We start from the raw sequence: 72,089 nt of genomic DNA, 5'->3' as shown, positions 1-72,089 counted from the left end.
GGGCATTGCCAATTTCTTAATTTTTCTGTAGTTTGTATGCAATTTCTAGTCTACACACCAAATTTCAGCCTTCTAGGACTTCGGGAAGTACCCTAGAATTACAGACTAGAAGTTTTGACTGTCAATAAATCTGAAACTATAAAAGCTAGACAATTGATACTCAATGCGTTTAATCAATTTGCCAAGGACATCTTATCCTGAAAATATCAGCATTCTACCGACAGAATTTACAGATTTGCTTTTCTCATAAGAGTCGTAGAGGGGGGGCATTGCCAATTTCTTAATTTTCCTGTAGTTTGTATGCAATTTCTAGTCTACATACCAAATTTCAGCCTTCTAGGACTTCGGGAAGTACCCTAGAATTACAGACTAGAAGTTTTGACTGTCCATAAATCTGAAACTATAAAAGCTAGACAATTGATACTCAATGAGTTTAATTAATTTGCCAAGGACATCTTATCCTGAAAATATCAGCATTCTAGCGACAGAATTTACAGATTTGCTTTACTCATAAGAGTCGTAGAGGGGGGGCATTGCCAATTTCTTAATTTTCCTGTAGTTTGTATGCAATTTCTAGTCTACATACCAAATTTCAGCCTTCTAGGACTTCGGGAAGTACCCTAGAATTACAGACTAGAAGTTTTGACTGTCAATAAATCTGAAACTATAAAAGCTAGACAATTGATACTCAATGAGTTTAATCAGTTTGCCAAGGACATCTTATCCTGAAAATATCAGAATTCTAGCGACAGAATTTACAGATTTGCTTTACTCATAAGAGGCGTAGAGGGGGGGCATTGCCAATTTCTTAATTTTCCTGTAGTTTGTATGCAATTTCTAGTCTACATACCAAATTTCAGCCTTCTAGGACTTCGGGAAGTACCCTAGAATTACAGACTAGAAGTTTTGACTGTCAATAAATCTGAAACTATAAAAGCTAGACAATTGATACTCAATGAGTTTAATCAATTTGCCAAGGACATCTTATCCTGAAAATATCAGAATTCTAGCGACAGAATTTACAGATTTGCTTTACTCATAAGAGGCGTAGAGGGGGGGCATTGCCAATTTCTTAATTTTCCTGTAGTTTGTATGCAATTTCTAGTCTACATACCAAATTTCAGCCTTCTAGGACTTCTGGAAGTACCCTAGAATTACAGACTATGAATTGTGATGATCATCAGTGAGGGACGAAAACGGCGTATTTTAGGTATCAATAAATTTGTAACCATAAAAGCTAGATATTTGATACTTAGTATATTTGGTAAATTTGCTGAGGACACCTTATACTGAAAATTTCAGCTTTCTAGCGTCATCCAGACCGAAGTTATGACGGGTCGAAAATACGGCGAAACACTTCGAGAAAAAGGTACTACGTAGCGCCCCGGCCGCCGTTTGGCTCGTCTTGGCGGGGGCACTGCCGTGCCCCCTGATAATTTCTAAGTGACTTGCAAATTTGTAAATTTTTGAGCCTATGTATCTTTGAAACTAAGCTTTCCTTATTTATAACTAGCTGATGCCCGCAGCTTCGCCCGCGTGGATTGGTCAGATATCCTGCAGCATCAGGATTGAGGAGTTGGACTCCAAATTTTTTATGAAACAATATCGCAAAGTTCCTCTATCGATTAAAAAAGAAATGACGCGAATCGGTCCAGAAATCTCGGAGATTTCGGTGTACATAGGTAGAAAAACACAACTCCCTTTTTGAAAGTCGGTTAAAAAAGTAGCCTATGTTACTCCCTGGTCAATTCTCTACTTGTCTGTGAAAATCCCGTCAAAATCGGTTCAGCCGTTCCCAAGATTAGCCTTTTCAAACAGACAGACAGACAAAAATTTTAAAAACGTGTGATTCGGTTATACGAGTAGTATCGTTCAAATAACCATATTATGACCTTAATATGCGGTAGTTATTTCGAAATTACAGACAGACACTCCAATTTTATTTATTAGTATAGATAATATTAATATGATTTACCTATGTTATTAGAACATAATAAAAATGATAAATCGTCTGTAAAATAGGAAATCCACAAAAATAAAAACATAAAACACAAAAAATATGAGCCGAAAAGGTTGACCACTTAAGAGGAAAACCTATGCGAATGACATTGACGATTTCCCCTTCAAACTAGCAATTTTGACATGTCATGACCCTCTATTGACAATTAATCAAGCAAACATTTCAATCTGCGAAATTTACGCGGACTTTTAGTATTTTGACGTAGGAGGGTAAAAGATCCAGTAAATGAACGAATAAGGACTACCCTGACTTTGACCTAAAATTAAGATTTATGAGAATCGTTCTATATATAATTTTTATATTTTTTTTTATCTGTGTCTATACACAGTAGGTATACACTCTTAAATTATTTAAATATCAAAAACGCAAAAAAATGCGTGGTATTAATTATTATAAATTATTTTATTTAACAAAAGGATAAATTGCCAGTAAATGAACTGGGAATTTCAGTGAATGAACGAACTCTATCTAGTGCATAAACTCTCGATTCCTATTAATAAATTCTTAAGTATATTTTCGGCTTGGAATTTTAAAAAAAATGTCAGATTTTCAGTTTTTGACTTATTGTATATTTTTTTCTACATTTTGCGCGATAAATCAAAAACTATTTTACATAATAATAATAAATAAAACCTGTTTTAGAATGTATAATACAGCCCTTTCATATGATATTATCCCCTTTGGTATAGTTATCTTAGTTTGAAAGTCACCTAAATTTTCTGGAAAACAGTCCAAATGACTACAGAGAAAATGAAACTTAACGCCCTTGTTGCATCCAAGTCGCTAGAAGTGCAACATCAGCTACTGAATGTGTTAAGAGTAGAATGGTAGATTAGAGGTACTGGGTTGGGGCTGAGGTACAGATTTATCACCAGAAGTCAGAATCGTTCAAATTGCAGCCTGCAAGTTACAATAGAGCCGCTTGGAACAATTTTTTTTGCTGTTTCTTCTGGTAATATTCACAACGCAGAAATAATAATCATCATGGTGTTTAGATGGTTTGCGCCAAATTATAAATTTTTTTTAGTAGTTAACTATTCTTATTTGCTCATAAACGCAACGAGGAAATACAGCTTCCACATATAAAAATTGGAGTCCAGGCCTTGCTGTTAGCTGCTAATGGGTTCTCAAAGTAGCCCGAGTATGCTTGTTTTACTGGGCACAAAAGGAAAGAATGAAAGGAGCTTACCCAGTACATCTTAAAAGATCCGTTATAGATACATGCATCCTGCCATGCCTTACCTATGCCAGCCAAACATGGGTCCAGACAAAGAATATAAAAAGAAATAGTGACTTGCTAAAGGGCGATGGCAAGGTGCATAAATTAAGCAAAAAATATTCAAAGTGAGAATTGAAGACATAAGAAAAAAGACAAAGCCTACAGACACCTTGAGACATGCCCTAAAACTGAAATGCAAATGGTCATATTGTATCGATTTTTACAGATGAAAGAAGGACAGGTAGGTAGACCGAAGACGCGTTGGTCTAATGCTATTGTGCAAATCGCGAGAGAAAATTAGCTTGATAGTACCAAAGACAGATAGAAATGGGGATACCCAAGAGGGATCCATATACAAGAAAGAAGAATACCAGAATAAATATAAAAAAAATTCAAAAGAAAAATAAAACCGACTTCAAAATCACAAACACTAAAAAGTAAAAAATAATTTAAGTTATTGTGGTTTTTGAAGTCGGTTTTATTTTTATTTTGAAAATTTTTTATTTCAAAATTTTTAGTGGCCCCACTGTACTATAATAATATGCCATGCCCAGCTAAAACCCTACTGTTTACTAAGCAATTACACTGATCGCGAGCAATTTGCTCTTATCCATTGAGGAGTTCTGTTCTCCATCTCAGAAGATATTCATCAGAACTTCATCAAATTTATATGGGACCACCTGCAAAGTATACCTAGCTTTTCAAAAAAAAAAAATATTCCAAATCGGTCCAGGCGTCTTTGAGCAATCGGTGAACATACATTAAAAAAAAATTGAATTTGCTCTTATCCATTGAGGAGTTCTGTTCTCCATCTTCAAAGATATTCATCAGATCTTTACCAAATTTATATGGGACCACTTGCAAAGTATACCCTATCAAACAAAAAAAAAATCCAAATCGGTCCAGGCGTCTTTGAGTAATCGGGGAACATACATAAAAAAAAAGATACCAACGAATTCAGAACCTCTTCCTTTTTTTAAAGTCGGTTAAAAATATACTAAGATTTACTAACATGGTGTTATACCATAGAGTAGCAAACAGAGGCAAAGCTTCTAAGAAGCGAGCAAAATTTATAACTATTTTGGTAGGGCTGGCACTGGAGGATACAATTTAATTAACAATAGTTATTTGTTCAACAAGATGGTAAAGTTTGTTTTTGTTGTGATTGCCTAGTTTAAATATCGATCTTTAAATATCGATCGATAGATCTAAATATCGATTTTGAACGAAATCAGTCAATTTAGAAAGAATTATAAATGGTGCCAACTTTTTTAAATTTTGGTTACAGGTTCCTATTTTGTGATCCCAGGGAGCTCTAAATATCGATTTTGAACAAAATCGGTCAATTAACAAAGAATTTCAAAATGGCGTCAACTTTTTTAAATTTTGGTAACAGTTTCTTATTTTGTGATCCCAGGGAGCTCTAAATATCGATTTTGAACGAAATCGGTCAATTAACAAAGAATTTCAAAATGGCGTTGACTTTTTTAAATTTTGGTTACAGGTTCCTATTTTGTGATCCCAGGGAGCTCTAAATATCGATTTTGAACAAAATCGGTCAATTAACAAAGAATTTCAAAATCTCGTCAACTTTTTTAAATTTTGGTAACAGTTTCTTATTTTGTGATCCCAGGGAGCTCTAAATATCGATTTTGAACGAAATCGGTCAATTAACAAAGAATTTCAAAATGGCGTCGACTTTTTTAAATTTTGGTAACAGTTTCTTATTTTGTGATCGCAGGGAGCTCTAAATATCAATTTTGAACGAAATCGGTCAATTAACAAAGAATTTCAAAATGGCGTCGACTTTTTAAAATTTTGGTAACAGTTTCTTATTTTGTGATCGCAGGGAGCTCTAAATATCGATTTTGAACGAAATCGGTCAATTAACAAAGAATTTCAAAATGGCGTCGACTTTTTAAAATTTTGGTTACAGGTTCCTATTTTGTGATCGCAGGGAGCTCTAAATATCGATTTTGAACGAAATCGGTCAATTAACAAAGAATTTCAAAATGGCGTCGACTTTTTTAAATTTTGGTAACAGTTTCTTATTTTGTGATCGCAGGGAGCTCTAAATATCGATTTTGAACGAAATCGGTCAATTAACAAAGAATTTCAAAATGGCGTCGACTTTTTTAAATTTTGGTAACAGTTTCTTATTTTGTGATCCCAGGGAGCTCTAAATATCGATTTTGAACGAAATCGGTCAATTAACAAAGAATTTCAAAATGGCGTCGACTTTTTTAAATTTTGGTAACAGTTTCTTATTTTGTGATCGCAGGGAGCTCTAAATATCGATTTTGAACGAAATCGGTCAATTAACAAAGAATTTCAAAATGGCGTCGACTTTTTTAAATTTTGGTAACAGTTTCTTATTTTGTGATCGCAGGGAGCTCTAAATATCAATTTTGAACGAAATCGGTCAATTAACAAAGAATTTCAAAATGGCGTCGACTTTTTAAAATTTTGGTAACAGTTTCTTATTTTGTGATCGCAGGGAGCTCTAAATATCGATTTTGAACGAAATCGGTCAATTAACAAAGAATTTCAAAATGGCGTCGACTTTTTAAAATTTTGGTAACAGTTTCTTATTTTGTGATCGCAGGGAGCTCTAAATATCGATTTTGAACGAAATCGGTCAATTAACAAAGAATTTCAAAATGGCGTCGACTTTTTTAAATTTTGGTAACAGTTTCTTATTTTGTGATCGCAGGGAGCTCTAAATATCGATTTTGAACGAAATCGGTCAATTAACAAAGAATTTCAAAATGGCGTCGACTTTTTTAAATTTTGGTAACAGTTTCTTATTTTGTGATCCCAGGGAGCTCTAAATATCGATTTTGAATGAAATCGGTCCATTAACAAAGAATTTCAAAATGGCGTTGACTTTTTTAAATTTTGGTAACAGTTTCTTATTTCGTGATCCCAGGGAGCTCTAAATATCGATTTTGAACGAAATCGGTCAATTTACAAAGAATTTCAAAATGGCGTCGACTTTTTTAAATTTTGGTAACAGTTTCTTATTTCGTGATCCCAGGGAGCTCTAAATATCGATTTTGAACGAAATCGGTCAATTAACAAAGAATTTCAAAATGGCGTCGATTTTTTTAAATTTGGTAACAATATCCTGTTTTGTGATCCTAGGGATCCTCAAATATTGATTTTGAACAAAATCTATGACAGTTCAAGAAAATAGATTTTAAACACTATTTAAATTATTATCATTAACATTAAATTAAATGAAAACACGACGCGCGACGTGTACTGCAGCCCCTGAGCTTGAGCACAGGCCGAGCCGGTATAAACCGATTTCTCTCCGTACGCGACGTAGCGCCTGTGCTCACGCACACACGCGCCTCAAGCTTGTAGTAGTGTACCTATCGTAGCGCGCTTGTATGAAGCTTTGACTCTGTTCGCTACTCATGTGGTTATACAACGCAATACCACACTAACAAACACTCGTACAAACATACAGACAAGTATATACTCACACACACTCACACACACACATGGACGCACGCACACACACTTTTGAACGGTTTGAACGGAACACGGTTTTGAAATTGAAATTGAAAAAAGTGTAAGAATTTGTAAGAAAATATTTAAAAAAGGTATATCAGCCGGTTTTTTATTCCAGCTCTTAATACATGTAAAAACGTCCAATCTGTTCATTTACTTGAGCCTTTACCCTAGTACCTAATTATATCGACCGCCCCATATCAAAACAAAGTAAATGTCATTTTTCCGAAAATCGTTTTATGTCATAAGCCTAACTTTCATAGTATGTCCCGTTGTATTGTAAGGACACCCACATTAAAGTAAAATTAAAAGCTAGTAAGTCGCTTTGACCATTTTAAAACATAGTAAGTCTATGAACTGGCTAGGTTTTTTATAGATTAATGCGCCTTACTAAGTTTTTCAAAGGAATTAGATTAAATAAAATAAATATCACCCATTATCTAAATACCATGTCAAAACAGTAAATACTTAATGATGCATTAAAACTTAAAAGTAAGATAGGAAAAGTCAATGACCTCTACATGTCAACTGTTAAATATGGCTTGCAAGGGAAATACTTTGCATACTTACATAATGTTTTTAGGGTTCCATATCTCAAAAGGAAACACGGGACCCTTATAGGATCACTTTGTTGTCTGTCTTTCTGTCCGTCTGTCCGTCTGTCGTGTCTGTCAAGAAAACCGATAGGGTATTTCCCGTTAACCTAGAATTATGGGCAGGTAGATAGGTCTCAACTCTCATAGCCCAAGTAAAGGAATAAATCCGAGAACAAATTTCGTGATTCTAGATCAACGGGAAGTACTGTATAGGTTTTCTTGACGGACGGACGGACAAATGGACAGACAACAAAGTGATCCTTTAAGAGCTCCGTTTTTCATTTTGAGGTACGGAACCCTAAAAAAGAAAGTGATGCACATCTAATGAATAAATGTGTAGGCCAGTCTTCACACTAAAATATTTAAACCCCTTTAATTTAAAAACTGTCATAGCCTAGTGGTTAGAACGTCCGCCTCCTAATCGAAAGTCGGGGGTTCGATCCTGGAATCACGCACTACTAACTTTTCAGTTATGTGCGTTTTAAGCAATTTAATATTGTACATCAAATCTTTGAAAAGAGCAACCGCCGAGTTTCTTGTTGAAGACTACGGCCTAAACTTCTCTTGAATTTAAACCACTTACTAGGTTTTGATCTGAGAAAGAAATTTGACATTAATTGACAAAATTGAGAGACCTAAGCTTGTATAAGAACACAGAAGTGTCATAATTCGTGTTCACTTTGCCTAACGTCTCTCAGAGAGAGATTTAAACTGTTTCTTATAATCACTGGCCATATTTCAAATGCGAAAGTGTGTTTGTTGGTTTAATATTCAATCACGCTGCAACGGAGCAACCAGTCGACGTGGTTTTTTGCATGGATACATTTAAAGACCTTGAGAGTGACATCTCTCTTCGCATCGTATTCTTTATTGCTGAGGGTTGTGACCTCTTTCCATTATTCCTACATCTAATGGTAGGTTTTCTTGGGATAATAATGCGGTGGGTTCAAAGAGCCTACGGAACTCGACTAGAAAAACGAGATTTTGACTCTTATTTTTAACGGTTATGAATTAGTTATTATTATCAGTGATAAAATTGATTAGGGCTGCCAGGTAAAATTACATTTATCTCGGAAAATCAAAGAGTTTCCACGAGATTTTTTCCAAGTTTGCGCTACTAAGTACATATATTATGAAGAGGAAAGGTTTGTTTGTTTGTTATCGATAAACTCTGAAACTACTGAACTACTTGCACTAAAGACATAATCATCAACATCAACCGACAGACGTCCACAGTGAACATAGGTCTTTAATAGGGTCTTCCACATGCTACGGGTTTGCGCCGCCTGAATCTTTGCGCTTGCGCTTGACGACAATCATGCTTTAAAGAAAGCAATGATGAGGTCCAAGTTGGAGCACGCTTACCTGGAAGATGCCTATTCACTCTTGGCTTGCAGGTATCTATGGTATATATGGCAGGAAACACGGCCGCCGAAATGGCGTTCCAACCTTTAGGCTCTCCCCATTGCCCGCAGCATGAATCTGAGCTTCCTTATGATGGTTATATTATGTACATATAATATCTCATAAGAAATCTCTAACACACAATCCAGCTAAGTAGGTCCAATTTCAAAAAAAGCTAGCTAGCCGACAAATCTAACTCAGTTAGGCAGCCTTCGGGAACCTTCGAGATGTCTCTCGTCCAAAATTCCTCAATGCTTGAAGACCAGTCTTTGAATAGTGCATGATGTCAGTGATGAAAAATGGATCCGAAATATAGGTCTTTTTTTGTACACAGGAAATGCCTGACGCATACCCCTCCGTCATGTGGGGCTTGCACCAAACTTGCACTACTACGAAATCCATTTCGGAACACGGCGCCCGAAACGAGGCGCGCTATCTCCTAAAAAACATAGGTATAATACCTATTTAGAACACTTACTATCTGTCATCATAATCTATGACAACCTCCGAGTATTTACCTGGTAAAACCGTAACTTTCGAATAAATTTTAGTATATAAGCAGGCTTCATTTAGAAATGAAAAAATCCCTATTTTATTTTTCAACGATTATAAACACAACTTTCATTCAAAAATAATAAGCTTAAATTCATTTTAAATAATATTTTGCGACGAAATGACGCGCACAGTCCTTCCGCCATGACAGTCCAGTGGACACTGAATTCCATAGAGCGCCTGCAAGAAAATAAATAGCACAGGAAGTTTTTTGGTTAGTTTTAGATTATTTAAGAAATGAAAAACATTTAGTATAAAACTAACAGTTCAAATTGATTGCTAAACCTAAACATATCATTTTCTGGAGGTTGGCTTCAAAGTATCAAGATGTTAAAGAAAACTTTTACAGAACAAGTTGCGAACAGCAATGTTTTCAACTTGTTTTTTTTTATTATTGGGATAATGTATACTAAATTAAAAAAGGCCCTTATAATCTTCACAAACTGAAGTTTTTAATTGCATGTATTTAATAGATGTTAATGCTTTAGAAAAATAAACAATTTACTTCAAAGTACAGCATTTTTGCGATTTGTCAAATAGCAATTACCTTAAGATTACGTCAGGGATAAACCGCAAAGCTGATTTTCAGCTGGGCTCTTAAATTACCAGCAGTAGGTACGAAATGATAACACGAAAAACACGAGTATTCTATAATGATTTCTCAGTTTATGCTCGTTTCACATTATTTCAATTGCTGTTATCTAGCTGGTGCTCGCGACTTCTTCAGCGATATTTTGCTTCTTAACAGGGCTCCCTCCGTCACTCGTTTCATACAATCGTAGTTCCAATTTCATTTGAATATTAAGCAACCAATGTCCATGAAATTTTGCAGACATATTTTAGAAACTAATATCTGTGTCTGTGGTGTTTTAGATTTTTCTAAAAATATGTAGTTTTAAAATTACAGGGGCTCAAAGATTTGTATGAAAATTCTAAAGACCGCGTAACTTTGAAACCGAATATTTTAACAGAAATCTGGAAAACCACAGACATAGATATTAGTTTCTAAAATATGTCTGCAAAATTTCATGGACTTTGGTTGCTTAATATTCAAATGAAATTGGAACTACGATTGTATGAAACGAGTGGAAACGAGTGACGGAGAGAGCCCTCTATTTTTTGATTTTCCGGAATAAAAGTAGCCTATGTAACTCTCCAGGTCTTTAAAATCCGTGCAAAAAATCACATTGATCCGTTGTAGCGTTGCTCTGTTGCGATGTGATTGAAGGGCAAACCAGCAAACAAACATAGTACTTTAGCATTTATTAACCCCCGACCCAAAAAGAGGGGTGTTATAAAGTTTGACGTGTGTATCTGTGTATCTGTCTGTGGCCTCGCACTCCTAAACTAATGAACCGATTTCAGTTTAGTTTTTTTTGTTTGAAAGGTGGTTTGATCGAGAGTGTTCTAAGCTATAATCCAAGAAAATCGGTTCAGCCGTTTGAAAGTTATCAGCTCTTTTCTAGTTACTGTAACCTTCAGTTGTCGGGGGTGTTATAAATTTTTAATTTATACTTGTAATTTTAAGGATTAAGTACCTATCTAAAACATTACTTCGTCCGCGTGCAAATATAGAATAATATAACTCACTAGCGACTCGCCCCGGCTTCGCACGGAAAGCTTATTACAATTTTCGCAGGAAAAAGGTTAACAACACTGATGGACTGGATGAAACTACACAGGTTCCTTGTTTTACCACGGAACCCTAAAATAGATGCGGGAAGAAACAAAGTAAAGGAAATAAGCCATTTTCATTGAATGAAATCCCTTAAATAGATCCGCAAATACAAAATAAATCCTTGCTTATCATCCCAATAGTAAATCCGTGGCGTATTGGATATAAGAGGATTTATCAGATGCCAACGCGACGAGCGATTTTATATCGGGTGGAGATTCCGCGTGGAACTGAACTTCAATATTATCATCTACTTTCATTTTTACCTTATTTCGAATTTATCATAGCTTTCATTTTACATAAATTTCACTATTTTATTGACCCATTTTGTGAATTTTTCTAGAAAATTAATGCATTGGGCTCCTTTATCCTTCCACGTATGAGTCGACAAAGATTTGGACTCATAGACAAAAATGAATTAAAAATGGTTTTCGTCCTTGGCCTAAAACGATAGAATAGAATAGAATAGAATAGATTTTTATTCAAGTAAACTTTTACAAGTGCTTTTGAATCGTCAAATAATTTAACACTGGTTCGATGGACTGGACTGGTTGGATAGAAAGATAAACCAAATAAATTGCGGAAAGAAATAAAGTTAAGAAAATAAGCCATTTTCATTGAATTAAATCCCAGAAACAGATCCGCATACACAGAATAGATCTTTGCTTATCATCTCAATAGTAAATCCGTGGTGGAGCGGATAAGCGGATTTATTAGATGCCGACGCGACGAGCGATTTTATATCAGGCGGAGATTCCGCGCGGAACTGAACATTCAATAATATTACCTACTTTCGTTTTGATCTTACTTCGAACTTATTAATGCTTTCATATCTACGTTATACACCATTACATTTTCATCATCATGATCAACCCATCGCCGGCTCACTGCTCATAGGTCTCCTCTCAGAATGCTTTAACGGTGAAGGAAAACATCGTGAGGAAGCCTGCAAGCCTGAGAGTTCTCCACAATGTTCTCAAAGGTGTTTGTAGTCTGCCAATCCACACTTGGCCAGCGCGGTAGACCTCAAAATAGGGGTGGCTCTTCCAAAATCAATTTGGTAGACCATGGCCAAACTCTTCTAAATCTGAGAGCAGACCCACTTCTTTTAATTACAATAAAAATTGAAAACTTTATTATTTTAACCGTGCGATCAGATTTTTTACTTTAATTTAACAATATTATTAAAGTTTTCTTGCTGGGGGTCATGCCCACAAAGTGTTGGATTTTTTGAAAAATTAACAGAGTCAACATCTAAACCCTTCCACGTACAACTTAAAGATTATGACTCATAGACAAAAATGTACAAAATCATTTATTTTTAAGTACAAAATGCAAGTATTTTGCATGTAGGCTTTCTCTATAACGTAGACGTGGAAAACTTATAGAGATGATATAAAAGAATTCCAGAACTTCATCCTTAGTAAAGTTTCAAAGTCGGCATTGCATAAAAGCTTTCATATCGAAAAAAATCTACAAGTATTTTAGAGTTAACTACAATTTTACGAAAAATACTAATTTTTAAACTACAATTACAGAAGGAGAGCCAAAACAAACAATGGTCATTAAACCGGTATTAAACATACATCATCTCTAACCGCAAAAACACATTACACTAAATTTTACACCGTTACGCTTCAGTTGTAAAGCAATGTGTGCTCTCCTATAATACACCAAGAGACAGCAAGTTTCTCTATCAAAATCACACTAATAATAACAATATTATAAAGGTGAAAGCTTGTGTGTATGTCTGTGTGTGTGAGTGTGTGTATGTTTGTTACTCCTTCACGCAAAAACTACTCGACAGATTTGGCTGTTTGGAATAAAGATAGATAATACCCTGTATTAGCACATAGGCTACTTTTTATCCCGGAAAATCAAAGAGATCCTACGGGATTTCGAAAAACCTAAATCCACGCGGATGAACTCGCGGGCATCAGCTCTTGATACATAGATTCCAAAGTCATTTATAAAAAGTATTCCAAAATACAAGTCAAAATGCAAACAGAAACATATTTCAGTTTATGAGCATCTTACTCAATGATAGTTGCACGGGTCAACACACAAGCCGAGAAATATCTGAATTTAAGCTTAAACAAGAAACATTCTGGTATTCAATCCAATCAGATTTAAATATGATTTGAGTTTGTTTTGAATAATGTAGAAAACATTTGATGGTACTAAGTATATCGTTATTAGGTACTAATTACCGATTGTATTCATTGGTCCTATATGACTTGTTTAATGTTACAAGTATCTCTCCACTAATGGAGGCTTATCATCGCAACACTTTTCAGTGCGTTTAACTTTACACATTAGGACCCCAGCGTCTATCGGTTCTTAGAACTATGTGCCGCGTCCATTGCCAGTTCAGCTTAACAGGTCTCTCTCCGTCACTTACTCCATACAATCGTAGTTCCAATTTCATTTGAATATTAAGCAACCAAAGTCCATGAAATTTTGCAGACATATTCCAGAAACTAATATCTGTGCCTGTGGTGTTTTAGATTTTTCTAAAAATATATAGTTTTAAAATTACAGGGGCTCAAAGATTTGTATGTGATTTTTTAAGACCGCGTAACTTTGAAACCGAATATTTTAACAGAAATCTGGAAAACCACAGGCATTACACAGATATTAGTTTCTAGAATATGTCTGCAAAATTTCATGGACTTTGGTTGCTTAATATTCAAATGAATTTGGAACTACGCTTGTATGGAGCGAGTGACGGAGAGACCCCTCTTTAGCTTAACCAACGTCAGCCGTGCAAGACCGCGCCGGCTGGAAGGCCGTACGAGAGAACTATGTCCAGGACCTCGTGGACCTCTATCGATTATAGTGAAATTTGATGGACTTTTACCCACCGTCTCTTAGACTATAATGTGTAGCGGAAGGATTTGCGGTCAACGCGGCTGAGCGCGGGCCAACTTGGCTGTAACGTGAATCAAAGGTTTTATTTTTTCCTTCTTTTCGGGTGCACTTTCTGTTTGCGTGGAGTTTAACTGTTTTTATTAGCTTTTAACTTGCACCGTACCTACATTTTTCCTAACTTTTTCATTTTGTGTTACTTTTTGAGCTAAATGGAGTTGCTAATCGTAAAAGAGAAGGGCTTCTTTGAAAGAAAATTTGTGTTCTCTCTACGGATATTTTTTAAACATTTTTGTGAACCAGACCACCAGTTTAACTTATAGATAGTCATGGAAGCAACTGGGGCCCCATTGCATTGTCATCCCAAACTCCTGCTGATATGTCATTAATGGAAGTGACATGCCTCTCAGAAATAAACTGAATAGAAGTAACTTTAACGCGCTCCCCAGCTGCTCATACAAACGGAGTTTGGTACTAATTTAATAAATGTCAAGCCATCAAACTCAATAAAATGTTGTAGACACATTCTAAAAACAAATATTTGAGTCTGTATTTTGTCAGATTTCCGTAAAAATATGTAGTTTTAAAGTTACAACGGCTCAAAGATTTGATGATGTAAACCTACGAGCCCATGTATATCTTTAAAACTACATTATATAAGGGAGTAACAACTCCAAAGGAGAACTGTAGACACATTGTAGATTTTATTAATACATTAATTAAGCTTTCAGTATGCTAGAGAATCTGTTCTCTACACAAGGATTTTATAAATTAAAAAGTTTTCTATTGATAATTCCATTTACTTTCCACGCTCGTTCTCACGGGCGACGTCAAAGGCCAAGTAAGAGGTAACCCAATAAAAAGTTTCAGCTGGAAAATTAGACGACCATTCCTCTAACTATATTGACGTTGCTCTCGCTGTTGGAATAATACCTACCGTCCAGAACGACTAGACTATTACCACTAAAAACGTGATAGCTGCTAAAACATCAACCTCCATCAACCTCAATTCCGCAGGTCTGAGGTTCGATCCCGGACACGCACTTCTCATTTTTCAGAGATAAGTACGTTTTAATTTAAGTAATTAAATATCACTTGCTTCAACCTGAAGGCAAACACCGTGAGGTAGCCTGCACGCTTGACATATTGATCTGAAGGTGAAGTCTATCAATACGCACTTAGCCAGCGTGGTGGATTGTGGTCTAAACCCTTCTCATTCTGACAGAAAAGCCGTGCTCAGTAGTGGACCGGCGATGATAATGAAGTTTAAAATTAGGTATATAAGGAGTGATACCTTCACACTCCAGAATTCAATACATATACTAGAAAGTCTGTTTTCTATAAGTGAGTACAAGGTTTTTATAAATAAAAGTTTTCTATTGATAATTCTATTTACTTTCCACGCTCGGTCTCACGGACGACGTCAAAGGCCAAGCAAGAGGTAACCCAATAAAAAGTTTCAGCTGGAAAATTAAACGACCACTCCACTAACTAACTATATTGACGTTGCTCTCGCTAGAGAAATAATTATTACCTTCAGATTTCTATGCGCTTAAGAATATAATTTGCCTTATTATTTAGTTTAGTATACTAGGAACTATTTTATTTATTATTAGTTCGTGCACTTTTTTAGCGCAAATCAGTCAAAAATATGCTGTCCAGTATGGCGAGAATAAACTGAAATGTATTTGCATAAATAATGAAAAAAAAAATACTGTCCAAGAACCACTAGATTCCCACACCTAAAAAATGCCGTGATAGTCTAGTGGTTAAGACGTTTATCTTTATCACTAGGTGACGCCCGCGACTTCGTCCGCTTGGATTAAGGTTTTTCGAAATCCCGTGGGAACTCTTTGATTTTCCAGGATAAAAAGTAGCCTATGTGATAATCCAGAATATTATCTACCTCCATTATGAATTTTAGCCAAGTCCGTCGAGTGGTTTTTGCGTGAAGGAGTAACAAACATACACACACACACACACACACACATACACACAAACTTTCGCCTTTATAATATTAGTGTGAAGAGTGTGATAAGAAAGCTAAGAGTTACTCAGATATACAAAGCTATGCAAGGATAATCGAAAATGATAAGAATATCCATACATAAACCACAAAAACCGCTACAGCTCAAGTCTAACGAGTGGCGAAACCTAAGTGCATGGGCGAGGCACGGATTTGTTAAATTTTAAGCGTAATTTTAGCTAAGCACATTGCAGATAATTTTCTGAAAAACCTTCATAACGTTGGAGCACTGCGGGCCCAATCGACCATAAATTGGTTTATCCAACACCAACGGAATAGAAGTTTTAAATTTAACGCGTAGCCGACGTGTCCAACTTTTTCAACGTTTTTAAGCGCAAAATCGCACTGGAGACATATCGCGCGGCAAAAAGTCGTACGTCTTCTAATGTCAGGGAAAAATAAAAGTGCACACTGCCACTGTAAAGCATGCTAGATATCGTTAAAACATAAAAGTCACGGTGACCGTAAGCGAAAGCGCAAATAATTTCACTTTTATCGTCTGTCCTTCATATTTTATGTAATCATAGAGAGTACTAGGTAATTCGTGCCGTCCACTTTGCTTGTTACTGGTGGGCAAAGTGTAACTTTAACCGTCAGTCATGTAACTGTACCTATAAAACTTATCTTTTGTAACTTTAAAACTCAAATATCGACAGCGAATGTCGTAAGACAAAATGTATCTAATCTGAAATCAATGCCCAATGCAGGGTCGAGGTAATTCTAGTCGCTTTGTCTAACTTTTTCAGGCTGTGGCGCTGTGATACGGCCTAGCCTCCATCGGTATTTAAACCGAGGCACGCCGCCTCTTATTTTAGGACAAGTGTAAATTAAAAATTTATAACACCCCCCACAAGTGGTTACAGTAACTGGAAAAGAGCTGATAACTTTCAAACGGCTGTACCGATTTTCTTGGATTATAGCTAAGAACACTTTCGATCAAGCTACCTTTCAAACAAAAAAACTAAATTAAAATCGGTTCATTAGCTTAGGAGCTACGATGCCACAGACAGATACACAGATACACACGTGAAACTTATAACACCCCTCTTTTTGGGTCGGGGGTTAAAAAATATTTGTAAACCGTCTATCATATATTGGCACAACATTAGCATGTTGGTAACATTGAAATTTTCCCGATTCCGCCCTAAAGAACGGCCCAACGCGCCTAAAGAAGTTTCACTTTAAAGTCGTCAGACAAATGTCCCTAATATAAAGTCAGGGCCTAATGCACGGTCGAGGTAGTTCACTCTGGTCGAGGCGTCTAACTTTTCCAGCGTTTTTAGCGCTCATAACTGACGGCTGCAGCGCTACGATACGGTCCAGCCTCGATCGGTATTCAAACCGAGGCACGCCCAACTTTTGTTCTAGGAAAAACATTTACAACCGTTGATCTATCAAATATTGGCACAACATTAGCATGTCGGTAACATTGCCCGATTCCGCCCTAAAGAATGGTCCAACGCGCCTAAAGAAGTTCCACTTTAAAAAGTCGTCAGACAAAAGTCCCTAATATAAAGTCAGGGCCTAATGCACGGTCGAGGTAGTTCACTCTGGTCGAGGTGTCTAACTTTTCCAGCGTTTTTAGCGCTGATAACTGACGGCTGCAGCGCTGCGATACGGTCCAGCCTCGATCGGCATTCAAACCGAGGCACGCCCAACTTTTGTTTTAGGAAAAACATTTTCTTTATGTAGGTATAGCTACAGATTTATGCGGCTTTTGTTTAAAATCATTTTAACGTGAACGCACATTGAACTTTAGAACTAGGTCAGGGATTGATGAATTCTCGCATATTTCTCAAGTTTGGTTGAGTTATATCAAAAGAGAGGTAATGGTTATATTATTTATTATTGTCTAGCTTATTCCTGCAACTTCGTCTGCGTGGACTAGACAAATTTAAAACCCCTATATTACCCTTTTAGGGGATGAATTTTCAAAATTCCTTTCTTAGCGGATGTCTTCGTCATAACAGCTATCTGGATGAAGATTTACTTCGGTGTTTGAAAATAAAAAAGTTGATCATTCATCAACATCATCAAAATGTCAAAACCCATCACCGGCACATCACGGTACCTATAACTGTCAAAATTTTAAGTTGCAGAAATTTAAGGCTTGATAGGTCAGTCAGTCAGGACAAGTATTTTCTATTTATTATGTATAATAGACCTACAGCTACATAATATTCAGTAAAATTCATGTCAATGATAAACTACACATAAAGAATTATAGTCCATACTATTGCGTAGTAATATCGTTGGTAATATTCTGAAACAGCAAGGTATTCTAACTTTTGATTCACTTTACTTGATACTACACATGATATTAAACTTACGAGTAGGTCTGAAATTTTCATTTCATAGCAATTTGCCTTCAAAATCAAATCAGTCTGCGTGCATCCAATTCTCTCGCTGAACGGCGATGTAAGCTAGACTTTTGGCTAAACGAATTACCTAGGTCATCAGACATGCCTAGGAGGGTAGCACCCACGTCTATTTCATTTTGTAGGAATTTAAGTTTCTTATTATTTTTGTAAATAAAAAGACTTTAGATTAATAATAAACTTGGAGTGTATTCACTATGAAAAAATACAATTTTTAAGATGACATTTGACACAATAGACAAGGTTGTCGTAGACAAGGTGCGTTCACTTTTTTTGGCTCTGGCTTCCAACATCCTGTCCTGAACGCACACCCATAGCTGAGGAGCAGAAGGTATGCTTGGTGAGAGGCAGCCCTTTGGTTAGTACATCAGCGACCATTGCATCAGTGCCCTTGTAGTTGATGGTAACCTCGCCACTGGACACCTTTTCCCTTATGAAGTGGTACCTCACATCAATATGCTTGCTCCTGGAGTGATAAACATCATTACCTGAAAGTCTAATGGTGCTTTGATTATCACAATAAATTATAAGAGGTTGAATTGCTATGAAGGACCGCAATTCAGCATCCAACTGTTTGAGCCATAGGCCTTCTTGAATGGCTGAGGTCAATGACATGTATTCAGCCTCTGTCGATGACAATGCAACGGTTAGTTGTCTTTTTGAGTTCCAAGTAATCGCTGAACCCTGAAATAAGAAGACATAGCCGGTACAAGATCTTCTGTCTTCTGGGTTCGATGCCCAGTCTGCATCACAGTACCCAGTGATATAATCTTCTTTTGATTTAATGTAATTTAACTTCATGTTTATAGAGCCTTTCAAATATCGCATCACTCTTTTAAGTGCTATCCAGTGTTCTTTAGTAGGCTTATTATTGAAACGACTCAGTGTGTTCACAGCATAACTTATATCTGGTCTTGTACCTTGAGATAAATACAATAAGCACCCCACTGCTTCATGATAAGGTATATTAGTGAGTATTTCACTGTCATCCTTTGCAGGTATCAATTTTGAGCTTGTATCACATGGGGTATTCACTGGTTTGCAGTCCGACATGCCAAATCTTTGTAACATTTTTTCAATGTATAAGGACTGATCTAATTGTAATTTTTGTTTATCTCTATGAATCCTTAAACCAATGCAATGTTTAGCCTCACCTATATCCTTCATGCTGAACGTTTCAGTTAATTTACTTCTTATAAAATGTAGAGTTTCTTCACAATTATAAAAACATAGCAGGTCATCTACATATACTGCTATGTAAAATATATCATTATCTCTTTTTACCAAATAGTAAATGCAAGGATCCACTTTGCTTCTTAAAAGTCCAATATCAATCAACACATTATTCAATTTTTTGTTCCATTGCCTGCTGGCTTGCTTGAGTCCATAAATTGATTTAATTAAATGACATACTTTGTTACCTTCTTGTTCATACAGAGGTGGCTGACACATATAAATTTCCTCTTCTACATCACCTTGCAAAAAGGCTGTAACAGCATCCATTTGATGAATTTTTAGCTCATATTTAACAGCCAGGCTCATTAAATATCGGAGGGAGGAATAGCGAATAACCGGAGCAAATACTTCTTGATAATCTATGTTTTTCCTCTGTTTATAGCCTTTTATAACAAGCCTTGCTTTATATCTTGTTATTTCCCCATTTTCATTAGTTTTAGTTTTAAAAATCCACTTACATGGTATGGCTTTCTTTCCCACTGGAAGGTCCACAAGTGCCCATGTATTATTCTTTATTAAAGATTCATATTCAACGTCCATGGCATTCTTCCATTGTGCAGCCTGGTTGCTCTGCAATGCTTCTTCAGAACTTTGTGGATCACTATCTAAAACACTCATAGCCATTTCATTATTAAAACACATAAGTGATAAGGGGCTGTCATCATTCTGCTTTTGCCTGCGAGTCCGGACTGTTACACGACTCATGGATGGGATGGGTGATATGCTACTATCAGACGTACAGTCAGTAAAGTCAGGGTTGTACTCATCATCTTTGGAGTCATCATAGCTAGTGGATAAGTTGGGCTCTGCAGCTTCTGAGGCAGTTGAAGTGGACGGTAAGTTTGGAGATTCAGATGTAAGTATGATATCAACCTTATTATAATTCTTTTCAATAGGTTTTACAGTCTCAGATACCTTAGCCAAGCTTTCAATAAACACAACATCTCTACTCATTATCACACGCTTAGCTTTAGGATTATATAACCTGTAACCTTTAGTTGTATTGCTGTAGCCGACAAAGATCATTTCACTGGATTTTGAATCCCATTTCAACCTGCGCTCCTTCGGTATATGTACCATTGCCTTGCAACCAAAGACCCGTAAATGGCTAATATCTGGCTTAAATCCTGTCCATTTTTCATAGGGAGTTATGCCTGCAAGTGCACGAGACGGAGAGCGATTTGTTATGTATGCTGCAGTTAAGATTGCTTCTGCCCAGTACTCCTTCTGTAAACATGCGTTAAACAACATACATTTAGCCCTTTCTATAAGTGTTCTATTCATTCGTTCTGCTCTCCCATTTTGCTCTGGTGTATACGGATTACTAGTTTGATGAGTAATACCAGAGTCCTTCAGAAATTTTTCAAATGAACGATTGACATATTCCCTGCCATTATCGGACCGGAGTATCTTAATAGATTTATTTAATTCATTTTCAACACTGTTTTTAAATTCTTGAAACTTTTCTAAGGCTTCGCTTTTGTTGGCTAAAGTATAAACAAACACTTTACCTGAATAATCATCGACAAAAGTTATGAAGTACCTGGCACCTCCCAGCGACAGTGTCTCCATCGGACCGCAAATGTCAGAATGGATCAGTTCTAGCAAATCATTTGCTCGGGAACCAACATGCTTGAAAGGTTGCCTGGTTTGCTTGCCTTGAAGGCACGGTGTACATAATACATCTTCTTTCTGCTTTGTCAAGTTAATACCAAGTGCACAGTCTTGTAATTTGTACAAGTCATTAAAATTCAAATGAGCCAATCTTTGATGCCAAAGAAAATTAGAATTATCTGTGACAGCAGAAAAACCTCTAGATTCACTTGTGTTGAGTTTATAAGTCCCATTAAAACAATTGGCTGTTGCAACAATTACTTCTTTGTTGTTCAAAATCCGGCAGCCATTATTAGAAAACTCAATTTTACAACCATTTTCAATTATTTTGCTCACTGATAATAAATTGGTTGCTAAATCAGGTACATAAAATACATTGTTTACCTTAATCTTGTTGGATGAACCATTAGTTCCCGGGATGGTTATAGTGGTACTTCCACACAATTCGACTTTGAGCACCTTGTCATCTGCTATACGTACATGAGATTGACTCGGCAAACATACATCTGATAGCCATTCCTTATGTTTGGTCATGTGTACCGATGCTCCGGAGTCTATGTACCAACTATGTTCATCATTGACTGAAACGGCTGAAAATGCAGCTACAAAACCACTGTTATTACTCTTATTTTCAGATTTTCTGTCCTTATTTCTACAAAATTTGCTAATATGACCAAATTTATTGCAATTATAGCACCGTGGACCCTTGGATTTGCCTTTATTACTATTGTTCTTAATATTCTGAGATTTAGAGGTATAAAATGCTGCAGATGATGATGGTTTTACATCTTGCAAAATTTTTGTTTTAACAGCATCAGCGGAGATAGCAATGCCTGAGCTTTCTAAGGCCATGAGCATAGGCTTATACGTGTCGGGTAGGCCCGCTAACAGAAGTGTGCCTAGCCATTCGTCATCGATTTTGAAATTAATGCTACGCAGCTTATGCGCAGTCGACATTATTTTATTGACATAATCTTCGATGCTGTTACTATTATCCAATGTAGTAGTTATAAGTGTTTTTAACAATCCAACTTTTCTCGTTAGGCCAGAATCACTAAAAGCTTTAGATAAATTGTCCCATACCTGCTTAGCGGACGTGCATTCTTCGATGTGCACGTAGTTTATGGGGTCGACGAGCAAAATTATTTTTGATCTTGCCTTTTTATCCTTTAATGGGTCCACTTGCTTGCCCGTGATACACTCCCAGAGTTCTTCATGTTCCAAGTAAGTTTGTACAGCGAACTTCCATGTCGAATAATTGTCTCTGCCGCTTAATTTCTCAATGCTAAATGAGTTATTACTTATCAACGACATTTCGAAAAATAATTACTTTGTGCCGTGTACAAAATCACGTTGGCAAAAATTTTTATCTTTTTTAATCTTTGGAATCTTTACACTTCGTGCTGAAAATAATATATATATACGCTCTGCTACCATGTAGGAATTTAAGTTTCTTATTATTTTTGTAAATAAAAAGACTTTAGATTAATAATAAACTTGGAGTGTATTCACTATGAAAAAATACAATTTTTAAGATGACATTTGACACAATAGACAAGGTTGTCGTAGACAAGGTGCGTTCACTTTTTTTGGCTCTGGCTTCCAACACATTTTTAGCGTTCTGTATCTCCAGAGAAAAAAAGAAAACCTTATAGGATCACTTCGTTGTCTGTCTGTGAGTCTGCCAAGACTCGACAAGGCCATCAAAACCTATAGGTTACTTACCGTTGACCTAGAATAATTATGTTTTATGACATAATTATTATGACCGCCTGACTACGGCCATGTTCACTACAAGAGATCTAGTTTTAATTTTTCTTATAGCCTAGCGCTTGACTGCAATCAGAAGTGATGATGCACGTTTGTCTAGAAGATGCCTATTCACTCTTGACTTGACTCGATTCTCACACCAGTGGAAAACTGTGTAAACAAGTGTAAATTAAAAATTTTCAACACCCCCGACAAATCATTTTCAAATAAATAATTATGTATATCTAGGCAACGTCCATCTTGACAGCTTGACATTTGTCAATTGACACTTGAATATTATGAACCTAAGGGTTATCTAACCTTCTTTTCTACAAGAAAACTAGAAAATAACTGATAACTTTTAAACGGCTGAACCAATTTTTTTGGATTATAGCTAAGAACACTCTCGATCAAGCCACCTTTCAAACAAAAAAAAGTAAATTAAAATCGGTTCATTCGTTTAGGCGCTACGATGCCACAGACAGATACACAGATACACACGTCAAACTTATAACACCCCTCTTTTTGGGTCGGGGGTTAAAAAGCAACTTGGTGGTGTCATAATATAACTCCTCCAAATTTTGTATCAAGGATTATTTGAATTTCGTATTTCTTATTATAATAGACTCGACAGAAATATGATATTCTTTTAGGGAACACGCCATCTTTAATCATCGCCCTGCCTTTGACAAATAAAAACGTGAAAAATTCACTGAGTAACAGTTTCGATCTCTTTTTCTTCATAAAAATAATATTTCTAGCGTATTTTTGAAATGAACAATTGTTTTACCAGTAGTACAAGGGAGCAATATCGTTGCTGCAATCCCTAAGAAAGAGAAAATATGGTGCAGTTTTTTTTTTATCCATGATATTAATAAGATGTCGACATCTAGCTACACCACAGTTAGTTACTAGCTAGGTTCCATGATAGTGACTTGCGATGACAGTGGTTAAGATCATCATCACCAACTACTGAGCACGGGTCCAAAGCTCTGTAAGTACCCGGGATCGAACCCCCGACCTTAAGAATAGAAGGCCGAGGTCTTACATCGGGGCTATCACTGCATAGGGTAAGATATCTGCCTCTTGTTCAGAGAGTTGACCATCATGATCAACCCATCGCCGGCTCACTACAGAGCATGGGTCTCCTCTCAAAATGGGTTTAAGCCATAGTTTGTCATGCTACGGATTGGCAGACTTCACGTGTCCTTGACTCTCAAGCATACAGGTTTCCTCACGATGTTTTCCTTTACCATTAAAGCAAGTGATATTTTGATTGCTTGTAGTTGCCTTTCTAAGCAATTAAATATAGCATGCTTTAATGAAGGAAAATCTGCATGACTGAGAGTTCTCCACAAAATTCTCAAAGGTGAAGTATAACAATCCGTTCTTTGTTGAAGTTCCTACAAGAAACCTATTCCCAGCTGTGGACATAATATGTGGACTATCGGTTGACTCTGATGATTATGATCATTCGTTAATCTTGGTAGTACAAGCAGTCCGAACCAATTGACGTGGTGGATTCACTGACGATTCAAATCACTTCGAGTAAGGGTTTAAATATGAATAAAAATCTTTCTAGGTACTTCTATTAAGCTTATGGATCCACAAAGGGCAAACAATAATATGAAAATGATTCAAATAAGGGTCGCTTGTGATAACTCGCAATATTTTGTTACCAAGAGAGGGTCGAAGGTCGTTATTATTAGGTCCAAAGCCTACAGAGCCTGTTTAATGTAGTATGATCATGCAAGGATACACAAGCGTTACAATAATAATAGTCCTGGTAGAACAAAATATTATTTTTATCACACTTAATATTATAAAGGAGAAAGTTTGTATGTGTGTGTGTGTGTGTATGTTTGTTACTCCTTCACGTAAAAACTACTTAACGGATTGGGCTGAAATTTAGAATGGAGATAGATTATACCCTGGATTAACACATAGGCTACTTTTTATCCCGGAAAATCAAAGAGTTTCCACGGGAATTTTAAAAAACCTACATCCATGCGAACGAAGTCGCGGGCATCAGCTAGTTAAGAAATAAGTAAGTGATACGCGCAATCGACATACAGGAAATTAGTATCGTTTCCTCTATGATTATCATCATCATTATTAAATAATAAAACGTCCACTACTGGACTTCGATCTCTTCTAGGGACTTCTACACGCCACGGTCTACGTAGTCTGAATCGAATTTCTTCGACTTCTCTGACCACCTAGTGGGGAGTCTGCCAACGTTGCACTTTCTGGTGCGAGGTCACCACTTTAGAACCTTTTGACCCCAATTTCCAAATTTGGAAAATCATGGATTTTCATTTAATTATCTCCCTAGGTATCCAAAAATCCTTTAGTTAGTGCCTACGATATGAAATGTGTCCCTCTACCGTCAAAATTTCAAGTCAAGTTTCTAACCCCAGTGGCAGGTTGAGTCGATAGTTCACAGACAGTCTATTCCATTGTCACTCAGTTTTTTAAATGGATAGAAGAATCGATAAAAGTTAACCGTTTATAGTCACTAGGTATATTATCATATTATCACACTAATATTATAAAGGCGAAAGTTTGTATGTGTGTGTGTGTGTGTGTGTGTGTGTGTGTGTGTGTGTATGTTTGTTACTCCTTCACGCAAAAACTACTGGACGGATTGGGCTGAAATTTAGAATGGAGATAGATTATACTCTGGATTAGCACATAGGCTACTTTTTATCCCGGAAAATCAAAGAGTTTCCACGGGATTTTTAAAAAACTACATCCACGCGAACGAAGTCGCGGGCATCAGCTAGTTAAAGATAAATGAATACACAGTAACTTAGATGTCGTGCATAGGAATAAATGTATTGTAGCGCATTAGTTGAAAATTATGCCCCAGTTCTTCTGTTATACTGCCTTTGTTCCCGCCTAGCTAAGCTGTTAATTAACTTTAGTCCGAAGTACTAAATCATGTTTCCGCAACTGCCAAGTAAGTGCGGAAAATCGTGACTATTTCCACTGCATCCCCCGGCTTGCTCGCGGAGCTGTAACAGACTAAGGCACTCGTCCCACCGCCGACGATTAGTTCCATAGTAATAAGAAGATTAACGCCCAATTTCATTAACATGGAATAAATATTATACCTAGGATAAATTCGTAAGATACTCTCAGATAACCAAATTTTATTTCACCAAATAAAAATTTTACACGAGAATAGACTTATTCCGATATGCTGACCAATTAATGCAGTTTGTCAAACTTCACACGCCTTTGAGAACATAATGGAGAACTCTCAGGTATTCGGGTTTCCTCACGATGTTTTCCTTCACCATTCAAAACAAGCGATACTTGCTTAAAATACACCCAGGTAACATACGAAAAGTAAGAGGTCCCGGGATTGAACCGCGAACCTCCTGGATAGGAGTCGAAGGTCTGAACTACTAAGCCTTGGTATTGGCCTATTGGTAGTGTATATTATTATATTTAGAAGTATCCCTTGTGAACGAAAATAAATGAACAGTTGAGCGTCCCTGAAATTCAATAACGATTCAATTTAGAAGTTCTTATTTTTATTGAACCTTTTAACAACATGAGAAAAAAGCGGCCAAGTGCAAATCGGATTCGCGCCCCGAGGTTTCCGTACATTGGGAAAATAATATTGTAATTATTTTAAAATGTCTCCAACTGTAAATATAAGTTTGCAATCGCAAAAAAATATTTTTAATGCGATATAGCACCAAAATAACATTTTTTTCCTTTACTGATGCTATGAGACCATGATTCTTGCCAAGTATCATGATTCTAGGCGAACGAAGAGTAGGTACCTACCCTATATTATATTAACTACAACTCAATAAATGCACACGATTCTGAGAAAAAGGGTCTTGATAAATTCAAATTCAAATTCAAAATTTTACAAGTGCTTTTGAATCGTCAAAATAATCTACCACTGGTTCGGAATGCCGTTCCTACCGAGAAGAACCAGCAAGAAACTCGGTGGTTGCTCTTTTCAAGTATTCATATAGACACGTGAACAACGAAGTGTTTGGCTATAAGCATAGAATATACCGGCTATACTCACGTATAAGGGTTTCTATAAGGGTTCTTTTTTTCCTTTTGAAATACGGAGCTCCAAAAACTCTCTGAAGAAGTTAGAAATTCAAACAGAAACTTATAAAGACTTGAAGAGGTTCCAAGTGTCCTTTTCAAGTTGCTCTCGCATAAATTATGAGCGAAAGCCTTTTTTAACATTTTTTTTTGTTTTAAGTTAGTAATTGTTTTTGGATTATGTGAAGGGTTTAGACATATTGAAGTTTATATTTATTAAACATGTATTATAAAACTATATTTACCAAATGAATTTGAATTTTCAAAAATTCTTTCTTAGCAGATGTCTACGTCATAATAACTATCTGCATGCCTTTCAGCCCGATCCGTCCAGTAGTTTGAGCTGTCAGTTAATAAATCAAACAGTCAGTCATTCAATCAGTCAGCTTTTAAAATATTATTTAGATAACCGAAAATTCCAAAAATAATACCTATTTTTTGGATCATTAGTGGTCAATTTTTGAGACTTGTAATAATTATAAGTTTAATACCTATTAACTGTAAAATTATATTACGTGAAATAAAAAAAAAATACAAATTTAACAAATTGCTCTTGTACATTTTCTTATGAAACCATAAAAAGTTTTGGAAGACCCTAAATCATTAATAGAGCTAACTGTTAAAGTAACGTTTTACGCGGTCATTTTACTGCAAAGTACTAAGATTTTTATGGGCAATTTGTCCCATAAATTAGAACTGATACCGATCGCAAGTCTAAAGTTTGATTGGAAGCTTTAATATCCTTTATCTACTAAACTTTTGAACAAAGGATAATAATTTGAACCATTTTGAAAAAGTTCCGCGGGTATATTTTGTAGTAGGTACTTACGTAAAAGTAATTCTTCTATATCCATACTTCCATGGTATACTAATCCATACTTATCTAATATTAAAAATGCGAAAATGTGTGTCTCTGTCTGTCTGCAAACGTTTCAGGGCCTCGAGAGGACCTGTGTATGATGGGCACGGGGCGGTCCGTCCGCGTCGATCACAGTATGGTTCCTCGGGTTGGTTGGTGTGCTGTGGTTCCGGCATGCATCTAACGGTGTATGGGGGCACGTAGTGTCCCAGTGGTGGGTCTGCTGAGGCGGACAACCGCTGGCGGAGTAACGAGGTGTTGTCGGTCCCTTGTGCTCCGTCGTCAGCGGTAGGGTGGAACTTCGTGAGGTTTTTAGTCGGTAGGAGTCCGACATAACCACTCTGCTTCCCCGTGGCTGGTGGTATCCATGACGGATTTTCCTCACGTGTGTGAGGAACTCCTCGTACAGTGGTTATGTCTCCTACCGACTAAAAACCTCAGGTATAGCCAATTATATTATTAAAGGATACATTTTGGAACTAAATCTAGGACATATTATGCAGTCTGATTATCTAGGTAATCCGTTTAGTTAAAAGTCTAACTTTCATCGTCTCTTCGCAGCCTGATCCGATTTGTGAGGCAGATTGCTGCGAAATGAAAACTTCTACAATATTAGAATTTAGAACTAGGTACAACTACGAGCTATCTCGTATACGGTTTTTATTTGATTTGATTCTGTGATTTCATTTTCTTTTCTATTGCCGCAGCAACTGGATTATTGATCCGATGTTGTTGACTAATACGTCCGAAAACGACAACCAAAACAGATATTTTTTTTATTCAGATACAAGTTAGCCCTTGACTGCAATCTCACCTAGCGGTAAGTGATGATGTCTAAGATGGAAGCGAGCTAACCTGGGGTTTTTAATTAAACATGTCAGTCCATACCACTTTGCTTTCTACACGGTATCGTACCGGATCGCTCGATAGCACGGCCTTGCCGGTAGGGTGGTAACAAGCCACGGCCGAAGCTTCCCATCCGTTTATCTGATTTTGACGAAGTGACGGACATAGGCTTTTTATTCAAATCAAAAAGTTCGCACGGAATTTTCAAAAACCTAAATCCACGCAGATCAAATAGCGAGTAGGTATCATATAGTGAACTAGAGGGTGCCCGCGACTTTATCCGCGTGGATTTAGATTTTTATAGATCCCGTGGAAATTGTTTGATTTTCCGGGATAAAAAATTACCTATTTCGATAACAGGGACGCAAGCTACTTCGGTAACTTTCATACAAATCAGTTAAGTGGGTTGGTCTTTAGGAATCCCGCGGGAACTCTTTGATTTTCCGGGATGTAAAGTAGCCTATGTCCGTCCCCGGGATATAAGCTAACACTGTACCTTTCGTCAAAATCGGTTACACTGTTGGGCCGTGAAAAGGTAGCAGACAGACAGACACACTTTCGCATTTATAATATTAGTATGGATAATAACATTGAAAGGAAATGCAAAAATAAGAAAATAGTATTATCTCTATTCTGAAATTTAATTTTTTGCATACAAAATAGACGCATTTCTAAAGTAGGGAGAGAAAGGAAACTATAACGAGGATGCAACAATAGTTACTTGTATTCGCAGCATTGAGGTTACTGTATGAACAGACAAACAGTACGTACAGTCTTGCTTGAATGAATATTAAAGTTCTAGTTCGTATATTGTTCACGTTGAAAACGATAAGGTATGGCTGGTAAATTCATGTATAACGTACCTAGTCTAAAACATCTCAGTCTAAATAAATCCATACTAATATTATAAATGCGAAAGTGTGTCTGTCTGTCTGTCTGTCTGCTACCTTTTCACGGCCCAACAGTTTAACCGATCCTGAAGAAATTTGGTACAGGGTTAGCTTATATTCCAAGAACGGAATAGGCTACTTTTTATCCCGGAAAATCAAAAAGTTCCCACGGGATTCCCAAAAACCCATTCGCTTAACTGATTTGTATGAAATTTCTTACCGAGGTAGCTTGCGTCCCTGTAATTGACTTAGATAACTTTTTATCCCGGAAAATCAAACAGTTCTCATGGGATCTTTAAAAACCTAAATGAAATAAACTCTAGTAAAAAATAACTCACGGACTGACTCTTTGCTGTATCTTACGGTAGGTATAGCTACTTACTACTTAGTAAACTACATCATCACCTACCACCAGGTGTGATCGCAGACAAGAGCTAATTTATGATCGGATTAAAAAAAATGTAAACCAAGAATACTTAAATGGGCCAAAACCAAGAATGTATTTTATAGAGGGGTCTCTCCGTCACTCGCTCCATACAAACGTAGTTCGTCTCTCATTTGAATACTAACCAATCATACTCAATGGAATTTTGTAGAAACGTTCCTGGAACTAATATCTATGCCTGTGGTTTTCCAGATTTCCGTTAAAATATTCGGTTTCAAAGTTACGCGGTTTAAAAATTCATATACAAATCTTTGAGCCCCTGTAATTTTAAAACTACATATTTAATAGTTTTTTAGGTTTTTGTTAGTTCTATTTCTAACGATGAAAATATTTTCTCATGCCATGTCGTATTTTATTATAGAAGAGTGGTTCTAAAATAAAATTTATTTTCTCTTATTTACATGTCACAGGAGACGAATTGCTCAATAAACAAGACTGGTTCAGAATTTTACATCCGCGTTTGTTACGAAAATGCATTCTTTACACCTTTTTCAAGGACATAAAACTGGGCCAGTTTCCATTTCAAGTTGACGTCCAGGTTTATATCTATGTATATTATCCCAATTTGATAAAGGTAGCTATGTAGGTATATCGATACGTTAGCAATCAAATTAATGTACTGTTTCAGTTCAAGTTGTGTGATTTCTGGGAGGTAGAATCTGAGTTCAACTTTAGTGTACGTCTCATTCTCGTCTAATATCAACACACGGGTTATAACCTGATGGTAAGTGATTACCGCCGCCCATGAACATTTGCAGCACCAGAGCCGCCAAAGGGCTGGTAGCCTTTCAGGAATTTGTTGTTCCCATGTTGGTCCGATCTTTGAATAGCCCTATGTTGTAATCTATTGGGAACACCAGTGAAGAGAGTTGATTCCACAGTTTGCATGTGCGTGGATAAAATCTCGGCCTGGGAAAGTGGAAACATGCTTTTGGTAGAAAAGTCGCAGCGATGAAAACTTTCCAAGTGATTCTAGCTAGGTACAGCCAGCTCTTGTTTTAGAGTTATATTTACGTCGTTTTATTGCCCCATTCGGACTTCCTGGCTTGCATTATTTATGTAAGTAGGCAAAGTACGTGTGTATAGGTTGTTACGGCCATACTCACATATTTAGTCGATGTAAGCCCGCCTAGTTTCGTACCCATCCGGGGTCCTATACTTATAATACCTATACTTATGATCACTGAATAGGTAAATCTTATAATGGAAATCACTAACTATAGTTTAAACGTTAAAAGAGTAGGTATGTTTTTTTTTTAAACTTGTTGATGCCTTCATTTTGTCCGCGTATATTTAGGCTTTTAAAAGTCCCATGGGGACTCTTTAATTTTCCAGGATAAAAGTAGCCTACGCCACTCTTCAGGCCTCTTCTTCTTTCTATGGGTAACAAACCCATGTCAAAAATCACCAGTGTCCACCCCGCTAGGCAAGTGTGGATTGGGCTGGCTGGGACCTCAGCATTCTGAAAGGAAACCTGTACTCAGTAGTCAGCTGGCGATGGGCTGAACATGATGAATGAATGAAAGTCTTAAATCTATGGCATCAAATCTATTAAGTTTATTTATTTCATTTTTTCAGTTGGTTCATACAAATAAGGGCCGGCGCACATAATATGGCAGAGCGCAGCGCAGAGCATGCCCATGAAGTTTTTTAATCGCGTGACACATTACGCGAATTTGTACCAGAGAATGCGTGAGCACGCGCGGGACTGCGCGCGGATGCGCGAGTATCCGCACGGATGCACAATTGATTTTAGCTATTTCAATGAGGACAGTGTCGTTATTATTTGACTGTAAAAATGGTCTGCGCTGCGCTCCGCCATAATGTGTGCCCCGGCCCATAATATCTAGTTATGCTTTGAACAAGATTAGATTTTTTGTTAATCTCAAACTCGACTCTCTCCACTTTGCCAGGGAGGTCGTCAAAAGATAATTAAAGCATCCATAAATAAACTTTATGAAAATTTCTCCAGATGAAACCGCAGTAACGCGAAACTTGGAGTTAAGTAAGTTGCGGAAACATTTACACAACGGGGTAAACTTGTAGCAAACAACATGTTACACTGACCTCCTTACAATTGAATAAGAATTCATTGTTTTAGGGTTCCGTACCTCAAAAGGAAAAACGGAACCCTTATAGGATCACTTTGTTGTCTGTCTGTCTGTCCGTCCGTCCGTCAACGGGAAGTCCCGTTGACCAAGAATTGTGAAATTTAGCAGGTAGGGAGGTCTTATAGCACAAGTAAAGGAAAAATCCGTAAACCGTGAATTTGTGGTTATATCAATAAAAAAATTAAAATGTGCATGATGAACAAAGTAGAATCAGTATTTTCAATTTTCAAAGTACGATAAATATACGAAGTGGGCTTATGAAAGGGCCGTACCTGTACATTCTAAAACAGATTTTTATTTATTTTTATGCGTTATAGTTTTTGATTTAACCCAAATTTTCGTCTTTGAAAATACCCGAGTACGAACCTTCGAGTTCGGTGCGCGAGTCTGACTCGCACTCGCACAAAAATCCCAAGAGAAGTAGGAATTTTTGAAAAAGCTAAACTCAGACGAAGTCGCAGGCATCTTTTAGTGTTTGATAAGTGGATACAGCTGTCACAGTTAACTATTTTCGTCGCTTTGGTAGTTCCTCTATAAGTACTTAAAGTTTCTATTCCCCAGAGCTTGTATTATGTCACTAACAATTGTTAGAGCGGTTGGGTACTGTGCGCTGAGTCGCCTAATCGCGTGTCAGTACCGCGCACGCTGCGGACAACGCTTTATTTTCCGCTGTCTTGAAGTCTTGAAATTGCTGACGAACCATTTTCTCAAGAAGACTTGAGCTTTCTTGAATGGACTTTTTAAATACAGATACAAGTTAGCTATTGGCTGCAATTTCACCTGGAGGTAAGTGATGATGCAGTCTAAGATGGAAGGAGTATGGCAGGTTTTATTAAACCCATAATGACCCTTTGGTTTCTGCACGGCATCGTACCGGAACGCTAAATCATTTGACGGCACGGCTTTGCCGGTAGGGTGGTAACTAGCCACCTCTTACCAGGCGAAGCCTTGCAATGCTATGGTAGGTACCTACCTACTAGTTAGTTTATCCGAAATGAGAAGTAAAGTTAAAAATAAACTTTCAAAAGCAACCTGAAACAAACAAAGGGAAATATAAACTTGAAATCATTACTAACTTTTAATATTAGCTCCCAGTGTTTTGTTCCAACAATTTTACGCTCAGAGCAAGAGAAAATATTTCATGGAATACTCAGAAATGTTTGGCTTTGTATTATTAACTCTTGTTCTCGTAGTTTAGGTAAAAGAAGCATAAAAATAAATATTAATGAATTCTATATTACTATGTATAATATGTATGTACCTAATATGTTTTCGACTAGTTTATTTTTGATTTATCATCCACGGATGGCACTACTGCTTTTAGTCCAATAATCATTTAGGCTTAAAGCAAATATAATATTAATTAATATAAGTAATAGGTGTGTACACAAAAGGTATGTAAAACAATTGTTAGCTGCATAAATTATTTAACTAAATGTTCTCATTTTTCTAAGATGCTGCGATGTGAAGCGGTCTCGCTTGCGCGCTCTATAGCATTTTAAACGTACGCGCATGAAACTTAAACAAAAAGTGCATTTTCAAATTGTGTTTTTTCGTGATTTTTACATGCTAATGAGGGTAGCACGTATTATTATTATGAAAAGCTTTTCACATGATTTTTCATAATATGCTACCTGAGATTTCTATGTAAAACATCGACATATTAGAAGCCTCAATAGCTCAATGGTTATAGGAGCGGACTGAAAACCGAAAGGTCGGTGGTTCAAACCCCACCCGTTGCACTATTGTCGAACCCACTCCTAGCACAAGCTTAAACCTTGTATTAAAAAAATTGCTATTGCCTAAACTTTGCCAATACATAATCTGCGTGGACCCAGTGACGGCCAAAGAAAAAGGACAACAAGATAACACGGAACCAATTGTCTCGGCATTAAAGTAGGAATAAGCGGCGGAGTTATTCTGGTGAAGGGAACTAGGAAGCTGGCTCGCCGCCAAACGATTGCTTCCGAGCATAGATACTGCTATTCAAGAATTTGACCGGCCTGGCTGAAGCGGTGTTGGGGACAAGCGATAAAGTAAACAAACTAGAACGACCGGTTTTCAAGACAGAGAGTGACATTAGCCCGGTCAATATAGACATTTGAAATAACAGAATTCCCACAGAGCGAAATATTGGTGGAGAGCTGGGGTTTACCATTACAAATAAAGTGCTAAAAATTCCATCGATCCTATGTGTGCTACAAGAAAGAAAGAAGAAAGTGAGCTACAGAAAATCAAAGAGTTCCCACGGGGTTTTTAAAAAGCTGAATCACGCGGACGAAGTCACGGACTTCAGCTAATATAATATAATTGCTCCTCATCTATTATGAGAGGAGAAACATGTTCAATAGTGACAGCGATGGGTTGCGATGATAATGATGGTCACTGAACATAATCGCTATCACTTGTATCTTGAGACCTACCTTGGCGTATCATGACATACACTATAACCCGTACATGTACCATAATGTGCATATAACAATTTACGGGCTTCCGTATAATAGCAATATTTATTCGGTTCCGATATAAATGCTTATTTACTATATTTATTTACTAACAATTTATTCGTGCTATAAATTCCTGAACACGAATTCTTCATACAATTTTCTTTGTTTAGAAACTCTCTTTGTATAGGAATTTTGTTAGCGAAATAATAGAAAGCTTACACACTAATATAATAAAGGCGAAAGTTTGCTTGTGTGTGTGTGTGTGTGTGTATTTGTATGTATGTGCGTGTGTTTGTGTGTGTACATTGCTCTTTCACGCAAAAACTACTGAACGGATTCGGGTGTTTGGGATGGGATAGATTTACGCATAGCTTACTTTTTACTCGTAAAAATCCATGGTTCCCGCAGGATTTTTAAGCATATCCACGCGAATGAAGTTGTGGGTATCAACTAGTAATTAAAACAAACTACAAAGCTAACAGCAGTTGAAATAAGATACAAATTAAAACATCTAGATTAAACAAGACACGAGAATAGCGACATTATACTTAGCACCAAGTTTGCTCGCTTGCGTAAACATTTTCAAAGGGCATAACTTGGACAAGTTACTCGCATTTGCGGTTGCAAAGTTTGGCAAGTTTGGGCAAATACACAAGTTAAGTCAACAAGCATAAGCTTAGGATTTCGGCCATGGTCTGTACTAAGGGCACTCGCGGACTATGCAGCCAAAACATAAATGACCAACTGGTCGCTGTATAAGTCCGCGTCCACGTGGATTTAGGTTTTTCGAACCTTTGAGTTTCCGGGATAAAAGGTAGCCTATGAGCTAATCCTGGATATTATCTATCTCCATTCCAGACAGCCAAATCCGTTCAGTAGTTTTTGCGTGAAAGAGTAACAAACATACGCACTCATACAGACATACACACAAACTTTCGCCTTTATAATATTATAGTGTGAAGTGTGATAGTGTAAAGTGTGATTTTCATAATAATTTTCATTCTAATATAACAGTGTCAACATTTGTTACACTATGTAACTTCAACAACATAAAACTACGATAAAATGAAACTCTGAAATGAAGTAAAAAACTGTACCTAATCCTGCTTTCCACCATATCAGGACATCTGCGAACTACTAAGTACGAGTAAGTAATGTTATAATTATTTGGTATCCATGCGTTGGCTTAGCGACTGTGACCATGGTCTGATGATAGAGTAGGAAGGCTCACAGGAACTCAACTATATTAATCCTAGGTCCACAAAATAAATGGACTCTGTGGATTTATCTTGATGAACATTCGTTGCAGTAGATGTTACATAATGAAGGTGGATAACTGGATCAAAGGTTTATCAAACGTAGATTCACACATTTGGTAGAGGCTCAAAAGGGCTAGAACCCAGAGCCATAAAGTCAGTTGGAAAAAAAAAATTTTTTATTCACTATAGGCAAGCACTTGACCACAATCACATCTGATGGAAAGTGATGATGTGGTCTAAGATGGGACGCGTTTACCTAGAAGGTGCCTATTTACTCTTGTTTTAAAGATACCCGGATTGTAATTGAATTCGGATTACAGAAACAATTTTAAGTTTTAATTTAACGTTTGGCTGGATGATGTGATTATCCGTGATAGCCAAGTCTTCGAGGTGCCTTATTCAAGTGGCTTGCGTTTCGTTTGTTAGTTTGCAGAGGTTGTAAGCAGCTTAAAACTTTGCAACTACTGAATGCTTAAACCAATATTATCAGTTAACGGTCTCGAAAGACTATACTCTCTTTTTGTTTAATGACTCAGATTTAGCTGCAAACCTAGGACAATTTATATAAAAAAGATTCCGATGAATTAAGAACCTCCCCCTTTTTTGAAATCGGTTAAAAAGAAACGCAAAGTCTAATCCACTGTGGGTAGAAACTTGAAATTTTGACAGTAGGTTTTTTTTAAGACGTAGGCGCCCACTAAGAAAGGATTTCTGAAAATTCTACCCCAAAGGGGGTTAAGTAGAGGATGAATATTTGTTTGAAAGTCCGTCATTTTTCAATTTATATCTATCAAGATTAGTTTTCGGGCTTTTGGTTAAAAATGAACGAATTATGAGTTTCAGGACTTTTAAAAATTCCAATAAAGAAGTTTAATAGGGGATGAAAATTAGTATGAAAATCTATATTTATATTTTTCATGTTTAATGTATGCAAATTAGTATTTGGGCTTTCAGGCGAGAATGAAGAAGTGCATGTTTCAGGATTTTTGGAAATTCCACCCCCTCTCCGATTTTCAAAATTTTTAAGCGTAAAGTTTATAAAGTAAATTGTGTATTAATTTTAACATGAAATAGAGAATTACCTGCTGACGGTAAAGATTAAGTATGTTGAGTTATTTTCAAATTCTGAAAGTTACTTAAGTACGTAAGAGGCTTAGCAGATGCAACCTTGATGAAAGCCGGGAGTGAGTGTATAAAATTAACATGCTAATATCTAACGAAAGAGGGCATTTACTTTATTCAGCTGTTTTATCAAATAGTCTAGAAGAAACGAAACAAGCGATACTGGAAAAAATGAGCCAAGTGCGAGTCAGACTCAGTCATATAAAGGGTTCTATACCATCGTCCAAGAAATAACACTATTTTTTTCATGGCATCATTTTTAATATTTCAATATGCTGTTACAGCAGCAATAGAAATATACATTCTGTGAAAATTTCAACAATTACAGTTCAGGAGATACAGCCCACTGACAGACAGATGGACGGACGGACAGCGGAGGCTTAATAGCTTATAGGCATCGATGTATATGGATAGGCCCTTCGAAGATTAAAAACGCGCTCAAAAAGTCAATAGAATTTGCAAAAGTCTATTGACTTTGTCAATGACGATGACGTAAGATTCAAGCGAATTTTTGCGGACGGAATTATATGGGAAAGGCTAATCCATATACATCGATGCTTATAAGGTACCGTTGGCACTTTTCGAGTACGGAACCCAAAAAAGCTCTGATAGCTTAGTGGTTAAGACCGCGTTGGTCTCCTATTTAGCCGGTTCAGGGTTCAAGCCCGAACACGCACCTCGTTTTCCTCATCTCTCAACTTTTCGTCTGTGTTTTAAGATTTTTAAGCAATTAAATATTCCGTATGCCTGAGAGTTTCAAATGTACCCTGGTGTGAGCAGAAGCCCACGACAAACTCAGCCAAATATTCATGATATTAATATAATTATTACATTACGATTTAAAAAAAACCATTACTTTATTCATTATAAAACTTTCTACCTAACTTTCTCAGACATAGCAGTTTGTGTTGAAATGGTAATGCTTGAAATTTTGTAAGTACGATATAATGTTTGCTGAAAGTTCAAATCCCTTTCTCTTTTTCTCGCTAAATTACTTATTTGTAATTAAGAAAGCTAAAATCATTAATTAGGAACTTTTTACAAAACATCTAGTTATCCGGTGCCTATTAGGACTAAATAATATTTTGAAAAATATACCAAAATTTAATAACTTACTAAAGGACTCCTGATTGACGATTGTCTAACATAAAACTAAGTCAGCTACTTATAATTATATTATAATATTATAAATATAATTATGTTAATCCATAGGTGTGATAAAAAATACTTGTTAAACATATTAAATCTCTGTTTTCATTCAAATAGAAAACTGCACGTTCGTAATACTGAAAACTTAAATTGAAAAGCTCTCATACTTCCAATCGTACCTTTGAGCAGTCCTCTTCTACATTTCTTGGGAGTAAATTATGGATTCAAAATTTATTCAAGCGTTTTGTCGTCGACGTTTTTGCATATCGGCTCTCGTACTATGCAATTTTTTATTAACTTCCTTTACGATATTCGATGGCGTGAGCTTACATTGCTTTTTTAGTTCACAAACCTGATGAAAGCTTTATTGAATAGCGGCAATGGATGTTGTTGCTTGTGAAAAAACAGGACATTTTCTTATGCTTAAGTTGAATGCTAACCTAGTGATAGTGTAAGAGATAACGTTTTCTTTATTTAACATCCGATACAATACGATATTAAAGGTAAATTACTAGAAACTTCTTCATAGATTTAGATTAGCAAGACCCACCTAACTGTTAAATTTCATGATTCTAGGTCAACGGGAAGTACCTTGTAAATTTTCTTCACAGATACAGACACAACAGACGGGTAGACGGACAGATGGACGCACAGACAGATGGACAGACGGACAGACAGGCAGACAGACAGATAGACAACAAAGTGATCCTATAGGTAAGGGTTCCATTATTCCTTTTGAGGTACGGAACGCTAAAGATAAAACGTGAATTTGTGCTTACATCACAAAATTTTTTTTTTGTACTGAACCCTTCGTGTGCGAGTCCGACTCGCACTTGGCCGGTTTTTTTAATGATTACTAGAGACCTGTTTCCAGCTGGAAGCAGACTAGGAAGGCGTCTTTTGACTTTGAAACTCTTACCACCATCTCTTGGATTATAAGACGACTTTTTATTCAAAAAGCACAAAAGGGGGACACGTTAAAATCTTGGGAAGCTTCCACATTAAAATTCAGCGATCAAGTTCGCCGTTCGGCGCCGACTTTCGCAAAACTTGCCGACATTTGAGCTAAACTATGAAATTATTTACGATACTTACACGTAATTCGCGAACCTTCTTTACAACAAAAATTTTATGAAGCTAAGTTATGTAAAAGTTTATTTTTAAAATATGGTTCATTTGGAATCTTTAGGTACTTTTTATTTTGTCTTTTTTAAGGTTCCGTGCCCGATGGTTGCCAAAGGGATCCTATTAATAAGTCACCGCTGTCCGTTCGTCCGTCCGTTCGTCCGTCCATCCTAGGAATGAAAGCTAACTCTGTAGCCAATTTCATCAAAATCGGTTAAACAGTTGGGCCGTGAAAAGTCTCTCTGTATGCTAGACAGAGAGACGAACAGACAGACACACTCTCTCATCACCACACTTCACACTAATATTGTGAAGTCGACAGTTTGTGTGTATGTATGTGTGTATGTTTGGTCTCTTTCACGCAAAAACTATTGAACGGATTTGGCTGAATTTCGGAATGGAGATAGATTATACCCTGGATTAACATATTATAGGCTACTTTTTATCCCGGAAATCGAAGAGTTCCTACGGGATTTTGAAAAACCTAAATCCACGCGGATAAAGTCGCGGGCGTCAGCTAGTTTATGATATATAAATAAACAAGTAGGCATGGATATATACGGATTAGTTTCAAACTTTACGATCTTGTTATCGTCGGCAAAATCACTATTAATCCCGTCATTTTCACAGAGTAAGTAGTCGATAAAACTATGCATCGTCGACCGCCATAACCCTTCTTTGAAAAATGACATGGCGGATATAACCGTTAATTAAAATCACAGAAATAGTTTTCCCGGCAGCAACATACTGCAAGCGAAGCGAATAATCTTATTTTAATCTTTGCTCCTACGCTCCGCCTCAGGAAGGTCCAAAAATCATTTGTGGGAATGGGTGTAATCTTTTATAGCAAAATTTTGCAATCGATTTTGAACTTGCCTTTACACAAGTTTAAAAAAATCTATTAAAACTATGCTTCTAAGAAAAGCACAGTATACCTACGATGATTATGTAAATGATAAAAAAGATTTGACTCGCTCCAGCAATGCGCGGGGCTACAATTGCTTGTATTAATTAGTATGGCATAGTTTTGTAAATTGAACATTTGAGAAGAGCAACCGCCGAGTTTTTTGCTGGTTCTTCTCGGTAGGAACGGCATTCCGAACCAATGGTTAATTATTTTGATGATTCAAAAGCACTTGTAAAAGTTTATTTGAATAAAAATATATTGTATTCTATTCTATTCTATTCTATTGAGAAGTATTCGCTGCTAAAGCTTCAGTGTAAGGTTTCCTTACCCGGGTTTATAATTAGAACATTGTGTAAGCGGACGCGAGGGAACCCCGCGGTTCTGCGAGCGACATTGCTGCTGGCAGCAGATTGAGAACTATTCTGTTGTATTCTGTATTTCTGCTGAACTTTAGAACACAAAACTTGCTATAACAAACGGGCTTGTTGACGCAAACGGAAAATTCACTTCGATTTCGAAATACTTATAGTAGGTAGGTAATAGGTAGGTATATACCCAAAGTGCCTTTGTTTGTTTATTTATTTATCATTAGTTTACTTTACAGTATAATCGTAGATGCCTTAATAATGCCTGCGACTTCATCCGCGTGGAGTGACTTTTTTAACCCCCGACCCAAAAAGAGGGGTGTTATAAGTTTGACGTGTGTATCTGTGTATCTCTGTGTCTGTGTATCTGTGTATCTGTCTGTGGCATCGTAGGTCCTAAACTAATAAATCGATTTTAATTTAGTTTTTTTTTTGTTTGAAAGGTGGCTTGATCGAGAGTGTTCCTAGCTATAATTCAAGAAAATCGGTTCAGCCGTTTGAAAGTTATCAGCTCTTTTCTAGCTACTGTAACCTTCACTTGTCGGGGGTGTTATAAATTTTTAATTTACACTTGTGAAAAATCTTTTTCTTTCCGAAGTAAAAGTAGGTAACCTACCTATTTCACTCTTCAGGTATTAAGCCAAAAAATCACATCGCTCCGATGCTAACTAATAAACACACTCTCGCATGTCACCCTTTCATCAAAATCGGCTCAGTAGTTTAGGCGCTACGGTGACACACACATACCTGAATACAAACCTACATACATACATAGACACAGACTTCGTCTGTGTTGGTGTTAGCTGGCGGGCGTGCTCTGCCTTTTTGGAGTGTTTTTGTTTTGTTAAAACTGACTGGAAAGCACTCTAAGGGGGTGCCGTGCGTGTGTCGGCGAGCGCCGGCACAGACGGGGCCCATACTTGTATAGTTTCCCTAACTTATTACAAATAACTACAAACTTGACATTGGCTAATCTTTGTAAAGCCAGACGAAAGAGAAAAAAAATACATAGGTACATTACATAGACTGCTAAAATCATAACCCTTCCTTTTGGCTTTGCTGCAATAAGGCTGCTGTGCCATTTCACGCGGCCCTATAATGCCCTATATCCGTATTTGTCAGCACTCGAGCTGGAGTGTGGAGAGCGGTGGAGGAGAGGCATTAGAGAATGTTGTGTTAGCACACAGCAGTGGACGCACTCTACCGTGAAGTGGGAACAACTTACGAGGCTTTTTCCTTTTCACATGATATTATATTTATTTTATTATAATAAATAAATATTTTATTTCAAACCATAATAATTGTGTCCATAATATTATACAAATTAAATTACTTAAATTAAAAGTAATATTAAAATGTGATAATTAAAATTTAAAATTAAAATAATTAAAGTAATTAAAATAATAATTATAGTAAAAGTTTTGTATATTATTGTACCAAAAAATAAAATAAAATTATCAGATGTGAAAAAATTTTGGGTTATTATGATGATAACATTTTAGAGTTTGTAATATTATGTTTTGAGTGTAATTCAGTCGGGATAAGAACCTCGCCCTGGCCTTACGCATTATAGCGTAGAAATCGTCAACGCTGTGCATCGCAAACATACCTGACGCGCTACACCTCCATGGCAGCCCCAGCAGAGCTCGGAATGCATTATTGTATTGCACTCGAAGTGCGTCAAAAGTTGCTTTGGAGTAAGTGTACCAGAGCTGGGAGGTGTAGAGCGCCTGGCCGTAGGCTTTGAACAGGGTGACTTTTACCTGTCGGGAACAGCGGGTGAAATTGTTAGATCACCCTGCCGGGATCAGTTATGCCCTCACTTTTAATATAAGTACCTTCAAGTTAGGAGTAAATAGGCGTCTTCTAAGAAAGTGCGCTCTATTTTAGACTTTATTACTACATTAATTATTTTTTAGGGTTCCGTACCTCAAAAGGATAAACGGAACCCTTATAGGATCACTTTGTTGTCTCTCTGTCTGTCAAGGCAGGCAACGATGTGATTCTATAAGGTTCCGTTTTTCCTTTTGAGGTACGGAACCCTAAAAATGTGATGTCCGTAATTTCGTCCGCGTAAATTAAAGTTTTAAACCCCGCGGAAAATGCTTAATTTTTCGGAGTAACTTAAAGTGGGTAAGTGGCCTATTTCACTCTCCAGGTTTTTAACTATATATACATATTACATATAGGTATATATCCATGCAAAAAAATCACGTCAATCCGTAGCTTTATTGCAGTGTTAAAGGAACAAGTGTAAATTAAAAATTTATAACACCCCGACAAGTGAAGGTTACTGTAATAACTAGAAAAGAGCTGATATTATCTTTCAAACGGCAATACCGATTTTCTTGGATTATAGCTAAGAACACTCTCGATCAAGCCACCTTTCAAACAAAAAAACTAAATTAAAATCGGTTCATTAGTTTAGGAGCTACGACGCCACAGACAGATGTACAGATACACACGTCAAACTTGTAACACCCCTCTTTTTGGGTCGGGGGTTAAAAACCAACAAATAAATAATGTTATGGGTTCTAAAAGAAAAACCTTCATTCTTCAAGCATCCTTTAAACATTTTAAAAATTCAGGTAGGTCTTAAACAATAATGAAGCCGTAGTTTAAAGTAATGAAACTTGAAGCTAAACATAAACACACATTTGCTCGAGAACTCGGTTGCAACGGAATTGCGCCCGTGATGTTCTCATAAAGTGCATTACCTAAACGTGAGATGCATGGCGTATACACTTTCTGTTGAAACTTGAAACCGCAGAATTCAGCATACGTACCTAATAGAAGTGGTAAGCATAGTTCAACTTTGCGAAAGGACCGCATTGTAGGTAAGAACAGTATAATATGAAATGACAGGGAGACACATTTATTATACGGTCTACCGCTGATTCACAATAGTGCCCAGTTTTTTTATCTGCATTACGTGAGATGCGTGAAGTAGGTATACACTTTCTGTTGAAACTTGAAACCGCAGAATTCAGCATAGGTGATAGAAGTGGTAAGCATAGTGCAACTCTGCGGAATGCGACCGGGGTCACATTGTTCAGTTTAATATGAAATGATAAGAGACAGACACATATTATGTGATTCACAGTAACATCCAGTTGTTTTAATCATCTGCCTGTTTTTTAATCATGCTGGCCCACTATTGAGCACGGGTTACCTAACAGTATGACAAGGGTTTCGGACATAGTCGACAATATTGGTCACGTATAAATTGGCAGACTTCATACACCTTTGAGAAGATTATGGCAAAGTCACAGGCATGCAGGTTTCCTCACCATGTTTTCTCCCTTAAAGCAAGTGATATACTTTCATTTCTTAAAGCACACTCATTTCAAAAAGACAGATAAATAGAAAACTTTATTGCACACAAAACATGAAATAACCAAGACAAAACAAAAAAAACTAAAAACTGTATGCAAAAACGGCCTTATTGCTCATAACAACCTCCACCAGGCAACCTTTGGTGAAAGGAAAAACTAGGTAGGTGTCTTGAAAAAAAGGTCCATAACCGGGACTGAACACCAGACCCCTAGAAAGAAGGTCATCGTTTTAATCACTAGTATTGGCGTCACTCAGAAAAGCAGGTATTATTTTAATATTTTTATCGAATTATTAGAATGTCCTCTCCAAAACCAACACAAAAAAACACAAGTTTAATGTGTAAGGTTATCCGAGAGTTTTAATCTAAACAAACTAATGCCAAAATAAATAATTTAATTAGAGCGTGATTGCTATCACAACATCTAATTATTCAGTTCACAATCCAAATACCGAAAATATGCGATATCGCTCCGAATCTCAGAAGGAGACTAAACTAAAACCTTCGAAACACCCGTATTTATGCAAGTTCAATCTTGTTGGCCTCCTAGCAACAGATTGTATGACATCGAATGAGCCAAATATCGATTTTATCAAACTACCTGCATTAGGTAAATTAATAATTTTATATTATTTCTGACAACTCAAATCAATTTTTTAAAAATAACCTTACACTAGGATATCACCACTTCGCAGACTGTACTCGTATAACATGCATTCAAGAACCTATAGTTTCTGTGTAACTCTGTAAGGATAGAGTGAGTCACTTCCTTCCTTAAGGGCGCTCTCCTTGGCCGCAATTATAAATGTCCCACATAAATCCTTGCTGTCGTGACTGTGCACTTCGAAAGCACAGTTTAGCAACCGTACAGTGGGCCTGTGTTACAATATATAATTACGAGATGATGCCTGTGAATTCATCCGCGTGGATTTAGGTTTTTAGAAATCCCGGAGAACTCTTTGATTTTCCGGGATAAAAAGTAGCCTACAAATACAAAAAAAGCATGTCTATTTATCTGGTATTATTTTACGGCCCATCCACATAAACGACTTTTCGCAAAATCGAAAAGGTACAGATGCAGCCTGTTATACATATAAAAGGAAAAGCTGGTTAAACGATCTATTAACGCACAGCTCAAACTACTGGACAGATTGGGCTGGGCATTCAGATAGCTATTATGACGTAGGCATCAGCTAAGAAAAGACTTTTGAAAACCTAAAGGGGTCAAATAGGGGTTTGGAATTTGTGTAGTGCACGCAGACGAAGTCGTGGGAATAAGCTAGTCACACTATCACACTAATATTATAAACGGGAAAAATTGTGTGTATGTGTGTGTATGTTTGTTACTCCTTCACGTAAAAACTACTGGACGGATTGGACTGAAATTTAGAATGGAGATAGATTATACCCTGGATTAGCATAGAGGCTACTTTTTATCCCGGAAATTCAAAGAGATTCCACGGATTTTTTGAAAACCTACATCCACGCGAACAAAGTCGTGGGCATCAGCTAGTAGACTATAAAACAATATTTCAAAACATACAGACAAGGCTCTAGAATAGAATAACGATCGCCACAAATGTATCCTGATCCTGATAATCGTCCACAATTTAATGCTTTTCCCTACTGTACGCTTGTACACAGTGTTCATGTATTAGATACACGTGAAGTTTATTGCGTGTAGTTGTACATCTTCCTGTAGCCACTTCATGGCTTTTAGAGACCGGATTGTGAAGGTACTTGTTAAAGATTTTCCTTCCTCGGAAAACGTACACGCTGAACTCAATTCGACAAAATTCGGTACAGAGGTAGCTTGCATCCCGGGCAAAGACAACTTTTTTGCCGTAAAGACTCGCAGGAAGCCGCTGGATTCAGGCGGCGCAAGACCGTAGCGTGTGGAAGCCCCTACAAGAGTTCTCGAGTATCGGTTGAGAATAATCACACTTCACACTAATATTATAAAGGCGAAAGTTTGTGTGTGTGTGTGTGTGTGTGTGTGTGTGTGTGTGTGTGTGTGTGTGTGTATGTTTGTTACTCCTTCACGCAAAAACTACTGGACGCATTCGGCTGAAATTTGGAATTGAGATAGATAATATCCTGGATTAGCACATAGGCTACTTTTGTTACTCCTTCACGCAAAAACTACTGAACGGATTGGGCTGAAATTTAGAATGGAGATAGATTATACCCTGGATTAGCACATAGGCTACTTTTTTAGCCCGGAAAATCGAAGAGTTCCCACGGGATTTTGAAAACCCTAAATCCACGCGGGCGAAGTCGCGGGCATCGGCTAGTCGGTAATAATCTTCATCTTCCTTGTTTCTGCCCTTATTCCACTCTATGTTTTTTTAAATAATAGAATAGCGAGCAAAGGAGCAGGCGGATCACATGATGTTAAGTGATTACCGCCAAAACCATTTGCAGCACCAGAGGTGCCGCTGATGTGTTGCCGGTATTTCAGGAATTTGTCGGTCCACCCCTTCAATAACCCCATGTTGAATCTAGTGGGAACACCGCCGATGGGAGTTGATTCCACATTTTGCATGTTGGGGTCTATGTGGGGTCGGCACATGTCTTTTCCTTCCACTCGCTTCTTTCATCTGACAATGCATTTATCCACAACTTTTTCACGCAAACCATCCACCATTTTTTTGGTCTTCCTTTTCTCTTTTTCCTTCCACATACATATTGACAATATTCTTTTTAAAGAAGCATAATAGAGTAAGACTAACAGTGTATATAGAGCTTTTAAGCAAGGAGTCATAGCCAGCGAGAGGCACAATATATCAGCCGCGCGCTGATACAGGTAAATTGCACGTGTCGGATTTATTGTTGGCGATACGACACCTTCTTTCCTGCTCGTACCATTAACGCTGGCAGATTGAAATGTTAGGCGCATTGTTGGTGATGATTTGTAAGAGTGCAAGAGCTTTTCTTAAAAGAGATATAAGTTAGCCCTTGACTGCAATCTCACCTGGTAATTGATGATGCAGTCTAAGATAAAAACCGGGCTAATCTGGAAGAGGTTATAGTAGTTTTATTAAATATTTAAATTATTTGGAACCTAGGTATTTGGTAGCCTCCTAGTTGGGGGGTTTGGTTCGATCCCGGGTGGGCACGTCTAACTTTTCGGAAATATTAGATTGCACTTGCTTTAATGGTGAAGGAAAACATCGTGAAGAAACCTGTACGCCTGAGAGTTCTCCATTATGCTCTCAAAGGTGTGTGAAGACTGCAAATCCGCACTTAATTCATTAAAAAATATACACACACTACTTAGGTTTGGTTGTATCGTAAATATTCTGTAGAATATTCACATACAGTTTAAATGGTGCTGGGAAACATCCAGAGTAAATGAATATTTAAAATTATTGCATCTTTCCTTCGGCGAATACAAAAGGCTGTACAAAAATACTGAACTTATAAAACTGAAATTGCATGTCACTAAATTCGCATATTGGTAAAGTTTGTGGCATCGCTTGGAGCGATTCTAACCACATTTGGTGCATGTTTCATGCATTTGAGATACTTTTCTTTGAGTTGTTCAGTTAAAATGTAAGTACCGTCTACCGCATAGGAAATTATTTTGTTTTCCTCTGTTTTCTACATGTTGTTTTACTTTATAATATCTCTATTTTAAGATTTTGTATGTGATGTAAAAGAAGAAACAGACAGACTATCATAACTTTGATAACATGGAACAGTTCAAACTTCTGTGACTAGGCGAAGATTTGGCAATAGGTTTTCTATACAACATACCTCCAAGCCCACTAAGAAAGTAAAATATCTGTATAGAAGCAGGAGTTACTTATTTTAAAAAGAGGGTGGGAGGATAAAAGTAATAATTCCAAGCTATCACTTATAATTTCGTTTTAATTCATCAACACTAAACCTTCAACTTTAATCCCATGCGAACTTTACATACAAAACAATTTAGAGCTGAAAGCGAGACCCGAAACTAAATTAACTCCACAAACGCCAGCTCACGGTCAATATATCATACAACAAATCAGAACTTGCGTGAAAGTTGTAATGAAACACATTCATCGGGCCGCTCGTATTTGCATGACAAGCTTCGCGATAAACCCCCTAAACATCGGGGGTAGGTAAATTGAGTTAGACCCCCGACAAGTGAAGGTTACAGTTACTAGAAAAGAGCTGATAACTTTCAAACGGCTGAACCGATTTTCTTGGATTATAGCTAAGAACACTCTCGATCAAGCCACCTTTCAAACAAAAAAAAAACTAAATTAAAATCGGTTCATTAGTTTAGGAGCTACGATGCCACAGACAGATACACACGTCAAACCTATAACACCCCTCTTTTGGGTCGGGGGTTAAATATACATCGATGTTAAAACTATCACTTTTAATTGATACGGGCATGTTTATAAAGACGGGCTTGATACAGCGAACGTCCCGGACGCGTAAGACCCTGTGAATAGAAAATAATATATAGCGTTCGTTCTATGGAATGAAATGGACACAAGGTGAATCAATTAATCATAAAATAAATCAGAACTTGCATGAAAGTTATAACGAAACACATTCATGGGGCGCTCGTATTTGCATGACAAGCGTCGCGATAAATCTGCCCCTAAACATTGTGGGGCAGGTGAATTGCGCCGTGAATTTACTGTTACAGCACTCGACGCCTGCACTGTGTACCTAATGTATAATGATACGTTCTCTTCTAAATTAATTCTTGTAAAGTGCAATTGAAAACGTAGAAGAAAAGTTAACGAGCGAGTTAGGTATTTGTAGGAAAAATGAAGAAAATATAGCTCCTCGTGTAACAGCTAGAATTGCTGTACGATATAACTTCATTGAATTATGTAAATGATAAAAAAACATGGATTTGACTCGCTCCAGCAATGCGTAGGGCTGCAATTGCTTGTATAGTATGGAATATTATTGTAAATTGAACAATTGAAAAGAGCAACCTCCGAGTTTCTTGCTGGTTCTTCTCGGTAGGAACGGCATTCCGAACCAGTGGTAAATTATTTGACGATTCAAAAGCACTTCTAAAAGTTTATTTGAATAAAAATCTATTCTATTCTATTCTAATTATTTACCTACAAAATACAACATATTCAATTTTTAACTATATGAACATTATATTACACATACATGATTAAACATATTTGATAAAATAAGCGTTTGTAAAACTCGTACAACTAATCAAAACTTGTGTGAAAGTTGCAATGAAACACATTCATGGGGCGCTCGTATTTGCATGACAAGCGTCGCGATAAATCTGCCCCTAAACATTGTGGGGCACGTGAATTGCGCCGTGAATTTACTGCTATAGCACTCGACGCCTCCATTAGTTTAGGAGCTACGATGCCACAGACAGATACACAGATACACAAGTCAAACTTATAACACCCCTCTTTTTGGGTCGGGGGTTAAAAATAGTATATAGTTCATTTTTAAAATTAAAATTAAAAAAATGTTTACTAATCAAAATACAATATATTCAATTTTTCACTGTCCGATATGAACATTATATTACACATACATGATTAAGTATACATATTTGATAAAATAAGCGTTTGTAAAACTCATACAACTAATCAAAACTTGTGTGAAAGTTTCAATGAAACACATTCATGGGGCGCTCGTATTTGCATGACAAGTGTCGCGATAAATTTGCCCCTAAACATCGTGGGGCAGGTGAATTGCGCCGTGAATTTACTGTTACAGCACTCGACACCTCCTCTGAGTTACGTGTGCCTTCCTTCTGCCTGGATCTTCTGATATTACAGGGAACCCAAAAAAACTACCATTTCTATTTGTATACACATAGGTATAATGTCGTTTACCATTTCGTTATTATATAATGACAAAGGTAATCATTTCTTGACCATTTCAAGTATTCATTTCATAGTATCCATACATATATATTTTAAATACAAAAGTGTGTCTGTCTGTCTGTTAGCTGTTCACGGCCCATCCGTTTAACCGATTTTGACGAAATTAAGTACAGAGATAGCATGCATAAAGGCTTTATTTTATTAAAATCTTACATTCTACTACACTTGATTTAATAAACCTCCGTAATATACCGATTATAATATTATTACTCTAATCCCGGCAATCCCTCGCGAATCTCGAAACAAAATCCCTTCATAAATTAATTACTTTGAACGGGTCCGCGTTAGCACACTTCATTAGGAATCACTACAAGTTAACAGCATTATTAATAGTGACATATTAATTATTGTTATTATTCAATTATAATAATTAGTGTATCTCTCACAAGATAAAATCCGGAACGCAGAAGTTTGCAAAAGCGAACGACATAGCACGAAGGATTAGCAAGTGGTAGCGGGTTGGCCATGTCTGTTGCTGAACCGATTGCATGGCAATGTCGCCGATGAGACGTACGTGTTTAAGAGTGGAGACCACTTACCAGTAAGTGCGTGCAGTCATCATGAAGAATTGTCGGAAAGCGGGTGGATGAGGAAGGCGGTGGACCGAGTTAGGTGACGCGACCTCTTGAAAAGGCCTATGTCCAGCTGTGGACACGTACAGGCCGATGGATGGATGGATAAATGATAATTCATCAGGATGAAAAGAGCTTAGTCCTATTGGCGTCACTCAGAAAAGTAGGTATTATTTAAATATTTTTATCGAATAATTGGAATGTCCTCTCCAAAACCAACACAAAAAAACACGAGTTTAATGTGTAAGGTTATCCGAGAGTTTTAATCTAAAAAAAACTAATGCCAAAATAAATTATTTAATTAGAGCGTGATTGCTATCACAACATCTAATTATTCAGTTCACAATCCAAATACCGAAAATACGCGATATCGCTCCGAATCTCAGAAGGAGACTGAACTAAAACCTTCGAAACACCCGTATTTATGCAAGTTCAATCTTGTCGGCCTCCTAGTAACAGATTGTATGACATCGAATGAGCCAAATATCGATTTTACCAAACTACCTGCATTAGATAAATTAATAATTTTATATTATTTTTGACAACTCAAATCAATTTTTAAAAATAACCTTACAGTTCGGCCGTCCTGAATTTAACACGTCCTCGTGTTTCTAATCTATCTTGTCATGTCGGTCGCGGGCTTCCCTGCCCTAAGTCAAATCCAAATCATGGGCTATCCTGCCCTCCGTCAAATCATCAAAACCTATCCTTGAACTGCCGAACTCTCAGTTTTAATATCCAGTTAACAATAAATCCAAACGACTAACTTCTCATTCGATGTATACAAAATCTGAACCACTTATTGCAAATTACTTTCCACTACACAAAAGACTAAATTCTTTAAAAAAAAACTAAAAAATTTAATCACCAAATCAAACTCAATAAAAATTTTAATCAAATGTAGGTTGTTTACAAAAAGATACCAAAGCGAAATTAAGAAAACGTGAGACACATCCCGCTTCTGAATTATTGGCGTCACTCAGAAAAGTAGGTATTATTTAAATATTTTTATCGAATAATTGGAATGTCCTCTCCAAAACCAACACAAAAAAACACGAGTTTAATGTGTAAGGTTATCCGAGAGTTTTAATCTAAAAAAAACTAATGCCAAAATAAATTATTTAATTAGAGCGTGATTGCTATCACAACATCTAATTATTCAGTTCACAATCCAAATACCGAAAATACGCGATATCGCTCCGAATCTCAGAAGGAGACTGAACTAAAACCTTCGAAACACCCGTATTTATGCAAGTTCAATCTTGTCGGCCTCCTAGTAACAGATTGTATGACATCGAATGAGCCAAATATCGATTTTACCAAACTACCTGCATTAGATAAATTAATAATTTTATATTATTTTTGACAACTCAAATCAATTTTTAAAAATAACCTTACAGTCCATAGTCAACTCTAATAAAGCGAAATCTAAAAACGATTACGAGATTTGCTAAAAAGGGATAAAAACCACTCACTTAGAACATCACAAGAACTGACTTATTAATAACTCATGAAAATACAACTCGGAAAAACTGATGAATTATTAAAAACCTGTTTTCGTTACAACCCGTTTTTATTACTTAAAAAGGAAAAGAAAAGAAAAATGAAGACTCTAGAGATGCCAAATACACCGAGTAATACGAAACAAAAGCGAATTTAATCAAAGGATCTTTCAATCTACTACCCTTTGTTACTTGTGTATTTTTAAGGCTCCCTTAATAAATAGCTATACGGCATTAAAGCTCTCGACGTCAAATTAGACTTTCCCTGCATCGTATTTCTCATTGTTGAGGGTTGTGACCTCTTTCCATTAATCACATAATGGTAGGAGTTCTCTTGGGATAATGCGGCAGGGTTCAAAATGCACATAACGCTGAAAATTTTGAAATGCGTCAGAAGAAGAACCTGGGGTTCGGACCCTGAACATTACAGGCAATAACAGTACTTTCTAATGTTGTGGCTACATTAAAGTTAACGTCAATGCCCAACAACGCCATTATTAACGCTATAAACAACGCGTTAAACTGAGTGACCACACTTGAACGGGTAACACTTGATCTAATGTCAATTGAATTGGGGTTAAAATCGTCTAACTCCAAACGGCATTGTGAATGCCGTTGTACGTTGATCGTGGGTACATTGTTGAACATCGCGTTGTTGGCCGTTAATGTGGCCGGGGACATAATAAACTAGAAGCAGAAGTGTACAGTTAAACGTAGGTGTAAATTAACAACTTGTTGACCCTAACCACATTGGTCTTGAATCTTCACAATCGCGGCGCAACCGAGTGAGCTTGCCAACTGAGCCTGTTGCAAGCTACTGTTCTCTTATTTCGGTGAGTATAGTATACGACAGATCGAGATGGCAATCGGAGTAAGGACGCCCCGCACACCCCCATAACCGCGCGTGCTAACCTGGTGAGGGATAGCGCGGGTGACATCGAAATCGATTGAGATGCTGAGTAGTTATGAATGGACATTACGGGCGGACAAAATATGTAAGTAGAAACTCTTCGGTTTCCGGGTTAAAGATTAGCTTAAACTTCCCCGGGATTCAAGCTAACACTGTTTCATCAAAATCGGTTAAAACAGACGAGCCGTGAAAAGCTAGCAGACAGGCACACAGACACACTTTTGCATTTATAATAATATAATTAGTATGGAAGTCATAGACCTATTAATACTTTATGGAAGTATGGATTTTTGCTAAAAATAGACGGCATTAACTTTATAACCTTTCTCTCTTTAATACAGTTGTATTCAAAGAACGTAGCAACAAACAGTCTTTCTCATAGTCAGGTAAAAATAAGAGCAAAACGGAAGTTTTCATACGTACAAAAGAGCTTTATATAGCTATAAAACCTATCTGGGAAAATTCTAGAGTGCAATTGTAGGAATTCAGCATTTAATTAAAATGAACCCGATCTTAGACGCAGAGTTTGAAGTGAATGCTTTGTTTCACTACGTCTTGCTCTCGAAAAGAATACTTAGCTTATAGTATTGTAAAAAAATACAATGGTATAAAAAATTGTTGACCTCCCTGTCGCAGTGGTAAGCGCTGTGGTCTTATCAGTGGGAGGTCCCGAGTTCTATTCCTGGAAGGGGAGTGTTTAAAAAAATAGTATATTCTTAAGATGTATTTATTGATGGTTTCTTTTACAGACACCATGGGAAGGTGGATTATACAAGTTAAGAATGATCTTCAAAGATGATTACCCCTCAAGTCCTCCCAAGTGTAAATTTGAGCCACCTCTCTTCCATCCCAACGTGTACCCTTCTGGAACAGTTTGTTTATCACTATTAGATGAAGAGAAAGACTGGCGTCCGGCGATCACCATCAAACAAATCCTTCTCGGTATCCAAGATCTCCTGAATGAGCCGAATGTAAAGGATCCTGCACAAGCTGAAGCATATACAATCTATTGGTTTGTATTCATTAAAAAAATTAAATTTGATAGTAGATTTACTCATGTCTAAACTACTGAACAGATCTTAATGAAATATGGAAAAGATATTGCTGGCGTTTTAGAGATAGATATAACTTACTTTGCTAGCTGTTTAAATAATTCAGTCACATGGTAGTGTTCCATAGCAATGGCAAGAGCTAGTTTTAATTTATTTCTATGAAATGCTTAACATTCCAAAAGAAACCTGAGGTATCTAGGTTTCCTCTCTATGTTTTCCTTATTTAGAGTGTTATTGTAAAGCTTTCTTTATTTATTCCCCTTTAACTTACTTCAAAAGCTAACCGCAATATAAGTTTTGATTTTTGTTGGTCCGTTTAGAGGAAGGTAGTTTGAAAGTAATTTCTTTTCAGTGCTTTTGAATTTGGTTTACTTCTTTTTTCTTTAATTGTTCTTCGTTGTTGCTATAATGAAATGGACGTTATTTTAACTAAGAATTATTTTTCAGCCAAAACCGGCTAGAATATGACAAGAGAGTAAGAGCGCAGGCGCGTGCTATGGCTGCAACTGAATGAATCCCTCATGCATTCTACAACATTCCTTAACCCAGCAGGAATGCAGTGACCAGCTTTGGTAGCAGGGGATTGTTTTGGTTTTGTATAAAGTTAGGTATCAACTATGTTCCCCAAACTAGTCCTGCACTCCTGTACTGCTCAACAGTTCAAGAGATCTTTGCAAATAATATGTTCAGCAAACACACATTACTCTCACTCAACTTATTTCCGAGTAAGGGAAGATAATATTCACTAGGGAGGACTGTGAAATCCAACATGTTTGGGAACATGGTAGATAAATGCATCCAAACTATGAATAAGAAAGCCATATATTTTCTATATCTGTCAACTGTCACTTGAAAATAACAGTTTACATGGAAAATACTTCATAAATAATGATTGGTTTCTATATTTCTGGTCTGGTCTGGTGGGAGGTTTCAGCCGTGGCTAGTTACCACCCAACCGGCAAAGCCATACCGACTAGAAATTTAGAGACCCGGTACGATGCCGTGTATTGGTTTAATAAAAACTACATATCTATGAAAAACTGCCATTCCCTTCCAGATTAGCCCGCTTCTATTTTAGACTGCATCATCACTTACCACCAGGTGAGGTGAAAACTTCAACTCTCTACTTATTACGGTTCTTGAGATACGGGCTGTATCTGACAGACAGAGAGAGGGACGGACAGACGGACGGACGAACAGCGGAGGCTTAGTGATAGGGTCCCGTTGGCACCCTTCGGGCACGGGACCTAAAAGTGGATAGGCAGGTAATTTGTTCGTTTTGTACTAAGTATAGTTCTGTTCAGTCCATACTCCGTACGTCCAACTGTCTTTCTGTCCGTGTGTAACAACCATTTTTAAAATAAATTCAAGGTTCAAGAGCTGGAAAGTTACAATTTAGCACCGTTAAAGAAACCTGCCACCAAAACCACACAAAACTTCATAATTTTTTTAAATCTTTAACATTCTTCCTGTAAAGTTATGAAAAAACAATGTTTTTCTTTGCAGGTGTCGTTATATCCAGCATTGGGAATTTATCACTTGACAACGAAATGACCGATCAGAATTCAAATGACAGAACAATAAATAAACCGATCTCACGTTTAAATCGTTCCAGTGGTCTCAGACAAAGAATTACAAGTTTTAAAGAGTCAATTTGGGGAGCGCGGCCACCGGGTTTTAATTAAGGCCGAATACGCCGGGGCGCAAAAAACCCTCAAACGAAATCGGCTCTCGTTCGGAAAGAAAATAAAGTGCGATCGAACACCGTATCGCTAATGGGCTTCGGCTATTAAGGGGCTTTTGGATATTACTTCCCCTGATGCCTTAAGTTGGAATTGGGGGAGGTTGGTTACAAATCATTTGCCCAAGATCATGTTATGGCCAATTTTAAACTGGACATTTAATAGGTAAATGACGCGTAAGATCTCTTAAATAATGTATTATGTATGCGTAAGAGTGTACGGGCCTTAAGCTGTGGGTTCTTAAGAGTGCTCTACACGGTTGCTCTGATTTGGATGGAAGCGCATGCTATTCCAATCAACATTTACGGGCGAAACGTACTCAAGAGTAAGATGGACGATGTTTTAACGACGCAAATCAAGTTTTAATAGGTATTACATTAACAATCAACATTTTTAAACACACAGTCGGAAATAATTGGCTTAGTTTTAGATCTATAACATCAAACAATATAGGTGATATTAGGCGTAATACGTTTGTAAGGAGAAGCGCGTTTGAAGCGTAACCGTAATAGGCTCTTACTTTACTTAAATCTAGCCCCTCAGAAAAGTTTAAATAAGTATAAAAACCTCCCGAAAGCACTTAATCTCTGCCACTAACCACGACATGCTTAGAAGCGTCCTTTTTTCCTCCCTTTTGTTCCGAAGCAGCGCTGAGAGCCCAGTGTGATGGATTCTTTTGTACGTATAGTTCGCGCTCACGACGTCATTACGTATAAATTATTACACCCCCGGCATAGACCGGGGAATACTTTCTTCCGGTAATACTATTTTTTTCCTCGGGTATGATTTAAATTTTAAATTAATAGAGATTTTTGTCATAGAAAGAAAGAAAGTTCAACTTCTTTATCCTAATAGTGCTATATAATATAGTAAGTTACAGCAATGTACCTGCGCAAAAATCTTATTTTTACCCGACTGTGGCAAAGCCAAAAGGAAGGGTTATGGTTTTAGCAGTCTATGTATGTATGTATGTATCCAGATTCTATGTGTTCCACCGTAGCGCCTAAACTACTGGGCCGATTTTGATGAATAAGGTGTCAATCGATTCGTCGTAAAGGTCCGGGTGACATAGGCTACATTTTATACGAAAAAAATTGACCTAACGGGTATTGTATGAAAAAAAAGGTGGGGGGTTTCCAATTTTTTTTTTGCTATTGTATCGAGTGGGGTGTCAAATGAAAGAGGAGAAAATTCTGAGTTCATAATTAATATAAATGTACTACAACATTAAAATATACAAAGCGACAGAAAAACTATAAAATTTTACTATAATATTTCATAGTCGGGTTTTAGTTTTCAACTTTTTATTAGTTTATTAAATAGTGCAAAAATATCTCAGCCAATCGTAACGCGTGTCCGTTTGCTATTGGTTGTTGCCTGCGCGGGATGTTTTTTACCTCGAATGAGTGAGATAGCACGAGTCTCTGTTGTTTTTGTATTTAGAATCTTAACGTCAAGCAATAAGGTGTGTATTTCATTAGTGTACATTCAGATTACTCGGCATTAGGTTAAGCTTTTCAGCGCAAACTAATTTTGATAACGCGATTTATAAAAGTGGTAATACTGTACTGTCCTCTTAAGCTATGGGATTCTTCACGCCTGTGTGCGTCCACTCTTAGGATTTTTTTTCTTTTGTCTTTTCCTGAAAGCATAACACCAATTAATGTCAGATAATAAAGACGTAAGATGCAAATTTTTATAGCCCATTAATCCCTGTGCACGCCCTTCGTGCTTTTATGTTTTTACAACGCTCTTATCTATGGAGCCATGGGATTTAATCATATTATTTTTTCAATCAATTTTTTCCTATTTCTTGTTTTTCTTTTTTAACCCCCGACCCAAAAAGAGGGGTGTTATAAGTTTGACGTGTGTACGAGTATCTGTGTATCTGTCTGTGGCATCGTAGTTCCTAACCTAATGAACCGATTTTAATTTAGTTTTTTTTGTTTGAAAGGTGGCTTGATCGAGAGTGTTTTTAGCTATAATCCAAGATAATCTGTTCAGCCGTTTGAAAGTTATCAGCTCTTTTCTAGTTACTGTAACCTTCACTTGTCGGGGGTGTTATAAATTTTTAATTTACACTTGTTCTTGTCTTTCTTTATTCGTCTGATTCACTTTAATTTAAACATTACTCAAAGTGAAATTTTTATCTACCATTTTACTGTGAAACAGAAACGTAGAAAATAGTTAGAGACAAAACTTTATGCGTCGTAAAAACTGAAGCTCACACTGGAACATTAAAGTTGATGTTCGCTCAATAAACGAATGCTATCTGAGGATTGCTATCCGTAACTCTGACCTGTTAAAATAAATCGCTCACAATCATTTCGAATGAACTGAATATCAACGTCATTTTCTTTGAGCATAGTGAACTTAACTTGAATCAAATCAAATCAAATTATTTACTTTCATATTTTTTTTAAATAAAGCACTTTAGCATTAAACATTAAAGCATTTTTTCGCAAAGCGTTATTGCTTTAAACGCACATAAAAAATCCTAAAAATTAGAGGTGCAGGCCAGGGATCATACCCGAAACCCCCCTCTAGTATTAACCTAGGCTAGGCTATCGTCGCTTTCTACCTCTATACCTATTATAAATTTTCTGTTATATACAAGATGTAACACAGTCCAATAACAATTACTATTTGCCTTAAACTTGTAGTATTAGTGATTGAGTATTATTCAAACCCGCAATGTATAGCATACAAAACTTAGGGTCAGTGCACCGCTTACGACAAGGCATTGACCTCGCTGCACCTATCTATGCAACGTTCATTGATCTCTAGTGAACTTTAAAAAAAATATAGGATTATTTTATTTAATTTTCGCGGTTTATTGTGGTATCTTATCAAGTTATCTGTAATCATCAGTACGTGATATCCTGTCTTCATTTTTGCTAGCGTTCTTATTACATCCTGTATATTGTATTCACGATATATCCAGTAGTAAAGAAGTGTAGAATATTTCGCGAGCGAGCTCGAACAATGCCAGCAAACGAGCTCGCTGCTCGAAGGAATATTTTTTTCTTCCGTTAGAATTCACGTAACTCCACATTGTCGGCGTTCGTTGTGTTAGTTTGTTTTTATCGTCTCGTAATCTAGTTCTGATTGTACCTACTTTTATACAATTTCTACGTGTATAACTTATAGTAAACTAAAATAAGGCCGTGACTTTATCCCTGTCTCCTTTCAATATTAGAAGTATATCCAAAGTACGCCACGCTGGCACAGTGTAGATTGATAGACTCCGCACATCTTTGAGAACATTAGGTATGTAGATCTCTCGCGCATGCAGGTTTCCTCGCGATATTTTCCTTCACCGTTAGAGCAAGTGATGTTTGATTGCTTAAAACACGTATAACTGAAAAAATAATGTACAGGATATAACCAGAATGCCAGCAAAAACGAAGAAAGACAAGAAAAAAAATTTGAAAAGTCGTATAGTTTTTTTTAATTTCACAATATATTGACTTACGCTAGAGGTTAACGAACGTTGCGTAAGTAGGCCACTCTGGGTCAATAACGCGTCGTAGGTGGGGCATTGACCCGAGTTTTGCAAGCTATACAATGCGGGTTTGAAAAATAATAAATCACTAAATCTATAAGATAAGGCAAATGGTTCTTGGCATTGAATTCTGTTAAGGTAATATAAATAACGCCAAGTTTTTGTTTACATCCTGTAGGTGCGGGCCCGGGATCGAATCACCGACCTTTCGAATTGAAGGCCAACGTCTTAACCACTTGGCTATTTAATTGTTTTGGCTTGTTCTGTATTGGCTGGGCTAGAATTGGGTTAGCTAATAATAATAAGTCCATCGAGTTTGAGCTCATTTTATTTGTCTCAAAGTAAAACATCTTCATTGAAGTCGGTATGTTATACCCTGATGGATAATATCACAATTTATACCTCACCAGTAATAAACTGCAGGCTAACTCTGGTGATATGCATGAAGATAATATATTGCACATATATTCAAGCTTGTTCTGCCTCTGTAAGTTTATCTGTAATAGAAGTTGATGTAATAGAACGTTTTGAGTAAATAAAACTATAGTCCATCCACGGAGAGGAGTTATTATAGGGTTCTGTCTGTTACGTAATCCATACAAATGACAAAGATAAAAAAGTCAGTGAGCGTAATTGACCGTTTTGAGTGATCAACCTATCACAAACGGGCCTATGTTTTCGTACTCACTTGTTTCCAAGGGTAGAGTAGCACGGAAAATATAGGCAGTTTGTGGTTGATTGAGATAATGATGATAATTTCTTGCTGATCAAATAAGTCAGTAGAAAGCTGATATTGGAGGTAAAAATACTTAATTGCTTCCGTATTTTTCTTTTAATTAAAGCAATAGATTATTCAGATATTGAGTTACAAGGAAATTAATAGGAACAAGGAACAATGCCGGAAGCAAAACAATGGCTATTGATTCCCTCGGGAGCCCATCCAATAATCTAGAAAGATTGCAACTTTCCGTTTTCTGGGATTATGAATAGCAATATCCTTCGAGATAACTCGGGTTTGAAAATTTAATTTTTCGTATCTCCAGAGAAAAAAGGAAGCCTTATAGGGTCACTTGGTTGTCCGTTTGTCGTGTCGTCAACCAACGTGTTTCCAACTCTCGTAAGTTGTAACAAATTAACAATATTATCTCGATGACTATAGCTGCTATTGTATAGGATGTCCGGTATCAAATTAATTACAGGCAACATCTATCAATCTGTCATAGCAGCGAAGCGGTCAACGCTTTGATGTTCGTCCATAATTGATCAGCCGGATGGCTAACCAGCCAGAAAGCAATAGTAGGTACTTAGTAGATCGCGTTTAGTGTCGCTAAGATCTAACCTAGCGATAGGCGCCTATAACTCTTACCAAGGAAAGAAGTTAATATAATATATGGCTCTCTTTGTTACGTCATCCCATACAAATGACAAAGACAAAAAGTCAGGGGGCGTTAACCAATTTGAGTGACCAACCAATCACAAACTTAGGTAACTATGTTTTTGAATTGAATTTCGAATATTTTTAGGGTTCCGTACCTCAAAAGGAAGAACGGAACCCTTATTATAGGTCACTGTATTGTCTGTCTGTCTGTGTACGTGTATCTGTCGCGTTTGTCAAGAAACCTAAAGGGTTCTTCCCGTTGGCCTAGAACCATGCAATTTGGTAGGTTGGTAAGTCTTAAAGCACACGTAACGGGAAGAATCCGAAAACCATGAATTTGGGGTTACATATTTTTAATTACATTAGTATTTCCAACTTTCAACGTAAGATTACTATATCAAGTGGGGTATTATATGAAAAGGCTTTGCCTGTATATTCCGAAACAGAATTCAATTAATTTTTATGCATAATAGTTTTAATTTATCGTGAAAAAATACGACTGTAGTACGGAACCCTCGGTGCGCGAATCCGACTCGCACTTGACCGGTTTTTTTTTTTTTGTGAAAACCAGCAAATATGAATTTTTCGTTATGTGTATATCGCATCAAAGTGACGCTTGCAGGTGCAGGCAATAACAGCGAACGAAAAAACCTATTGCGGAAATCTAAAAATAAAGGGAATAGATGGAAAATGTCAAATGTTTTTGCTATGATTTTAGATTTTCGCTAGCATTTAGTTAGCATTTCTGGGTATCGTTTTACCTATCATTTACCTACCCTGAAAATTGAATAATTCCTTTTTTTTATTGAAAATCCTGCTTAATATTATAAACGCGAAAGTTTGTAAGTATGTATGGACATAGATGTTTGTTACTCTTTCACGAAAAACTACGAGATGGATTTTGCTGTTTAGGATACTCAAATCCAATAACCGTTTTCCTTATCTTGTAGTGTAAGCAGTATTTTTCAAACCCGCATTGTATAGCTTGCAAAATTTGGGTCAATATCCCACCTACGACGCGGCATTGACTTAGAGTGCCCTATTTACGCAATAGTACTCGTATCTTACCAGTTATCATCAGTACCATCAACTCTCTTTAGCGTTCTGGTATATAACCCATATGCAATGTGCGAAACCCAATTGTAAATTATTTCGGTTATAAATGGCGTCCATAGTTGGGCAGCCCTGAATTCGTCTAAGGCGGATAATTAATACTTTATCCCTTTACCTTTGTAATGGTCTCCCAACGTCCCTCATTCTAAAGAGGAATTACCTCGAATTACGAATTAATCTGCACCCATCTGCCGATAATTTCAAGGGCTTAGATAAAGTAATCCAATCCAAGTTTCCATATTAAAATTTTCATTATTTGTTGTTATAATGGCAATAGAAATACAAACCCAGAAAATTTCACCTCTCTACCTATTACTGTTCATGAGATACAGTTCGCTGATAGACAGAGACGGACGGACAGACGGATGGACCGCTGAGGCGTGCGTTAGTTGGCAGTTGGCACTCTTCGGGTACGGAAACCTAAAAATACCTATAATATCAAAAGATATACTCAAACTGAATAGGTACCTTCTTAATTATACTGTAATGCTTAAGACCTAACAAACTATTCAGATTCCTGTGTCCACAATCAACGCCAAGCTAAAGTGTCCTTACTCAATTTATTCACGACCTAGTTTTTAACGTTTCAAAGTCTATTTTCTTTCAGCAACTTTTGCATCTTATTTGAATTATGATACCAAAGACAACTGCTACGTTAAACTACTATGTAGTAAGCGGACTATAACAATTGCTGAAAATATTGCAACACATTGCTGATAATAATAATATGACGGATTAAAATTAGTCTATATTTTTAGGTAAACTATGAAGCCGAGATATGTAAATTGCATACATACATCCAAACAGTACAAAATCGATCAAGTGCGAGTCGGACTGGCACACGGAGGGTTCCGTACCAGGGTATAAAAATTTAAACTTTTTTTTTCGATGTAACCACGAATTCACGGTCATAGGATGTTTCCCTTTACTTGTGCTACAAATCAGGGCTACCTGCCAAACATGATTCCAGGTCAACAGGTCAACTCTATAGGTTTTGGTTGCCTCGACGGGTTCTTGACAGCTGATACGACATACAGACAGACATGGTGGTCCTATAAGGTTTCCTGTTTCTCTGGAGATACGGAATCCTAATAAAAAGTAATATGTTTCACGGTGTGGTTATTTTAAGCGCACCATTTATACTGACTGCAACTTGGCGGCTACACAATTGCATCTAGAGATTGCCCCAAAACTAGCCCGTTTAGTTGAGCTTTTGCGGACGAATGAATCGTTAACTGGAATAGGAATATTATGCAGAATGCCAATTGAACCAACAAGCAACTGGGTTAAGCAAATTTACAATTTGATTTCTACCAACAGTTGCTGGTTCCTTGATTAAAATCCGCTTTGATAAGGTTCATGTCGTTGTATATTTATGTCACAGGTAAATAGTGGAACTCCGCCTTTTACGCGCGTCGGCAAAGACGGAATTTTAATTTCGGAATTTTACTAACGCTCACTGGATTGCAAAATTCCGAAAGCAAATTGTAAAATGCCTAGCCATTTTTGGGTTCCGAACCCGACGTGTGCCAGCGGATTTTTGAATTTTGAATTTCATTTGTTGTTATAGCGGCATTAGAAATCTACACATGCAGACAGACAGATAGACAGACGGACTAACAGCGGAGGCTTACTATTAGGGTCCCGTTGGCACCCTTCGAGTACGGAACTCTAAAAATCTAAATTCACGTGGATGAAGTCACGGGCATCATCTAATAACTAATATTAGGAAGAAATCTCTGGAACTGCTGAATTGATCTTGAAAACTCTTTCACCAGTAGAAAGCTCACTATACCTGAGTGACATACTAGGCTACATTTTATTTTCAAAAAAATAGATTTCTATATGAAAATTGTAATAAGCTACCCGTCTGAAGCCGGGGTGGATCGCTACTCCATATCCATACTAACATTATAAATGCCAAAGTATGTCTGTCTGTCTGTCAGTCTGCTACCTTTTCAAGGCCCAACAGCTTAACCGATTCTGACGACAAGGTTAGCTTATAACCCGGGGACGGACAATGGCTACTTTTTATCCCGGAAAATCAAAGAGTTCCCACGGGATTCCCAAAAACCTATCCACTTAACCGATTTGTATGAAAAGTACCGAGGTAGCTTGCGTCTCTATAATTGACATAGGCAACTTTTTATCCCGGAAAATCAAACAGTTTCCACGGGATCTTTAAAACCTAAATCCACGCGGACGAAGTCGCGGGGATCCTCCATTAAATTATAATATTAATCATTTACAAATTATTACGGTTGTAATTCTCAAAGGGTATCAAGGGAATTGGTAATACACCTGATTAATTATATCTGATGTGATCCTCAAAGTGGATTCTATCACACGGCAATATTATACTATGGCTACAGTTATTCTATAACCATACAGCCTTGCCCACAACGCTGATGCAGCGACGAAATAAAATACGATATAAGCTAACTCAACTGTACCACATCAAAATTGGTTAAACTGTTGGACCGTGAAAGGCTAGCAGACAGACAGACAGACACACTTTAAAATTTACTTATTAGTATGGATAGCATAAATTAACGGGAATAATGTTGAACTCAACATCGTTGAGATGAAAACACAATACATATCTGCTCATCACTACGTGTTACATCTAATTAATTATAATAATCAGGCAATCGGGGTCAAATGTACCAACATGTTCATTTCATATACATAATTAGGGACACTCGAACTGTCTCAAGGGATTGTCCGTCTGTCTGATCAATTATTATTTACTAGCTGATGCCCGCGACTTCGTTCGTGTGGACAGGTATAGGTTTTAAAATCGTGTAGGAACCCTTTGATTTTCCAGGATAAAAAGTAGCCTATGCGTAAATCCAGGGTATAATCTCAATCCAAATTTCAGCCATATTCGTCTAGTAGTTTTTGCATGAAAGAGTTACAAACATACACTCAAACTTTCAGCTTTATAATATTAGTGTGATTATATTATTAGGATGCCCGCGACCTCCTCATGGATTGAAGTTTTTTTTTTCAAATTTTAGTAAATCTTGTGAGACCCTTTTGAGATAAAAAGCCGGGATAAAAAGCCTTTGTCCGGGATGTAAGCTAACTAAATCAGTTAAACTGTTGGACCGTGAAAAGATAGATATACCGACTGACACACTTTCGCATTTTATTAATATTAGTAAGTATAAATATGGAGAGTATTGCAGCCAGCGACAGTCAGATTTAAAAAAAAAATGGATTGTATCGTAATATCTTTTTGCGATAAATGGTTTTTACGATACTAGGTGGCGCTTTATTAGTTTCAATTACATGATAAAATTTTAGGAAATTAAATAACAACAGTCTAACATTTTAAAATTTCGAAAAAACTTAAAAATATTAGAACACCATAATATTTATTGATTTTATGAATATTTGTTGTATCCAAATTGTATGAAGAACCGTGATAGTTTAGTGGTTAAGTTCTCCTATTAGGAAGTTTGGGAGTTTGATCCTGGGAACTTTTCAGATTTAAGTATGTAGGTATGTTTTAAGCATTTAAATTATCACCAGCTTTAACAGTGAAAGAAAATATTGTGAGAAAATCTACACACTTAATCAGTGATCAATCAATCGATCAACCTGTTTGCGTCTATTGTTGGACATAGGCCTTCCCGAGCGCGCCACCGCACACGATCCTCCACCTTCCTCATCCACTCACTTCCGGCTACCTTGTTAAGGTCGTGAGTCCAGCGGGTTGGAGGTCGTCCCACACTACGCTTGCTGGTACGCGGTCTCCACTCCAGAACACGTCTGCCCACGCTGGGTATACCTGATAGTTCTCCATAATGTTCTCAAGGGTGTGATGTTTGTCTTCGCACTTGGCCAGCGTGGTGGATCACAGCTCAACTCTTCTCATTGTGAAAAGAGACCCGTACTCAGAAGTGACGCGGCGATAGGTTGTTGATAATAATTATGAAATAAGTATTTATTTTCTTAAGAATGCAGAAATATTCAAACAAAGTAAATTTAACGCTGACAAAGTCGCGGGTAACGGTTAGTAAAAATAAATCAAAAGAAGTAAAATATTTTCCTTCGAGTGGAGAGTTCGTTTGAATGCCATTGTCAAAGAAGACGCTCTCTTGGAATATTTTAGTGCACATCAAAAGAGGTACCTACTTACTTTAGTTTTATTAGCTTTGTTTTCGTCTGGGACTTGTACCTACATTTGATTTATCTATCTATCTAAGACAGGTTTAAGTTTTAGCGGTGTCATCATCAATCTCCATTCCAATCCCTCAGTCTGTATGCGTCCATAGGCCTTTCCAAGAGCGCGCCACCAAACTGGGTCCTCCACCTTCCTCATCCATCCGCTCCCCGCCACCTTCTTCAGGTCATCGGTCCAACGGGCTGAAGGTCATCACACGTCCCACACGCCTGATGACTTGACCAGTAGATTATCTTGTACTATTTTAACGTTTTAAACCCATAGATATGTATAAAATCCCTATGAAACTAGTCGGGCTTACGTCGGGCTTAGTCGGGCTAAATACGTGAGTATAGTCTTAACAATCTATTACTTATCTTGTACTATTTAACTGTGGTCATTTAAAAAACACCTCTGCAATTGAATTCAGTTTTTCTTTTTAAGAATGTAATAGTAAACGCTATGCTAACCACTTCAACCAATTAAGTCAGCCCAACTGAATTTCCGAAAGGGGAAATTACAAATAGATTTTCTGCCGCTTCGCAGTCCGCCTTTTTCGTGTGAGCATGTATTAGGGTACAAATTAGATTCAACCAGTCGCTTAGTCGATTTTGTGTTGCCCCTGTTTACCTAATAATGCTGTTTTTTATTCCCCTTATCAAGCGGGTGATTGGCGAGAGCTGTATGCATGAGAAAGTTTCTCTCTGTGATCAAATCAGAAATGAACAGATCCGTAGGAGAACCAAACTAACCGACATAGCTCAGCGGAGTGTGAAGCTCAAGATGGGCAAGGTACATAGTTTGATAACAGATACGAGTCAGCTTTTGATTGCAATCTCACCTGGTGGTAAGTGATGATGCAGTCTAAGATGGAAGCGGGCTAACCTAGAAGGGATATGGCAGTTTTCATTAAACCCATACTCCTTTGGTTTTTACACGGCATCCGGAACGCTAAATTGCTTAGCGGCACTGCTTTGCCGGTAGGGTGGGAACTAGCCGCGGCCGAAGCCCCCACTAGACCAGACCAGAAATCTGGACTTATACAGGCTGATAGATTGGATTGGAATCTTGATGTAACATATTTTAGAAGCCACGTTACAATAAGATACATTCTGCAATCTATTGAATTGTGACACTGCAACAGTAGAGGATATCTGTGAAGACATTTCACTTGCTAATTTATACGGCAACTGATCGAACTTACACAGGATTTACGTTCCAAATATCTAGACTGATTTGAATAGCTCCATAGACCACAGGACAATGGATACGGGACGGGATGAATAAATGGTGAATAGAAACTATAGTAGCCGGCAGAAAATATTGTATACCGACTTTTAGAAAGAGGTTTCGGCTTCGTAGAGCGTTGTTCTGTCCTTCATACCTAATCTATGTGACGTATTATCTGTCTCAATGACAGAGACAACGGTTTAAGAAACCACTATCTCTTTCCAAAGATTGATGTGTCAATATTTCCTGCCTGGTACTGTAGTCATATTGTAAAATAACTAACCGATAACTAACTGGCGCAAAGTTTCCTGTCTATCGATATACAAAGAATCGAAAGCTTAATTTGCTGCAATCAGACCTGTTAGTAAGTGATGATGTAGCCTAAGATGGAGCGCGCTTGCCTAGAAGTTGCCTATTCACTCTTGACTTGAAGGTACCCCTATTAAAAGTGGAATAAAATACTTGCACGCCATTGCATGGCAAATATGGTGATTTACTAAATGAATAATTGTAATACCTTTGTTAACCTGCATTTAAAGCCGAGCAAATAAACGATTGATTGATTGATTGATGTGTTCTGGCGTGGAGACCGCGTAACGGTAAGCGCAGTATAGGATGACTTTCGGGCAGCTGCGCTGGGACGACGACCTGAAGATGGCGAGAAGTGGTTAGAAGAGGAAGGCTGAGGTTTGCAATTGGTAGCTCACTCTTGAAAAGGCCTTTGTCCAGCAGTGGGCGTATATAAGCTAATGGATTGGATTAGAGGTGCTCATGGAATCGAATATCAAAAGCGTAGCACTTGTGGATGACAACACGATGAGACATTCCAGTTCTCTTCACTGTTTCATCAGTTCATTAATGGAATGAAATGAATTAATCAATGGATTCAACATCAAAAGCGTAGCACTGACTTGGATCAAATTGTGACTTAACTTGGCCCGGATATTTGTTTATTCAATTTTGCGTCGACAACACTACCACTCTAGCTCTCTTGACTATTTCATCCGTTCAATGCCGGAGCTTTTGCCCCAGGTTTACTGTTTAGATTATCAAAGGTTTGTTAAAGCGAACCTGTATTCTGTATTCATGTAATCGGATAGAACTCTATTGATTGACTCTATACTGTGACTACTAACGCTTGGCTAAGGTTTAGATTACTCTTCCGTGATCTGTGTTTCCTACTAATAATCTACTCAATAACTCACACTATAATATACTATGAGTGTGTATAATGATCTATAAAACAAAAGTGAATAGGCATCTTCTAGGTAAACGCGCCTCGTCTTAGGCCACATTAACACTTTACATTAGGTGTAGTGGTGGTCAAGCGTTTGCCGATAATGAATAATATAAGTAAATAAAACCGGAAGCAAAACCCATAAGTCATCTGGTAACGGCGCTAAGGAATCCATACTCCAATTTAAGTAAATGGGAGTATGGATATGGAAAATTGTAAACCACATAAAAGTATTCAATCTATCAAATTCAAATTCAAATCATTTTTATTCCAGTAAACTTTTACAAGTGCTTTCGAATCGTCAAAATAATCTACCACTGGTTCGGAATGCTGTTCCTACCGAGAAGAACCAGCAATCATATCAGTTCATATCAGTTTTTTAGTGTCTCAACCAAGATTTTCAAAACCCTAAGCAAATCTTCCTTTTAATTATTACTTATAATTTACACAAGTCAATAAATTTTCCAAACCAGAACAATGTAAACAACTCGGTTGGAGGATTGCCAAAAGAAACTCATTGTTTTCTCGCAGTTCTTAATAATTCACTTTTGAGACAGTTTATTGGCTGAGAGAGGGCGCCTTGCGAGTTTATCCTCACTTTTTGGGTTCCGCATCTCCAGAGGAAAAAAGAACCCTAGGATAACTTCTATTTCCGTCTGTCTGACTGTCTATCTGTCTGGAATGAAACCCCGTCAAGACTATCAAACCTATAAATAATTTTAAGGTAACTCCAGTTGACCTATAGAATCATGAAAGGCGGGTAGCAATGTCACAAAGCACAAGTTGTTGCACAAGCACAAAATATCATATCAGTAATATCGTACAAGAATTTAAAAGAGGCTATTTTGAAATTTTAATTATTTGTTGTTACAGTGGCAATACCTTAATTTATTAAGTTTGATTGATATTTAAGTATATTTATAATTTAAGAAAAAGTTGAAATGTTTTGTTATATTTTATTGGGAAATAAAAGGCTTATTCATTTATTTATTTTATAGCGGCAATCACTGACATGGCGGCGACACGTTCTTTGAAAACTTCAACCCTCTACCTTTACGGTTCACGAGGTACAGCCCGCTGACAGACAGACGGGTGGACGGACGGACAGCGGAGGCTTAGTAATAAGCTCCCGTTGGCACCCTTCGGATGCAAAACCCTACAAAAATTAAATAGTGTTATTTCTAGTACGACAGTACGGAACCCTTCGAGTGCAAGTCCGATTCGTACTTGCCCGGTTTTTGAACCTTCTATCTGCGTCATGGGACCGGGAATACCGAGCGCTGGATCGCATTCGAAACTCAAAATGGAATTACTCTACCCTTAACTTTTAACGAATTTTTTTGTCCGATACCAAGTTTTCTCTGGCAAAAATTGGCAAAAATAATTTGCTTAGATTTCTATACTATGAAGTATACAAAAACCTAAGACCAATGATTCACGAGTTGACCATGTAGGTACCTGCCAAGAGTTGAATAAAACGCAATAAAACTTTGTGATAAGAAAAAGAGGATTTTGATTCAAAAAAATAAAAAAATAAAAAACAACTTCCCGCTGAAAATGCTGAGTAGGAAACCTATATTTGGTCACCTAAGAAGAGACTTCATTTAGTACAATATTTATTGTTACTTATAAGGATAAATTAATGTAATTAGTTTTAAGGCTCATTGATGATCTAATAAAAAAGTTTTCTTTCTTTATCTTTATCTTTTAAACGTTACTACTTTTTAACCCCCGACCCAAAAAGAGGGGTGTTATAAGTTTGACCTGTGTGTCTGTGTATCTGTCTGTGGCATCGTAGCGCCTAAACGAATGAACCGCTTTTAATTTAGTTTTTTTTTTTTGTTTGAAAGGTGGCTTGATCGAGAGTGTTTTTAGCTATAATCTAAAAAAAAATTGTTCAGCCGTTTGAAAGTTATCAGCTCTTTTCTAGTTACTGTAACCTTTACTTGTCGGGGGTGTTATAAATTTTTAATTTACACTTGTGGTACAAATAAATACAACAGGTAGATTCTATTCGGGTAAAACACTACTGAAAACCAAGCAAAACACGCACAAAACACGAAGCAAGTAAAAACAGCAACTTGTGTCCATATTGCGTGTTTTGCGAAAATAAACACGCGCGCAAACTCCAAGTGTCGAACTTTTGGCTGATTTCTCTCATCTTGCACTCTCGGCGGGAATCCGTCGGATTTCATTAAACTCTGGAACTTTCGCCGGAAGTTTTATTGCGAGGTCCCACAATGCTCCCTCATTACTCCTAAATACTGCATATAACTGAACTGATATTTGGTAAAAAAACTTTTGCTATAAATCGGGGGAAGCTCAAATCTGACGAAATGCTTTTATACAATTGGACTGGCTTTATAGTGTTCCGTAATACGAGTAACAGGGGTCTGTCTGTCCGTCTGTTAGTGTGTCACAGCCATTTAAACAAGCACTAAGTCATAAGAGCTGTAAACTCACCATGTCGAATGACATCACCCTACGATGGGTCAAAAAAATCGGTGTAACCCCTGAATATGAAAAACGTGAGTGATTTTTTTTGATTCAATAGATTAATTTAAAATCATCATTAGGTTTCTAAAACAGATTTAAAGAAAAAATACAGTTTAAGAATTAGTTACGACCACAAAGTTTCTAGCAACCAGTTTATGTGTCATAATTATTCTTAGGTACATAGAAAACCCACCACGATTCGCATCAACGCCTCTATATTCCAAGAACTCGACATTATACAACGTCTTTCGGTGTTATCGTTAGTACAGAGTCGCATACTAAAGTTCTTGAGCTTCTTGTAGTGCAAGGCAAGGTGGGAGGGTACCAGAGGACGAGGGTGTTGCCTACCTCCCCTGCCCCCAAAAACGTCATATTTTAGTGATGATCATGATCACTTTACCAAGAGTGCTACGATGAAGACGAAGAAGAAGAAGAAAACTTCTTCTTCTCTTAGTAGAGTGGTCATGATCATCTTCCTCTTTTCCTAGCTTTTACCATCTTCACTTAAACTTAAGCTTAGCTCTGATTTTATTTCATTAGACAACCATGTGGTATCGTAATACATTTCATTTTGGTTTTGCGTCATCATTCCAAGACAACTTGAAAACAAGAGTGAATAAGCATCTTCTAGGTAAACGCGTCCCAGCTTAGGCCACATCACCACTTTCCATCAGGTGTGATTGCGGTCAAGCGCTTGCCTATAATGTTTTCTTTTTAAAGATGGATAAAAATCGGTGTTATTGGGGATGGACCATCAGTGAGTCAGGTTTGTAAAGTGACATCTAAATAATAGCGAACGGTCAAGTAATTGAACTTGCTAATTCAGGCGGACACTTCGAATTCGCCCAGTTCGCTTCATCGCCTCCTTGTCCAAATTCAAATAGCCAGTAACCGAATACAAAGGCGAACTGTTTCACTGGCAGTAATGGAAAATCATTACTATATAGCTTTATCATAGATCAATGGCCTTTCTGACGTAAAAATAATTGTATTTATTTTATTTATTGTATTTACAATATTCTAAAACTATTTACATTGAATTCTTAGCGCCCTGAAGTCTTGGCGACTTGTCTGGGCGCTGCACATTCCTCTAAAAATTAACTGTAATAATATCATATTATACGGGTGAGACTACTCAGTACACTCAATATCATATTATGTCGGTATAAGATAATATTATATTATGCAAAGGAAGGGTACCTACTCGGTTGCACAGCGCACGAACATTAGGTAGGTATTTGTGGCGCTCGGCACCGAGGCGATGCTAGCCAGCTCGTTACCGGACTTATTCACTATACAGGCTGTTCTATGTAGATAAAAATTAGATAAAAACTATAAGTAGTATAGGATATTTATAGAATGTAATTATGAATTACTATGCGTAGTATACGTGTGCGTGTATTTATGTAAGCAATTGGGTTTCTGTTATTATGTATATATTATTGAATTTTTTACGTAAGGGAAGACGTGTTTAATAAATATTCCTTGATTTTATACTTTATGTTGTTTT

At 37.1% G+C, this 72,089-nt stretch overlaps 1 protein-coding gene and 1 long non-coding RNA gene across 2 annotated transcripts; both read left to right on the top strand.

Annotated features, from left to right (window-relative positions):
- Positions 1-27,190: 27,190 nt before the first annotated feature.
- Positions 27,191-44,888, top strand: LOC123864523. Its single transcript, XR_006795807.1, has 3 exons — positions 27,191-27,317; positions 38,305-38,310; positions 44,877-44,888. It is a non-coding gene; the product is annotated as an uncharacterized LOC123864523 (long non-coding RNA).
- Positions 44,889-53,384: 8,496 nt separating this feature from the next.
- LOC123864513 (SUMO-conjugating enzyme UBC9-like) lies at positions 53,385-54,226 on the top strand. Its single transcript, XM_045905001.1, has 2 exons — positions 53,385-53,667; positions 54,155-54,226. Exons 1-2 carry the CDS (start codon positions 53,438-53,440, stop codon positions 54,219-54,221), a joined length of 297 nt encoding a protein of 98 aa, XP_045760957.1. The 5' UTR covers positions 53,385-53,437; the 3' UTR covers positions 54,222-54,226.
- Positions 54,227-72,089: the final 17,863 nt, after the last annotated feature.

The sequence above is a fragment of the Maniola jurtina genome, chromosome 4, assembly GCF_905333055.1.
Source record: "Maniola jurtina chromosome 4, ilManJurt1.1, whole genome shotgun sequence".
Lineage (NCBI taxonomy): Eukaryota > Metazoa > Arthropoda > Insecta > Lepidoptera > Nymphalidae > Maniola > Maniola jurtina.
This window is presented reverse-complemented; position numbering and strand designations above follow the sequence as displayed.

What these genes read in the sequence shown, in the direction of transcription:
- LOC123864513 (XM_045905001.1), top strand. Translation starts at nt 53,438, where the DNA reads ATGATCTTCAAAGATGATTACCCCTCAAGTCCTCCCAAGTGTAAATTT. An exon ending in GAAGCATATACAATCTATTG is followed by an intron (nt 53,668 to 54,154) that starts GTTTGTATTCAT and finishes ATTATTTTTCAG; the next exon opens with CCAAAACCGGCTAGAATATG.